The sequence below is a fragment of the Peromyscus maniculatus genome, chromosome 23 (assembly GCF_049852395.1).
Source record: "Peromyscus maniculatus bairdii isolate BWxNUB_F1_BW_parent chromosome 23, HU_Pman_BW_mat_3.1, whole genome shotgun sequence".
Lineage (NCBI taxonomy): Eukaryota > Metazoa > Chordata > Mammalia > Rodentia > Cricetidae > Peromyscus > Peromyscus maniculatus.
This window is the reverse complement of record NC_134874.1, coordinates 30,119,163-30,186,608: the sequence shown is the minus strand read 5'-3', so window position 1 is coordinate 30,186,608 and position 67,446 is coordinate 30,119,163. Positions and strand designations below refer to the sequence as shown.

At 47.8% G+C, this 67,446-nt stretch overlaps 7 protein-coding genes across 18 annotated transcripts in view; 4 read left to right on the top strand and 3 right to left on the bottom strand.

The window, feature by feature from the left end:
* Znf3 (zinc finger protein 3) overlaps positions 1–5,279 on the bottom strand; it is a 14,659-nt gene extending 9,380 nt beyond the window's left edge. For 2 of the 3 annotated variants that reach the window (XM_006971201.4, XM_076561048.1), the window contains exons 1-2: positions 5,126–5,279; positions 1,103–1,228 (exon numbers count right to left, since the gene is read on the bottom strand). In XM_006971201.4, coding sequence (XP_006971263.1) covers positions 1,103–1,157 — 55 coding nt within the window. In that variant the 5' untranslated portion in view covers positions 1,158–1,228; positions 5,126–5,279. Of the gene's footprint in view, positions 1,021–1,102; positions 1,229–5,125 lie in introns of those variants that run through there. The other variant, XM_042267897.2, reaches the window with a different exon arrangement.
* Positions 5,280–13,500: 8,221 nt separating this feature from the next.
* Positions 13,501–16,541, top strand: Cops6 (COP9 signalosome subunit 6). Its single transcript, XM_006971202.4, has 10 exons — positions 13,501–13,626; positions 13,834–13,956; positions 14,147–14,278; positions 14,661–14,749; positions 14,842–14,904; positions 15,279–15,326; positions 15,680–15,794; positions 15,872–15,964; positions 16,059–16,159; positions 16,292–16,541. Exons 1-10 carry the CDS (start codon positions 13,557–13,559, stop codon positions 16,430–16,432), a joined length of 975 nt encoding a protein of 324 aa, XP_006971264.3. The 5' UTR covers positions 13,501–13,556; the 3' UTR covers positions 16,433–16,541.
* Positions 16,542–17,232: 691 nt separating this feature from the next.
* Mcm7 (minichromosome maintenance complex component 7) lies at positions 17,233–25,042 on the bottom strand. 4 transcript variants are annotated; one of them, XM_006971203.4, is made up of 15 exons: positions 24,732–25,042; positions 23,327–23,406; positions 22,621–22,785; positions 22,255–22,379; positions 22,002–22,182; positions 21,569–21,706; positions 21,149–21,298; positions 20,868–20,982; positions 20,494–20,625; positions 20,183–20,266; positions 19,681–20,074; positions 19,337–19,420; positions 18,602–18,770; positions 17,748–17,857; positions 17,233–17,589 (listed from the first exon to the last, which is right to left on the bottom strand). In XM_006971203.4, the coding sequence occupies exons 1-15, from the start codon at positions 24,760–24,762 to the stop codon at positions 17,388–17,390; spliced, it is 2,160 nt and encodes a 719-aa protein (XP_006971265.1). In that variant the 5' UTR covers positions 24,763–25,042; the 3' UTR covers positions 17,233–17,387. The 4 variants fall into 4 exon arrangements, with proteins under 4 accessions (XP_006971265.1, XP_006971267.1, XP_015856702.1 ...); XM_006971205.4 differs by lacking the exon at positions 24,732–25,042 and adding an exon at positions 23,867–24,306; XM_016001216.3 differs by lacking the exon at positions 24,732–25,042 and adding an exon at positions 23,791–24,286.
* Positions 25,043–25,112: 70 nt separating this feature from the next.
* Ap4m1 (adaptor related protein complex 4 subunit mu 1) lies at positions 25,113–32,287 on the top strand. 2 transcript variants are annotated; one of them, XM_006971208.4, is made up of 15 exons: positions 25,113–25,254; positions 25,347–25,435; positions 25,800–25,906; positions 25,988–26,084; positions 27,016–27,126; positions 27,211–27,291; positions 27,886–27,948; positions 28,039–28,105; positions 28,196–28,249; positions 28,359–28,465; positions 28,563–28,657; positions 28,910–28,954; positions 29,674–29,724; positions 29,820–29,931; positions 30,024–32,287. In XM_006971208.4, the coding sequence occupies exons 1-15, from the start codon at positions 25,197–25,199 to the stop codon at positions 30,246–30,248; spliced, it is 1,362 nt and encodes a 453-aa protein (XP_006971270.1). In that variant the 5' UTR covers positions 25,113–25,196; the 3' UTR covers positions 30,249–32,287. The 2 variants fall into 2 exon arrangements, with proteins under 2 accessions (XP_006971270.1, XP_042124145.1); XM_042268211.2 differs by lacking the exons at positions 25,800–25,906; positions 25,988–26,084.
* On the bottom strand, positions 30,411–39,677 carry Taf6 (TATA-box binding protein associated factor 6). 6 transcript variants are annotated; one of them, XM_006971207.4, is made up of 15 exons: positions 39,376–39,677; positions 36,290–36,505; positions 35,786–35,872; positions 35,518–35,671; positions 35,250–35,306; positions 35,019–35,138; positions 34,311–34,456; positions 34,129–34,206; positions 33,917–34,018; positions 33,626–33,808; positions 32,946–33,020; positions 32,720–32,845; positions 31,583–31,756; positions 31,211–31,408; positions 30,411–30,934 (listed from the first exon to the last, which is right to left on the bottom strand). In XM_006971207.4, exons 2-15 carry the CDS (start codon positions 36,443–36,445, stop codon positions 30,554–30,556), a joined length of 2,037 nt encoding a protein of 678 aa, XP_006971269.1. In that variant the 5' UTR covers positions 36,446–36,505; positions 39,376–39,677; the 3' UTR covers positions 30,411–30,553. The 6 variants fall into 6 exon arrangements, with proteins under 6 accessions (XP_006971269.1, XP_042124140.1, XP_006971268.1 ...); XM_042268206.2 differs by having other exon boundaries at positions 39,575–39,677; XM_006971206.4 differs by having other exon boundaries at positions 38,969–39,432.
* Positions 39,678–39,721: 44 nt separating this feature from the next.
* Positions 39,722–44,817, top strand: Cnpy4 (canopy FGF signaling regulator 4). The gene is made up of 6 exons (XM_006971209.4): positions 39,722–39,945; positions 41,892–42,018; positions 42,107–42,203; positions 43,019–43,141; positions 43,732–43,849; positions 43,935–44,817. The coding sequence occupies exons 1-6, from the start codon at positions 39,810–39,812 to the stop codon at positions 44,078–44,080; spliced, it is 747 nt and encodes a 248-aa protein (XP_006971271.1). The 5' UTR covers positions 39,722–39,809; the 3' UTR covers positions 44,081–44,817.
* Positions 44,818–45,471: 654 nt separating this feature from the next.
* On the top strand, positions 45,472–46,498 carry Mblac1 (metallo-beta-lactamase domain containing 1). The gene has a single exon (XM_006971210.4). It carries the CDS (start codon positions 45,578–45,580, stop codon positions 46,358–46,360), a length of 783 nt encoding a protein of 260 aa, XP_006971272.1. The 5' UTR covers positions 45,472–45,577; the 3' UTR covers positions 46,361–46,498.
* Positions 46,499–67,446: the final 20,948 nt, after the last annotated feature.

Below are 67,446 nucleotides of genomic sequence, written 5' to 3'. Positions count from 1 at the left end.
TCCCTCCTCGGTTGAGACTGGGTATCTTGGTTGTTTTTCTGCTATGTATGCCATGCTAGCTGGCCTATGAGCTTCTGGGGATTCTCCCATCTCTAGCTCCCATCTCCCATTGGAATGCTGGGACTACAGACATTCTTACTATGCATATGGTTTAATGCAGGTTCTGGGGATTCAAACTCATGTCCTCATGCTTCCAAGACAAGAGCTTTTACCCACTGAGCCACCTCTCCAACCCCACAGCTCTTTAATATTTTTAAAAAAGTATGAAAATGTAATGAAACCCAATATCATATATAATTACTATATGGCAATACAAAACGTTTCAAAAAGAGAGTTCAGGGCAGGTTCTATGGCTCAATGGGTGAAGGCACATTGACAAAGCCTCTCTGCTTGAGCTGATGCCTACCCCCCCCAACTCACATGGTGGAAGGAAGGAACCAACTCCAGAGCTTGCCCTCTGACCTCTGCATAGAAACTTTGGTGTATTGTGCCATATATGTCTATATACATAACAAACAAAATAAATACATTTAATTTAAAAAATTCAATGAAAGTTATTTTGGCTTGGGTGTGATGCCACATGCCTTTAGTCCCAGCACCTGGAGGGCAGAAGCAGGTAGATCTCTAGGAGTTCCAGGGCAGCCTGGTCTACATAGGAAGTCCTTAGCCATCTAGGGCTGCACAGTGAGACCCTGTCTCAACACACACACACACACACACACACACACACACACACACACACACACACACACACAGGAAAGAATGAGGCAGGGCTTGGTGAAAGATATCTGTTTAAACCCAACACTACAGACACGAGTCAAGAATATGGAAAATTAAAAGCCAGCCTCGGCTACACAATGAGACCCTGTCTCAAGAGACAAACAAGCCTACCAAGTGTGCTGGCCCACACCTTTATCCCAGCACTAAAGATGCACAGGCAGGGGGATCTCTCCGAGGTTCAGACCAACCTAGTTACACAGTGAGTTTCTGGTCAGCCATGGCAACAAAGTGAGGCCCTGCCTCAAAGGGAAACAAAAACACAAGCAAGTTAAACAACAGAAAAAGAGGAGAACAACCTCCTCTCCCAACCCCATTATCTTACCACTCTCTAGCAGGGGCCGAGGTTCCTGGGATGCAAGGTCAGCCTGAGTTTCCATGGGTGAGTGAAATGTTTTGGTCACTGATCTCCTACCTGTAGACTCAGCAGGAAGCAGGTTTTGAAGAAGCACTGCAGAGGCAAAGAGATCAAAGTTATTTTTTAAAATGCCTCCTGATTTCATAAAGGGAATTGCATCTCAGTACACAGGAAGAGTGAGAAGAAACACACAGGACTACCCTTTGATCCCTGTGAACATGGGTACTTCTGTAATGAGCCCACACAGATTTCCAACATTTTTAGTGACAAGTGTAGTAATGAGGTGGGTATCATTCACTAGACTGAGATGACTGACCCTGAGCCAGGTATGGTGGCATACACCTGTAATGCCTGCACTAGGGAGATGTGGAAGGGGGATTAGTTCAGGGCCAAACTATGTTGTAAGAAACCTTAGCTTGGGGCTGGAGAGATGGCTCAGCAGTTAACACCACTGGCTGTTCTTCCAGAGGACCTAAGATCAAGTCCAGCACCCACATGACAGTTCACAACCATCTGAACTTTAGTTCCAACGGATCCAACACCCTCACACAGATGTGCAGACAAAACACCAATGCACATAAAATAGAAATAAATAGTTTTTAAAATTTAAAAAAAAAAAAAAAGAAAGAAACCTTATCTTGCTGGGCAGTGGTTGTGCACACCTTTATCCCAGAACTCAGCACTCAGGAGGCAGAGGCAAGTGGATCTCTGTGAGTTCGAGATCAGCCTTGTCTACAGAGTGGGATCCAAGACAGCCAAAGGCCAAGGTTACACAGAGAAACCCTATCTCAAAAAAGAAAGAAAAAGAAAGAAGGAAGGAAACAAAGAAAGAGAGAGAGAGAGAGAGAGAGAGAGAGAGAGAGAGAGAGAGAGAGAGAGAAGGAAAGAAAGAAAAGAAAAGAAAAGAAAAGAAAAGAAAAGAAAAGAAAAGAAAAGAAAAGAAGAAGAAGAAACCTATCTTGGGACTATTGAGGTGGCTCAGTGGTTTAGAGCACTTGTTGCCCTTCCTGAAGACCTAAGTTCGATTACCATCTCCCACACTGCAACTCAGAACATCTGGAACTCCAGTTCCAAGGAATCCAATGCCACCTTCTGGACCTGAAAGGCCCCAGGCACATACACAGTGCAGAGACACAGTGCAAAACACCCACACACATAATATAAAAGTAAATAAATATAAAAAAGAAACCCTATCTCAAAAAACAATTAAAAGGACTAACCCCAATTGTGCTTCCTCTCACTAAGAAGGTGGCAACATTCTTTACACTACTCCACACCTTTTTTTCTAAAAATAGGATCTCATAGCTCTTTGTGCCATCCGGTCTCAAAACAAACAAGGGACTGGAATGATGGTCAGTGGTTAAGAGCACTGGCTGTCCTTCCAGAGGGCCCAGGGCCTGATTCCCAGCATTCACATGGTGGCTCACAACCATCTGTAACTCCAGTCCTAGGGGATTTGATGCCCTCTTCTGGCTTCTGGGGACACTGCATGCACACAGTACACAGACATACACATAGGCAAAACACCTATACACATAAAAAAAAAAAAAAATAGACCAAGCTAGCAACAGTATGAGACCCTATCGCAAATATGGGTCAAAAACAATGGACAAAAACAACAAAATTATCTTCTCTTTAAAAATCAGCCAGGTGGCGGTGGCGGCGCAGCACACCTTTAATCTTGACACAAGGGAGGTAGTGACAGGCAGATTTCTAAATTCAAGGACAGCCTGGTCTCCAGAGCAAGTTCCAGGACAGCCAGGGCTACAGAGAAATCCTGTTGGAGAGGGATGGGGGTGGGGGTAATCAACTACTTGGCATGGGTGGCACAGTTGTTTATCGGGAGTGGGTGTAGGTTCATGCAGGTCCATGGAAAGAAGTACAGAGGCACCTCAAGGCTGAATTTCAGCCTTTTCCAGATGCAGGGTGGATTTCTCACGGTGAACTGAATTGCCCTTGCTGAGCAAAGAGCCCTTTTGTTAGACAAATCACACCTTTAGCAAGTCAATTCGTATACCAGAGTCTTTGATCTAAGCCCCCCAAAGGGACAATGCCAAGCCAAATGCAAATTCTCAGCAATAACACCACTGGGTGGTTGTTACTAAGTTTACATAGGCTTCCATCCCCTCGGAAACTCAGATAAGACTTCAGACAAAAGGTAAGGAGGCAGGGGGTAGCAATCACAAAAGGCAGATCAAAGCTAGGTGCTAGCACTCTAGTATCAAACCGGCTGTAGCGTAGTAGGAATTCGTCCATCATCGCACAGACCTGAAAGCCTAGCACCTGACACCTGAGAGGCTGAGGCAAGCTGAGCATGGTGACCCATGCCTTTGATACCAGTACTTGGAAGGCAGACTTCAAGGCCAGCCTGGTCTGCATAATGAGTTCAAGGACAGTCAGGGTTTGTAGAGAGATGCTGTCTCAAAAAACAAACAACAGAGTGAAAGGCAATAGTCCCCGTTCAAGGCTGTGTTAACTGAAGCTGGAACTCAAAGGCATATTGTTGAGGACAAGTCCCCAGTGTCTTGAGTCAGTCAACAATGTTTCTCATAGAAACTCTGCATGGTACTTCTGCCATCTGGGTATGGGCAGAGCCTTTCCCCGGCCCTGTTGCCAACTCCACTCCCTCAAACTGCCCAAGGGACCAAGAAGGACCACATGACAGTGAGGACAGGTCAGGAGGCCTCCCTTCCTGGATCCTTTCTTCCTTCTACAGAGTTAACCCCTGTTAAGATTAAAGTAGTGATGTAAGAAATTTGACATCTTATGTTCAGTTTCTGGGATTTTATTTATTTATTTTTTTTTGTCTTTCTTTATTGGGTAAGACCTCACAGTATACCCCAGACTAGGCTGGAATTAATTCACTGTATAGTACAGGTTGGCCTTGAAATTATATTCATACTCCTGCTTCATTTGCATCTGTGCTGGGATTACAGATGTGAGCCAGCAAGCTTGACTAATTCCTGGAAATTCATTTTAAGTGTTTCTCAACTAGGGGTGGGGGTGGGGTCGAAGGCCCCTTTCACAGGGGTCGCCTAAGACCACCAGAAAACAGATATATACATTACAGTTCGTAACAGTAGAAAAATTACAGTTATGAAGTAGCAACAAAAATAACTATGGTTGGGGGTCACTCTAACATAGGAACTGTATTAAAGGGTCGCAGCATTAGGAAGGGTGAGAACCACTGCTTTAGGTGATACCAGTGCTGTATGATTAAGGGAGCAAAATGGAAAAACTCACGTGAAACTTATTTCTAATATAGATGCTTAAGAAGTACGGAGGGAAAGGGATATACTCTAATAACTACCGACGAAGGCCATTGTCTTTTCATTGCACCCTAGAGAGCTGATATGAACTGAAGGTTCTCTGTGTCAATCTAGGTTCTTAGTGTCTTAGTCAGCTGGACACTCAGCCACTTTCTGCAGGGAGTCTGCGCCAGCGTTGTACAGCTTCGCCAGGAAAGGGTATCCGGCAGCAAGATAAAACATATCTATAGGACACTAGGTGAGGTCCCCGCAGGATCTTTCTGAGGACCTGAGTTCGCATCTCCTCCCCAGCCTTAGTTCTCACTAAGACACAGAACTACTCTCACTCTCCGATCCAATTAAGGAAAAACAAACTTCTTCTCCTGCCCCCAGCACAGAAAACGGTGCACTGAGAGTACCAAGTTAGGCTGGCTGTCTGTCTGTCATCAGCTGTTTTAAAGAAAGGGACCTCTGCAGCGACGCTGGAAATTTCAAACACTGGGGCTGGCGGTGGAGGACACAAGAGCAGGTCCGGAGTCCCAATCCGCGACACGCGGGAACCCGCTGGGCTCGAGGAGCCGGGGTTGCGGAGCTGAGCAGCGGCCGCAGGGACAAGGAGGGCCCAGGACCCCACGGAGCCGGGCCCGGGGACCCCGCGGGCCGCAGAGGCGTGAACACCAACCCCCTTCCCCGGCGACCACACTTCCGCCTCACCGCGAGTCCCGAAGACGGCCCCACTCACCCTGGGGACAGGGACGTAATTAGGGGGCCGGACACGAACCAGGCCCTCTTGGACCCTGTCACAGACCCACACAACCGAGAACAGAACAAAGAACGGAAGTTCCCCCTCCCCATGTCGTTTCCGGGTCGTCCTTCGCCACCCACTACAATCCCCGTGAGCCAAACGCCCGTTTGCTTTCTCTAGGAAAACGGGAGGTCTTCATCTCTCGATGGTTCGCTGACTCAAAGAAGACTGGTGTGCAGGAAAAACAAGTGCTGCAGACCGCGCCGCCTGCTGGCCAGGTCGGGAAGGGACGATGAGCAGGTGGAAGAAGCTGGAGGCTCTGGGAATTCAGGCCATAAAATCCGGTGGACCAGTCAACACCATCGCCTAAACTTCCACAGCAAATATAAGAAACTTGAAGATCCGTTAATATAAATATGAACCATGCTGGGCGGTGGTGGTGCAGACCTCTAATCCCAGCACTTGGGAGGCATAGGCAGGCGGATCTCTGTGAGTTCGAGGCCAGCCTGGGCTACAGAGTGAGTTCCAGGAAAGGCGCTAAAGCTACACAGAGAAACCCTGTCTCGAAAAAACCAAACCAAACAAACAAACAAACAAAAAAAAAAAAAAGGTGGGGGCTGGAGAGATGGCTCAGTGGTTAAGAGCACTGGCTACTCTTCCAGACGACCCGGGTTCAATTCTCAGCACCCACATGGCAGTTAGTAACGCTCTGTAACTCCAAGATCTGACACTCTCAAACAGACATACATATAGGCAAAATAACAATGCACATAAAATAAAAATAAATAAGTTTTTAAAAATGTGAACCATGGGCTGAAGGTTTAGCTCAGATTTTTTTTTTTTTTTTGGTTTTTCGAGACCGGGTTTCTCTGTGTAGCTTTGTGCCTTTCCTGGAACTCACTTGGTAGACCAGGCTGGCCTCGAACTCACAGAGATCCGCCTGCCTCTGCCTCCCGAGTGCTGGGATTAAAGGCGTGCGCCACCACCGCCCGGCCAGATTTTTTTTTTTTTTAAAGGTGTGAGTGCTCTAGCCGGGCGGTGGTGGCGCACACCTTTAATCTCAGCACTCAGGAGGCAGAGGCAGGCGGATCTCTGTGAGTTCGAGGCCAGCCTGGGATGCCAAGTGAGTTCCAGGAAAGGCGCAAAGCTACACAGAGAAACCCTGTCTCGAAAAACCAAAAAAAAAAAAAAAAAAAAAAAAAAAAAAAAAAAAAAAGTATGAGTGCTCTGCCTGCATGCATGCCAGAGAGAGATCTTTTTCTCCTCTTCTTCCTCCTCCTCCTCTTCCTCCTCCTTCTCCTCCTCCTTTCGAGACAGGTTTTTTCTGTGTAGTTTTGGTTCCTGTCCTGGATCTCGCTCTGTAAACCAGGCTCTCCTCGAACTCACAGAGATCCACCTGCCTCTGAGTTCCAAGTGCTGGGATTAAAGGCATGGGCCACCCCCCAACCCCCCCAACCCCCAACCCCCACCCCCCGCAGTGCAGCCAGTGCTCTTAACCGCTGAGCATTCTCTCCAGCCCCTACTTCAGTTTTTTAAAATATTTTTTTGCAAGTTTTCCCTGCTTGTATGTATGCATACCTCCACCTGATGCAGGTGTAGGTCAGATGAGGTCAACACATCTTCTAGAACTGCAGTTACAGACGGTTGTGATCAACGATATGGTTACTGGGAATGGAACCCGATCCTCTGGTATAGCAGTCAGTGCTTTTAACTGCTAATCCATCTCGCCAACCTTTACCTTTGTTTTTAGAATGCTTGCCTAACCTGGCTGAAGCCCTGGGTTCCATCCTCAGCACTGCACAAATCAGACAAGATGACACAGGACTCATTCCTAGCATTTGGGAGGCGGCTACACGAAGATCAGGAATTCAAGATCATTCTTCAGTACAGACGGAGTTCAAAGCCAGCCTGGGCTACGTGAGAGGTCTCACATAAATAATAATGATTTTGCACTTATGAACCTGGCCTGGGGGTACACATCTCTAATCCTAGTGCTTTAGAGGCTGAAATCTGAGAACAGCCAAGAGTTTGAGGCTAGCCTAGATTGCAGAACAAAACTTTGTCTCAAAAAAAAAAAAGATTGCTTTACTAACATATACATATTTATAATGAGCTTCCTATAAAGTCTCACATTTGGGGTTCAAGAGGAACACTGAGGCAGATTGTGGTTTGGGGTAAACGGTTTAGCATTGTCAATGCCACAGTAATTGTGATGGGAGTTCACATATTCCAGGCCACGGAGACTAACAGGAGTGAGGGGTGGTGTTCCATCTTACCAGTTTCGGGGGGAGGGGGGCAGGTAATCCTATTCCACGTAATTAATGAATAGTCAGTAGTATGTGCTTGAGGCTGGAGGGATGGTGTGGTGGTAAAGAGCACGTGCTGCTGCGATTCCAGAGGACAGGGGGTCATTTTCCAGTACCCTTGTCTGTAGGCTCACGACCACCTATAACTCAGTTGCAAGGGAAGGAGGAAAAGATGTGGCTCTTAAGCTAATGTGTGTCCATCATATGAGGTGTGCCACCTGCAACCACTGATTTCTAGACACTTGGTACACTTCCTTAGGGGAAGTGAGGATCACAGGACGGTGCATGTCATTTCTTTTCTTTTTTTTTGTTTTTCGAGACAGGGTTTCTCTGTGTAACTTTGTACCTTTCCTGGAACTCACTTGTTAGCCCAGGCTGGCCTCGAACTCACAGAGATCCGCCTAGCTCTGCCTCCCGAGTGCTGGGATTAAAGGTATGTGCCACCACTGTCTGGCACACATGTCCACTAGTTGTTTATTCTTTATTTATTTATTTATTTATTTTTGGTGGGGGGTTGTTTTAAGACAGGGTTTCTCTGTGTAGTTTTGGTGCCTGTCCTGGATCTCACTCTATAGACCAGGCTGGCCTCGAACTCACAGAGATCTGCCTGGCTCTGCCTCCCGAGTGCTGGGATTAAAGGCGTGCGCCACCACTGCCTGGCAGTTGAATGTCATTTCTTTTACAGCAGCTGTGAGGTTGGAGAAAGGTTCTGCTAGTTAGCATGGCCTGATTTGTCCCAAGCCTAACATTTTTAAATAAAATCTTTTAGTTAATTAATTAACCAATTAATTAATTAATTGAGACAGAGTATCACAATGCAACTCTGGCTGGCCTGAAACTTGCTATGTGGACCAGGCTGGCCTGGAACTCACAGAGATCCTTTTGCTTCTGTATTCCAAGTGCTGGGATTAAAGGTGTACACTACCATGCCTGATTTTCAAATAAAATCTTTGTTTGACATAAAATGCTCCCCCTTGGGCTAGTGAGATGGCTTAGGGAATGGAAGCCTTTGGATGATGCATAACCATACTTAATGAGAATAAGAAGTTATAGTTGGAATTTTCTTTGGGCCTCTAACCAAATAAAGACATGGAGATTTATTATTAATTCGGAATGCTTGGGTTTAGCTTAGGCTTGTCCCACTAGTTCTTTTAACTTAATTTAACAAGTTTCTATTCATCTACACTTTGCCTCAGTGGCTTTTTAACCTTTCTTTCATTCTGTATGTTCTATTTTCCTGCTTTCTCTGGCTGGCTGAATCCTGGTGTCCCCTTGTTATCTCTTTTTCTTTCTTCCTTGAGCCTAAATTCATCCTCCTTCTTACTCTCCCTGCCTGGAAGTTCCACCTATATGTCCTCGCTCGCTATTGGCCATTCAGCTTTTTATTAGACCAATCAGATGCCTTAGGCAGGCAAGGTAAAATAGCAACATATCTTTACATAATTATACATATGCAACACTTCTTTACATAGTTAAACAAATATGCAGCAAAATTTCCCCCTTTTTGTCTAAATAAAAAAGAAAGGTTTTATCTATAACATAATAAGACTATATACAATAAGAGCAATTATCAAGTAAGAATTACATTTACAATATTCAGTCCATTTGCATTTGGCAAATTCAGAAAAAATACTCCATTCTCTATTCTATCTTGGTGAATCCAAAGTCATGTACCTAATTTACTTTTTTATTATAACTTCTGTTACCAACCCAAAATTATCTTTTTAGACCTCAAAACATTTTCTTAGATAAACACTTCAAACTTTTTTGTTTCTCATCCTTATAAACTTTACATCTCTTATGTTTATTTTCTGAATTTGTTAACAAGGAAAACTGTAACTATCTAGTCTTCAACTCCATCAGGGACTCACAAAGGATATAATATTACCTAAGTAAACAGGAAGTACAGAGCAAGCAACTTCCAAAACTGTAGAAATGACAGAAGCAGCTGTTGTCTGGACAGTCACCCAGGGTTCCTCTGCACCATTGGGGCATTCACCTTCAGCCTACAGGGCTAGAATATCTGACAGATCTTTCTGTGAAACAGGAATTTTGAAGGACAGTCCCATCTTGTCCTGGCAAAGTTCAGCAGTTCTTTTCCTTTGTGTCCTGCGTGTCCAATTTGTACAGCATACTGTCAGCAGTCAAGGCAAGGGCAGTTTCTTGCCCAAATAGCTAGTTTTGCCACAATGAAAGCAAATGCCATATGGAGGTTCTTCAACACCCATCATCCTTTTATGAAGTAGATCAGTGCTGCCAGGAACAGATTTGTCTCATGAAAAGCCTTAGGTTGGAGCTGGAGAGATGGCTTAGTGGTTAAGAGCACTGGCTGTTCTTCCAGAGGTCCTGAGTTCAATTCCCAGCAACTACATGGTGGCTCACAACTGTCTGCAATGAGGTCTGGCACCATCTTCTGGCATGTAGGCAGAACACTGTATACATAATAAATAAATCTTAAAAAAAAGAAAAAAAGAAAAGCCTTAGGTTAGTAAACATCTTAAATGCCATACTCTGTAGGTCTCTGAAGCATTTGAAGATCACCTATGTATCTAAAATAGCTGTTTAACCTTGAAAACATACCTAACGTAACTACAAGTTTGATTTTTACAGGTGACTATCTACTAACCTGTATTTCTTTATTATCCTAAATAGTTTGTAATAATAACTTTCAAGGATTAGAAATTTACATTATGTTGTTAAATGAGCTGCATAGGTATAATACCTTAAACAAGAGTAGAAATGTATATACAGTATGTTCTAGCAAAAATAACATTAAATTTGTATCAATATAAAAAATCCATACCAATGTAAAATATTTGAGATGAATAGTTGTCTTTTTATCCTATATTTCTATATCTCCATTAAATAATGACAAACATCCATAACCCACCAAATGACCAAAATGAGTGTTGTGTTCTCTAGACTGCTTCCTGTTGTCTGGGGTGATGGCATCCCCAGAGGGCCCTGAGAAAACTGAGATGATAGTCAAGTCCTAAGGAAACTAGCTATAACATTTGTTGTCCAGTCTGTGTAATGGGAAAGTACAAAGCTTCTCTGAAGTCCTGTGAAGCTGGACCATCTCAACTAGCAGCCTTGATGTTGTTCTGAATGCAGAACTCTGAGGAAACTGCAACAGAAGCACTCTGAAAGGCTGGATCACCTGGGCCACCCATTTTCATTGGTGTCTGGTCCCCTTATTCTGAAAATACATAAACTTTCAAAGGTAACATACATGTCTGCATTAACACAAGTATGGACTACACATTGTATGCAAGCCAGCCAAAGATGTTTGAGCAGGTAAAAGATATCTGTCAACTTTATAAGTTTGTTTGGACTGTATAACCTGTGGGAGTCTGCTGGAAGTCCAGCTCTGACCTGTTCCCACCTTTCGAAGGGCTCTTAGGTGAAGGACACAGGAATAAGAAAATATCAGATAGAAAGAGAGTGCTGGGATTAAAGGCGTGGGCTGCCACCGCCAAAGAACTATCGCCTCCGGCCAGGTGGTGGTGGCCCACACCTTTAATCCCAGCACTTGGGAGGCAGAAGCAGGCAGATCTCTGTGAGTTTGAGGCCAGCCTGGTCTACAGAGTGAGTTCCAGGACAGGCTCCAAATCTACACAGAGAAACCCTGTCTCAAAAACAAAGCAAAACAAAAAAACTATGGCCTCACAGTTAGCCAGACTGCCCTTACATCAGCATCAGTTGTCTACAACACTCAACAGAGGCCTTGAGGCAGTTGTGTAAAGATTGCAGATGATTTCCCAAGCTTCTGAAGACTTAGCCCCACCTGTGTGTTTGACACAGTTGCTACCAGACATTTTGCTGTCATAGGCCCCAAAGAACTGTCTATGAAACTAGTCATTTCCACCTTGACAGGAAGGGAGCCCTTCCCCTAGCGGAAGGACTGCTGTGAACTGGTGCAAGGCCATGATTGGTCAAAACACACACTTCAGTGACTGATTGGTAAACAAACGACTATGATCAGCCCAAGATGAATGACTGGGCCAAATACTCTTTCTTGGCTATATAAGCAGGATGCTTAGCCTCACTTGCTGATCCAGCTTGTCTTAGTCCCTGTTCTATTGCTGTGAAGAGACACCATGACCAAGGCAACTCTTACAAAAAGAAAACATTCAGTTGAGGTCTTGCTTACAGTTTTAGGGTTCAGTCCATTATCATCATGGCTGGGAGAGTGGCATCAGGCAGGCACTGGAAGAGTAGCTGAGAGCTACATCCTGGTCCATGGGCTGAGAGATTGGGCTTGGCATGGGCTTTTGAAACCTCAAAGCCCACCCCCAGTGACACAATTCTGCCATTAAAGCCACACCTCCTAATCCTCCTAATCGTGTCCAGTGGTGCCACTCCCTGGTGACTAATATGAGTCATTGGGGGGGGGGGTTAAGATTTACTTCTAAGGCCGGGCGGTGGTGGTGCATGCCTTTAATCTCAGCACTCGGGAGGCAGAGGCAGGCAGATCTCTGTGAGTTCGAGGCCAGCCTGGGATGCCAAGTGAGTTCCAGGAAAGGTGCAAAGCTACACAGAGAAACCCTGTCTCGAAAAACCAAAAAAAAAAAAAAAAAAAAAATTTACTTCTATGTGCATTGGTGTTTTGCCTGCCTGTGTGCCTGTGTGAGGGTGTCAGGTTCCCTGCAACTGGAGTTATGAACAGTTGTGGGCCACAATGTGGGTACTGGGAATTGAACTTCAGTCCTCTGGAAGAACAGTCAATGCTCTTAACCACTGAGCCCTCTTTCCAGCCCACTGGGAGCCATTCTTATTCAAACCACCATAACACTCCACCTTCCCTGTTGGTACAATCAGGCATGATAAAGGCTTCTCTTGTGTGGTTTGCTGGTGGCAGCTTGCATCCACCTCCATGCGGCTGCTGCCCCTGCTCCCATTCACCGATGGCTAAAGAATCCTCTGCATAATAATGACAGCATGAAATTTGCAGGCAAATGGATGGAACTAGAAAAAAATCATCCTGAGTGAGGTAACCCAAACCCAGAAGGACAAACATGGTATGTACTCACTCATAAGTGGATTCTAGATATAAAATAAAGAACAATCAGACTACAACCCACAGAACCATGGAGACTATATGTATAGCATGGGGGACCCTAGGACGACTGTGGCTTATAATAAGTTTTGGTTTTACTCCAAAAAAAAAAAAAAAAAAAAAAGAAAAAAAAGAAACAAAGAAAATGTGTTACTTTTGGGGTACGGTGGCGCACACCTTTAATCCCAGTACTCAGGAGGCAGAGGAAGGTAGATCTCTGAGTTCCAACACAAGTTGGTCTATAGAGCTAGTTCCAGGACAGCCAGGGCTACACAGAAAACTCCGTATCAAAAAACAAAAAGTGAAAGAAAATGTGGTATATTTACAAAATAAAGTATTATTCAATTGTTAAAAACAGAATGAAAAAAAAAAAGAGTCCTCTGCATGCCTTCTTGACTGCTGGAAAGTGGTGGAGACTTCTGTGGGGTTGCTGGATCACTGAGGAAGTTCTGCCAGTGAGCAGCAGATGCCCACACCGAAGTGACCCCAGATTCACCTGGCACCCATCCCACTGTGTGCGCCAAGTCTCCCCAGTAGCAGTCACTAGCTTGCATATGGAGTCAGGTTGCCATGCAACTGAAGACGCAGCTCAACGGTTGAAGAGCGGTCCTGGCTGGGGAGATGGGTCAGTGAGTAAAGTGTTAGGGCCTGAGTTTAAGTCCCCAGGACACACATAAAAGCTAGGGATGCCGGGCATGGTGGCGCACACACAATCAGCACTCAGGAGGCAGAGGCAGGTGGATTTCTGTGAGTCTGAAGTCAGCCCGCTCTAATAGCAAGTTCCCAGGCAGCTGGGCTACAACAGTGGGATCCCACCTCAACAAGCAAGTGATGGCAGGAGGATCAAAGTTCGAAGTCATCCTCAGATACACAATACAGAGCTCAAGGCCAGGCTGGGTTACATGAGAGCCGGCAGCACACACGCTCTCGGGCATCTCAGGGTTAACAAGTACTGGCAGATGCCCCGCCCTTCAGCAGCACCAAGCACATACTGAGCATGCGCTGCTCGCCGACGGAAGCCGGGAAGGAAGGGGGCGGGCCGTGTCTGGCGGGCGCGGGGAAAATGGCGGCGGCGGCGGCAGCGGCGGCGAACGGGAGCGGAGGCAGCAGCGGCATGGAGGTGGATGCAGCAGGTAACGGGCTGTGCGGAGCGCCTTTTGGAGTCTCCCTTGCGGAGTATCTTGAGTACTTCTTAAGCCTGGGAGAAGCAACATCTCTCCCAGGATAACTTGCGGGCAGGGATGGACGGCCCGGCTCTGCCGGTCCCTTACTCCCCTGTCTAGGAGAGAATGTGTGGGCCCGAGCTTTCACCCGCTATGTGTTCCTTTCACCTTTAACAGTGCCCAGCGTGATGGCCTCCGGAGTGACTGGGAGTGTTTCTGTCGCTCTCCATCCCCTTGTCATCCTCAACATCTCAGACCACTGGATCCGCATGCGCTCCCAGGAGGGGCGGCCTATGCAGGGTGAGTGTTGTGTGTAAATCTCAAACCCTCCTCTTGGAGACCTCCTCCAATCACTTTTCCCCTGCCTCCCCTTTCTTCCAAATTAGTTTCCCCCATCATTGATCCACACTGACCTCAGAGCCTGGGGTTATTAGGAAAGGTTTTGGCTGCCTGTACCTCACCTGTTTTCCGTGTGCTTCTCTCCTCTCAGTGATTGGGGCTTTGATCGGAAAGCAGGAGGGGCGAAATATCGAAGTGATGAACTCCTTTGAGCTGCTGTCCCACACCGTGGAAGAGAAGATTATCATTGACAAGGAATATTATTACACCAAGGAAGAGCAGTGTGAGAGGGGAATAGAAGTGGGTGGGAAAGAGAAGTGGGAAGATTGTTTTGTTTGGTTTGGTTTTAAGATAAAAGGGTTGGGGGTGTAGGACAGTGGGTAGAGTGCTTGCCCTAACATGTAGGAAGCCCAGAGTTCAGTCCTCAAGAACCATATAAACCAGGGGGTGGAGGCAGGAGGATCAGAAGTAAAAGGTTATTTTCAGCAAGTAAAGGAGGAGAGATGGCAGAATAGAAAGATCTTTATTCTAAACGGAGTTAAAATTTGAGGAGGGAGGGAAGAGCTGGCGAGGAAGGAAAAAAAAAAAAAAAGAAATACACCAGGTCCATCAAACTAAGGAAGAGAGGTTTAAAGAAATATTGTTTGCTCTGGCCCCTTCTCCAGTTAAACAGGTGTTCAAGGAGCTGGAGTTTCTGGGTTGGTATACCACAGGGGGGCCGCCTGACCCCTCCGACATCCACGTCCATAAGCAGGTACAGGCTCAAATGTGCACATGTTGGGGAAGAGAGCAGAAGATGAGGGGAAGAGAAACTGACTTTTTTTTGGGACCTGTCTTTTCTTCCAGGTATGCGAGATCATTGAGAGTCCCCTCTTTCTGAAGTTGAACCCCATGACCAAGCACACAGATGTGAGTATTGCTGGGTCCCTTTTGTCTTGATCATCTACCACTATGTCTGTGTTTTATCCTCATGCTCTGCTATAATTTACTCTGTGACATCATCTGTATTAAAGGATGCTTGAGTTGAACCTCCATGCTGCAATTTCCCCATCAGGTGTATGACATCATCTCTGAAGTGGCATTTTCATATGTAACGTGGGTAAAACCTATCCAGTAGGTTTTTGGGGAAATTAGAAAATGTGAGCCAAGTGTGGTGACACACTTAATCTTAGCACTCAAGAGGTTGAGGCAGGAGGATTGTGAGTTCAAGGCCAGCCTGGCATGTGTGTGTGTAAGTTGAAGTACATTTGCCCTTAGTAAGTTGCTCTCTATTTGTTTTACAGCTTCCTGTCAGCGTTTTTGAGTCTGTCATCGATATAATCAATGGAGAGGTAATACCTACCCTGCAGCCTTCAAATCCTGCTTTTAGTCTGTTTCCTGCATGCCACGCACATGTGTGCAGTCACAGGACAACCCTGGGTGTCCGTCCCAGCTTTCTGCTGTGTTTGAGACAGGATCTCTTGTTTGCCAGGCTGGTTGGCCTGTGAACTTCTGGGAGTTCTGTCTCTCCTTCCCATCTCGCTGTAGGAGTGGGATGTCTACCACATCTCGCTTAGTGTGGGTTCTGAGGATCTAAACACCGAGCCTCAGATTTGTGCCACAAGTGCTCTCTACCCGCTCCGCCATGTGCCCAGCCCTGTTTGCCGACTCTGACTCTCCCTGTGTGGGGACCTTTACCCTGCAGGCAACAATGCTGTTTGCTGAGCTCACTTACACCCTGGCCACCGAGGAAGCTGAACGGATCGGTGTAGACCACGTGGCCCGGATGACGGCAACAGGCAGTGGGGAGAACTCCACTGGTAAGGGAGGCGAATTCTTTGGAAGTGTGGGTGGCTGTGGTCACGTACCTTCCTTCATTCGCCCTGTTCCCCTGCAGTGGCTGAACACCTGATAGCTCAGCATAGCGCCATCAAGATGCTGCACAGCCGTGTGAAGCTCATTTTAGAGTATGTCAAGGCCTCGGAAGCAGGTAGGACAGGCGCCTCTCTGTCACTTTTAACTGTTTTCCTCCCTCCTGGAGAAGTGACGGCATCCACATCAGTGCAGCCTCGTTTTACCCTTAGGAGAGGTTCCCTTCAACCATGAGATCCTGCGGGAGGCCTACGCCCTGTGTCACTGCCTTCCGGTTCTCAGCACAGACAAGTTCAAGACAGACTTTTATGATGTGAGTGTTAATACCCTCGGTGGGGAGGTGGGGCTCACACCATTCCTCTTGCAGGCAGGAGGTGAAATTCAGTTGTCCTTGGCCCTAATGTGAGGGATCCCTGGGGAACTGGTTCTTTCTGTTCCCTCCCAGCAATGCAATGACGTGGGGCTCATGGCCTACCTCGGCACCATCACCAAAACGTGCAACACAATGAACCAGTTTGTGAACAAGTTCAACGTCCTCTACGACCGACAGGGCATCGGCAGGCGAATGAGGGGACTGTTTTTCTGATGAAGGTTCTGGAAGGGATGATGTACAGGGCCCAGACAACTGTTCCTTGGGACTGGGCACTGCATTCCCTTAGAGAAACTGTCATTAATAAAAGAGCAGCCCCTTAGCAGCCCTTCCAGTGGCTTTGTCCTACCAGGCACCACATTGGTTTCTCAACCTGGAGTCCAGGCAGCCTTGTCAGAGGCAGAATCCATTCGTCAGCACTTCTCAACCGCCTTTTACTGACTTGAGTGACCCCTTGTCTGGATAGACAGGTGGTAGGATTGCCTGCTTGCTTCCAGCTGTGTTACCAACTTACATAGGCCAGTCCACAGAAATGAGAGGACTGCTTTCTGAGCTACCAAGGGGAGGGATACCAAGCCTGTCTTTATAATTATGGATAACTCAAATCCTTGGTCCTATGGACACTGAAAAGTACCAAGGGAAATGAATTCTTCACATCTCAGCCTTAACACTTCAACCCACCTGTGAGACTCCCACCTAAGTCATTTCTTGTGCCAGGTGCTACTTTTTATGTCACCCTTCATCTCCCATTTCACCACCCTCCAAGGGAGATGGGAATTAAAAAGATGGCCACAGTGGGAACATTTCAAGAAGTGAGTGGGCCTGAGGCACTGTACCTCCCAGCTTGAATAGCACACAGTAAGGCTCAGGACTTTAGAGAGGAGCAAGAACCCTAGAGGCTCCATTCAGTCCTTGCCACACCCTAGTTAATGTGGGCAAGGTAGAGTAAACTTGCATATTAATCACGGTGTTAGCCCTTCCCCCAATGCTATCTTAGCAGAAGCCAGGCCCAAACAGGAAGTATTCAAAACACTTTATTAACAACAGAATAAAAAAGTGCAGCGTGGGAAAATGGGATCTTCATCTCTGGGGCATCCAGGGCATTCTCTGGGGTGGGCAGCAGGGCCTTAAAAGCTGGCTATCAGACAAAGGTGAGCCTCAAAGCTGGCCATCAGACAAAAGTGATCCGTGTCCGAGAAGTATTGACCTGCCAGACATTTAGCTCCTCGTATTCATCCAGAGCTGCCTGGAATTGGGCTGGTGTGAAACCACGTGATATGCAGCGCTGCTCAGCCTCAGAAAAACGGACACTTCGTCCCCCTGAGACCAATTCACGGACTGTGGCAAATATCACATCTGCTGGCCTCTGGGTCCTGAAACACATGGATGGAAAATGTCAGGAGGCAGGGCTAAGCAAACAGGAGCAATCAACATTAAAATTCTCAGGTCAAACTTGTATGTTTATGAGTGCAGAAACTAGTGACCAGCTCAAAAAAGTCAAGTGGCCCAATTTCATTCTTAAGATACTCACCTAGCTGTTTGTCCCTTTTCACCTAGAAGGGAGTCTTTTGACATCTCCATCAGCCTTATGGCTTCATTTACGTCTTCCTTTTCCACAATGTCTACCATCCGGAGTCGAGCCTAGGGGGGGAAGGCAGGGACAAGATGGGGATAGGAGGGGAGGAGGGGGATGAAGTAAAAAAATCTTTGCTCCAGCTTTAAGGCGGGCAAGCCATGTTTGCCTACTCATAGAACAAAAGTGGGGACTCTTCCCTGCCCCCCACATCTGCAGTGTTGGGCCGGCACTGTCAGACCGAGACAAGTGCAATGCCCAGGGCAGCTTCCAGCAATTGCCCAAGTCTCCGCCTCTCAACACTGGCCAGTCCCGGTGGGTGTTCATCTGTCCTGTGAGGGAGACCAGACCCTTCTGAACTCCACTAGGTTCCCCATCGTGATAAATGGAGCCTGGGGAGCTCAGCTAGGGCCACTGTCAGAGAGGTTGTGTCCTGGGGGCTCGGGAAGTGCTAGCTCAGCAGTAGGTCAGGTAATTACACTACCTGCACGAACAGCACTTTGGAGCCCCCAGGACTAAGGTCCAAGAGGGAAGGACAGATGGAGATTTCTAAGACCATGTACCTAGGACATTTCTGCCCCTCTTGGATTTGAGTAGCAAGCAGCCTTCCCCTCCGTGGCTGTTGTACGTGCCCTGCTGGAGCAGCAAGTACCCACAGTGCGGTAGCACAGAGAGGACCACTATCTGCACTGTCAGCACTTTAGCCCCAGCAGGGCTGCTGGGAGGGAGGGAGGAGGCAGCCTGAGGGTCACCATTAAGGTGAGGTGGCAGGCAAGGGCCAGCCTTCCAGCTGACAGGGACCCAGCACTCACCAGAGCAGTAGAAAGTCGGAGAATGGCCAGCAGGGTCCGGGCAGAAGTATAGGTGGCATCCTTACTGGCCCGGGCCTCTCGCCTCATCTCCACATATGCTGCTGTGATGTAGTCAGCCAGAGATTCAGGCACTGTGGGCTGCCTCTCCTGGCACATGGCTATGTACCGTCTGTGGGAAACAAGGCTTGTGGGAAAGCAGAACGCAGCCTGCTTTTTGCATTCCCTACTTAATACTCCACGCAGGAGGCAGACAGCTATTTGCTTGGGCATCACCGAGGGACTTCTCCAAACAGGGCTGCCAGTGCTCAAGTAACTTCCAGGTTTTCAGGAAAATGACATTTGCAAAAGTAACACGAATCCATCTGCACTGGGATGACCTAGCCCCCCTGAATGTGTAACAAAGGAGAAAGACTTCAGAGACCTGGTGAAAAGAATTTAGAAACCTGAAGATCACGGAGATGCTCTGAGCCATAGTAATGCCACAGGAGCAGATATGGCCAAGAAGCTGTACCTGCCTCACCCCGAGGACAAGATGATGATGGTGAAGAATGTATGAGGCAGGGGGTAATTTTTGGAGACATTGCTGAAAGATCTCTAAAGATCCTCCTGTCTCCACGGTAGCTAGGATTATAGCCTGCTGCTTCATCACCCCAAGCCAGAAAAACAACTTCTGATGATGCCTTGCCTTGTATGGCTAGGCTACAAAAGTGAGTCCTGGGTTCACTCCCTACCCACCTCATAAGCTTCATGTCCAAAGGTTCAAACTGGGCAGGGGGCTGCCGGCTGTGCTGGTGGACATAGGTGATGTGCTGGGCCAACCTGGAGAGAGCACAGGCAACATTAAGAGCAATATACCTTGAGGTTCTGACTTAGGACCCCTTCTTAGCCCCACCTCTTCTACATAACATGGCAGAGACAGACCTCCCAGGAAACCCTCAACCTTCCATTTCCCTAGGAACTATAGACAAGAATAGTGTTTGATGTGTCCACACAGACAAGCTGAGCGGCTTTCTGATTTTACCTTCCTCCCCGCAAACCACTAAAATGGGCTGTCTCTATGGGTATTGTACTTTATTCACCGGAGGTCATTGTCTCGGTCAGGCCGGTCCTGAATCAGCCAGAGAAGGTCGAATCGGGAAAGTAGAGCAGCAGGAAGCTGTATGTTCTGCTCCAAGCTTCGGCGGGGGTTGTATCGCCCATAGGCAGGGTTGGCAGCAGCCAGGATAGAGCATCGGGCATTCAGTGTGGTGAGAATTCCTGCCTTGGCAATGGAGATGGTCTGCTGCTCCATGACCTCATGGATGGCTGTGCGGTCAGCTTCGGCCATTTTGTCAAACTCATCAATGCAGCACACACCCTGGTCAGCCAGCACGAGGGCACCACCCTCTAAAGTGAGTTCCCCACTCACAGAGTCTCTCAGCACAGCTGCTGTCAGCCCCACTCCAGAGGAGCCCCGACCTGTTGTGTACTGACCTGCAAAGAGAAACAGCAGACTGTTGAAGGAAGGAGCCACTTGCCCAGGCCTTCCAGAGGTTTTAGTGTTTCAAACAAACACAAAGCCCTACCCTTGCCCATACTCACTTCGTGGGGCCAGACGGTCAATATAAGATAGGAGCTGAGATTTGGCCACACCAGGATCTCCCATAAGGCAGATGTGAATGTTTCCTAGAAAATGGGAAGGAAGCCTAAATGACACGCTCACCCCAAGTTGTCGACCAACAGGGAGAGCACTTGAGACCTGATTCCCCTTCCAAACCCCTACTATTTCTTCTAAGACATCAACAACCATGAAGCCAAGTCATCAACTCCTCAGTTGTCATTCACAGAACACTTACTTATCCGATCCCTTCTCACCCTCCCAAACAACTCCCAGCCTCTCCTTTGTCCCTTACCCCTAATCTTCATGCCTTGAGGAGACTGGTCTACACCACCCACCAGCAGCAGCAACAGTGCCTTCTTCACATCTTCGTGCCCATAGATCTCCGGAGCAATAGAAGCAGCCAGCTTTTCATAGAAATCCTCCTCTGCAGAAAGTTAAGCCACTGCATTTCCCGAGACAAAACTCCACTTTCTTTTTTTGGTTTTTTTGAGACAGGGTTTCTCTGTGTAGCTTTGCGCCTTTCCTGGAACTCACTTGGTAGCCCAGGCTGGCCTTGAACTCACAGAGATCTGCCTGGCTCTGCCTCCCAAGTGTTGGGATTAAAGGCGTGCGCCACCACCGCCCGGCCCAAAACTCCACTTTCAACTCAACCTTGTGGCCCCTCACCTGCAATCTGCTTCAGCTCTTCCCGGCTCAGCTCTCCCGCCCCAGCTACGTCATCCTCACTTTTAGTCATCTTCACAATCCGGTGGGCTTCCAGGAACGTTTCTGAGAGTAAACCCTGGGCAGAAGAATGGCTTCCCTTTAACCGGCCATCACCAGAACCCCTAAGAGTTTCTTAACAACCACAAGTTCCATCTGACTGGTTTTACTTTTCTAAGGGTGTGAAGACAGTAAGTGGGTGGATGAGCGGAACGGAACTATTCCCTCATTTCAAACTCCCTCACCTGTGCCATCTGTTGGAATCCTGTCCTCAGGACCGGCAAGAAGATTCCAGTGACACTGACATGGTCACCAGGCTGGGCAGTCCTCGTGTTCTCTCCTTGTAAAACCACTGTGATGCTACGAGGGATATTCCCCACAGGAACTTGATCACTCTGGGGAGTCGGGGTCAGAGCACAGGACATGAGACAAGGAGAAAAGTGAGGCAGACAGGGGCCTGACCCATAGACCATTGCCTCAGAAGCCAATTCTATGGTAAGACTCAGCAGCCCAGCCTAGAAGGCTGACTTTCTGGCTAAAAGCAAGTATGCAAACTTCTAGTTTAACCTTGTTCCCACTATAGATGACTTCTCTCCCAGCCCTGCACTCCTCTTTCTCTCTTCCACTTCACAACCACAGCAGGATTCACCTCCCCTCACACTCACATGTTCTTGAATCTTCATTTCCTGGAACTTAACAAATTTGGAACCACGAGTCTGCAGGTATAACCGCCCTCCTGAGCGGTTGGTTTGGCACTCCTGGCTGGGGCACATGATCAGAGGCATGAAGGTGGGAGACTGAATCTAGAAAGGAATGGAAAGAGAAATCAAAAGCTCCTTACAATCACCACAGGAATCATCCCTGCTGTGACAAGGCATTCTGAAAGAACCCATTGAAATATTCTGAGTCAAGCAGAGACATTGACAAAACAAAATGACTATAGAGATCAGATCACTACCAAAGAATTAAAAATGAATCCTGCAGCAATTGTTGCAATAGTTAGAGAGAAAATGACAGATTATAATCAGTGAAACAATTATTTATTTCAAGAACAATAAACCCAGACAAGTATTTTCTTGTTCCCTACTGTATACATACCGGCTGGTAAGTCTCTGCCCCACACTGATCACAAGTATATGTGGCCACCACCATCCGGGGCTTGACTTCAGAGACACGAGTGACAATCCCACGCACAGTTACCAATTTCCCCACAGAATCAGCCCGCACTTCCCGGATCACCCGAGGCTTGCTGCTACTTGGGCCTTGGAAATACAACTCGCTAAGAGAAGGAAACGTTTGTCAGCAAGGTCCTGGAGAACAAGTCCCCAACCTTGCCCACCAAGACACTCACAATCTCCGCATGAGCTCGGAAGGATACTGGTTTTGAGGGTTCCGGGCTGCCCCTGGGTCTCTGCTCCGCTGTTCCATCATCAGTCGGTGCTCAATGTAAACATCTAGGACATCTTTATTCACCACCTAAAAACAGGAAAAGTGAGGGGCAGGATAGAAAAAGAAGAGTAGGCCAGGCGGCGGCGGCGGATGCCTTTAATCCCAGCACCCGGGAGGCAGAGCCAGGAGGATCTCTGTGAGTTCGAGGTCAGCCTGGTCTACAGAGCGAGTTCCAGGACAGGCACCAAAACTACAGAGAAACCCGGTCTCAAAAAACCAAAAAGAATAGCGGGCACCAGGCAGGAGAGCTCAGAAGCCAGCAACCTACCTCCTTCTCTTTGTACTCAGGCAGAAGCTCTTGTACAACATCAGCAAACAGCTTTGAGTAGCGCTTGGCATTCTCGCAAATTGAGTCGACCAACTCAGGGTCATCTTCAGCTACATCATCTAGGTCCACGTACAATGCCACTTGCTCCCGATGAGCCAGATGAACCTGAGGCAAGGAAAAGGCAGTAATACTACTCTAGGGTCACGTTTATCTCACCTACAAAAGCTCATCTAAGTCACTGGCCATCCCCCAGAGGAAAGAACACAGTAGAGAGCTACTTTTCAGCTCTGAAGAAAACTTCTGAACTCCAGAAACCCTTTGTTTTTATGAATGTGGTGTTAACCCACCATACCAGGTAATCCCAGTGCTTAGGATGCCCAAGACAGGAGGTCAGGAGCTCACAGCCAACCCCAGCTATGTAACTACATAAGGTGTTCCCAAAGCCCGTTCAGGCCACACAAGCACTATTTCTAAAAACCAAGAGCTAGGTAGGAATGGGAGAGAAGGCTCAATGGGTTAGGCACTTGCCATCCAGCCTGAAGAATGGAGTTTAAACCCCAGAACCCACATGGTGGGAGAATGGACCTCCACACATACACAAATAAACATAACTTAAACAGTTGAAGACTTTCTACAAACAAGGTAGGCCACCTTGTACAAGTTCTTACATACCACCCCAACTCTCCAAACCAATCCTGGGACTTACCAACTGGGTTCCATACTTGAACTGCTTCTTTCCAAGTTCATCATCATAATAAAACTCTTGCAGGAACTTCTTAACTTTTTCTACAAACAAATGTAAAATCAAAAACAAATCTTTAAGTACAGTAAGGTGTAAAGGCCATTGCTGCCAAGCCTGATGGTCAGAGTTCAATCCCTGGTGCCCACCCACAGGTTGAAAGAGAACCGACTCCCGAGGCTGTCTAACACCCACGTGTAAGCCGTGATATACTCGTGCAGCACACGCGCGCGGTCCCACACACAATAGTGTACCAAATACTCCAACACAAGCTTCCTTTCGGATTCTTTACTTCAAGTTCTTAACGGAAACCTAGGAAACCCATTTCCAATTAAGACGGGACCTGTGAGCTAATTAAATGAACACTCAAAACAAGCCTACCTAGTTCTCCCCAAAGTAGGCAGTACTCCTTTGCACAAATCTGCTTTTACCTGGGGAAGAACATAGGTCCCCGGGCAGTTACAAGTTGGAGTCTTACTCCAACCTTCCCACGAGAATTGCACTCACTGCCTTAGTTAGGAATCTCAGGCTCTTCAATTCTCTCAGCTCGCACACAATCGACTCTCGGCTCTCCTTCCACCAGTACAACTCTTTTTTTTTTCTCCTGCTCCCGCCGGGACGTCCGCCACTAGGCCTCCTCTGCACCCCACACCCCGCTCCCGCCACTGCTTCCGCTCTTAGTAAACAAAGAAGCACATGGGCCCGGATTCCAGCCGCCTCACAGCCCAGGATTCCTCCGCCCGAGGCGGGCGGCCGTGCGGCGATTGGCCAGCACGCCGAAGGGCCACTCGGGTCCACTTCACTGCCTCCTCTCGCCGCCGGGCGCTCAGTCTCCCGACTCCAGGCACGCCCCTACCCACGGCAGCTATCTCCGAGGCCACCGCGCGGAAGGACACTGTTTACACACGACACTCCCTCCGATGGAGTAGCGCCACTTCCGCCCGCCTCTACTTCCGCTTGGAGGGCGGCCTAAAACAACCAATCCCGGCGCGTAGCGGCCGGGCAAGCCCCGCCCCCGAAGTCCGGCGCGTCTCGAGTGGACGCGGGAATTCTCCAGCGCCCCAGAGCGCAGAGGCAGGCCCGGGTCCCCGGGGCCTCCGGCCATGGACTGAAGGCTCCACGTCACCCAGCTGTCTCTCTGGAGGGCCGCTCCTCTTCGCGGCCTCCGCTGGGTCCTCCCCCTCACAACCACAGCACCTTTTCCGATCAGGATCGCTCCCATCCCGATGCCCGCTACACTCGTCTCGGGCGCAGTCCGCCTGTCCCCAGAGCCACCGACCTCAGCTCCCCCCAAGACTCCAGCGTCCCTCAACAGGTGTCGGTGGAGAAGCTTCCCTCGAAGGACGCCAATCCCAGCCCTAGAGCCTGTCACCTTTCTCGATCGCGTAGTCCTTAAGCGCCATCGCTGCCGGGGACCGTGCGACAGGAGCGGGCGAGCTGAGAAGTCTCACTCTGGGGAAGCGCAGAACGAGCGCGCGGCGCGATGCAGCCGACCAACCGAAATTGGCGCGAAACGTCCACACCCACGTGACCCGTGCCGCTGAGGACGGGCCAATCAGACAGGGGGCTAGTAACCGCTGCCGGCAACCAACTTTAACCAATCACTGGACGACTCTGGGTTGAATGACAGGGGGCGAGGGGGCGGGCCGGAGGGAGATTGCCAAGCCCAGGCGGGTTGGGCACCCGGTTTCCCGCGGTTCAAAATTACTGCTCGCCCGTGTGGGTGTGGGAGGAGTGTCTCTTAAAGCGCCAGCCTCCCTGCGTCCTTTTGTTCCGCGACCGCAGGGCGGGGTGGGTTCAACTTTCACCGTCTTCTCGTCTGTCCTCCTGAACGGCCATGATTTCCCAGTTCTTCATTCTGTCCTCCAAGGGGGACCCGCTCATCTACAAAGACTGTATCCTTGACCGGCGAGACGGAGTGGAGTCGCTGGTAGAAATCGAGCCCAGAGTCATTCTGTGTCGCCCGTGTCCTTAACTATCCGTCCAGTTCGCGGAGACAGTGGTGGTCGTGATGTGGCCGAGCTCTTTTACCGGAAGCTGACGGGGCTGCCTGGAGGCGAGTCTCCGGTTGTCATGGTAACCACTTGTGGCGGGCAAGCAGGGGCTTAGGACTGTGGAGCTTGATGGGTGCCTCGTCTAGATCTCCCTTTCGAGGGCTGCTTGATAGGAAGCTTCCCGGGAGGGGAGGGGGTACATTTCTCCGAGTAAGAAAAGTGTATTGAGTGAACAAGACGCCAGAGACAGAGCCTTGCACCCCCATCTCTTGACTGTCAACCACACAGAGGTAGGTTACACATTAGGAGGCCAGGTCTTTGAAGGTCTCAGGGATCACCCAAAGCCACATTTTCTACTCTCACTAGTAGCGACTGTAGGGTGCCATCTCAGGCTACGTTACTGCAATCCTGGTCTTTTAATGCCTCTCTCCCCGACTCCGCCTCAGTATCATGATGACCGTCATTTCATTCACATCAGACACAGTGGTCTCTATTTGGTGGCCACAACCTCAGAAAACGTCTCTCCTTTCAGCCTCCTGGAGCTGCTTTCCCGGTGAGTAGGGCTGGGACAGCCACCTAAGAATAAGAAGGAGGACCTGAGAGGTTTATTCACTACTCAACTATGTCTCCTTAGGTTAGCCACTCTCTTGGGTGACTACTGTGGCTCACTCAGTGAGGGAACCATCTCACGGAATGTGGCTCTTGTTTACGAACTCCTGGATGAAGTGCTGGTAAAGCCCAAAGACTTTCCTCTTTAAAAAATTGATTTATTCATTGTGTGTGTGTATGTATGTGGTTGCCTACACCCGTGCACATGAGTAGAGTTCAGAGGATAACTTGCAGGAGACAGTTTTCTCCTACTGTCTGCGTCCCTGGGATTGAACTCAGGTTGACTGGCTTGGTAGCAAGCACCTTTACCAGCTGAGTCATCGCACAGGATCTCTCTTTCTTTTCTGTTGGACAATCTCGGGTATTGGTCCTTACCTTCTACCTTGTTCCAGACAAGTCTTTTGCTGGTCATGGTGGTGCATGCCTTTAATATACCAGCACCCAGAAACAGATGGACCACTTTTGATTTTGAGGCAAGCCTGGTCTACAGAATGAGTTTGAGGCCAGCCAGGATTGCATAGTGAGACCTTGTCCCAAAAAACTGGAAAAAGAAGCCAGGTGTGGTGGTGCACTGGAAAGGCAGAGGCAGGTGAATCTCTGAGTTCAAGGCCAGTCTGTTCTACAGGGTGAATTCTAGAACATCTGGGCCCGCACAGAAAAATCCTGTCTTGAAGAACTTGGGGTGGGGATGGGAGTGGGGGTGGGAAGAAAAGACAGACAAAAGGCAAGGTCTCTGTTTTCCAGTGCACATACACTAAACTAACTAGCCCACAAGCTTCCCGGATTCTCCTGTCTCCATCTCCCATCTCCAAATGAGATCACTGGAATTACAGATGCTCATTATCATGTCCAGCTTTTTTTCACTTGAGTTTTGGGGATTGAGTTCAGGTCCTCACACTTGCTGAGCATGCCCTTTACCCACTGCACCATCTCCGCAGCCCCAAGGACTTCCTTCCCTTGTTCCCTGCTACCCTGAAAGTGTCCTCTCTCCTAGCGTAGAGTTTTGTGGTTAGGAGGCCAAATCCACTCCGTTCCACTCTTTCTGTCCATTAGGATTACGGCTATGTGCAGACTACGTCCACGGAAATGCTCCGGAACTTCATCCAGACAGAAGCTGTGGTCAGCAAGCCCTTCAGCCTCTTTGACCTCAGCAGCGTTGGATTGGTCAGTAGCAGGGAAAGAGGAGGGGCCAGGAGGGTTGGCTGTGAGCATCAAAGCTGAGGATTGGTTGCCTTGGGTGCTTTACAGTTCGGAGCAGAGACACAGCAGAACAGAGTGGCCCCAAGCAGTGCAGCCAGTCGACCGGTCTTGTCCAGTCGCTCTGACCAGGTAAGAGATCAGTGAGGCCAGACTTGATGATTTTTTTTTTTTATTCCTAACACCCAAGAGTCCAAGAACTTGGCTTATCTCTTCACTCCTTTTGACATGATATTCCTATCCCAGGGCTCTACTTCGACTACCCTGTCCCTTCTACTGCCTCTGTTATGTTTTGTCTGTATGTGTATACGTGTGGTGCATGCATTTGTGTGGAGGCCAAAGGACTAGGCTTTGGATGTCGTCCTCAGGAATTCCATTTTCCTCTGAGACAGGCCCTTTCATTAGCCTGGAACTCACTGACTAGGCTGGGCTGGCTGGCCTACCAGTGAGCCTCGGCGATGTGTGTATCTTCACCTCCCTAGTGTAGGTATTACATGCTCGCATCCCCACACTTGACTTTCACATGGATTTGGGGGATCAGACTCAGATCGTCACATTCACGAGGCAAGCACATTACTGACTAAGCCATCCCTGTAGTTCCCAGGCTCTCACACTGTAACCCAGGCTGGCTTTGAACTCATGTCGGTCCTTCTACCTCAGCTTCCATGTGTCATCATGCCTGGCATTGCTTGTCAGCCTCCACAACTCACATCCTCTCTTTCTTAGAGCCAAAAGAATGAAGTGTTTTTAGATGTGGTCGAGAGGCTGTCTGTACTGATTGCATCTAATGTAAGTCTGGGTTCGTGTCCCCCACCCCCTGGAGTTGAAGGGAAATGGTACTTGGGGACAGCGGAGTCTTAACTTCCTTCCTGTCCCCAGGGTTCACTGTTGAAGGTGGATGTCCAGGGAGAGATACGGCTCAAGAGCTTCCTTCCTAGCGGTTCTGGTGAGGACCCATGGTAAAGTGTGGTACGGCTTCCTGGTGATGTGTGCGGTGGTATTTGATGCCCCTTTCTCATGTCCTTTCCTCCCACAGAGATGTACATAGGCTTGACAGAAGAATTTTGTGTGGGAAAGTCAGAACTGAGAGGTAAGGGGAGCATGAGTTTTTTTCCTCTCCAAAATATCATGGAGAGACGTTGGAAATGTCTCTTCCCTTCCAATCACAGGTCGGGAGAGCCATCTTCTTCTCTTTGCAGGATATGGGCCAGGCATCCGAGTTGATGAGGTGTCGTTCCATAGCTCTGTCAATCTGGATGAGTTTGAGTCTCATCGGATCCTCCGCCTGCAGCCACCTCAGGGCGAGGTCAGGTTCAGGGTGGCCTGGTATATTCCATCCACCAGAGGGGAGGGAGGCAGTAACCAGAGCAAGACCACGCTGACCTGTTCCTCTCTGGCCTCAGCTGACCGTGATGCGATACCAACTGTCGGATGACCTCCCCTCACCGCTCCCCTTCCGGCTCTTCCCCTCTGTACAGTGGGACCGAGGTTCAGGCCGGTGAGACTAGTTCTGTGTTTAACAACTCCTCTGAGCCACAGCTTAACATGGAAGGGTTAGGGTTAATATGGAAGGGAGGCAGAGATGATAGCAGGCAGGTTGGAAAAAGTACTGGCTAGTGTTGTTGGGATGGCTCTCAGCCCTTTTCCTTCTTAGGGTACAACTTATACAGCCTCCCATGGAGGCCTCGGATAAACAGCCATGGAGTGTCAACAGGATACGTTGTAAATAATTGTATGCCACCTTTTCCAGGCTCCAGATTTACCTGAAGTTACGGTGTGACCTGCCACCAAAGAGGTACGAGTTGGGGCTAACTAAATTGGGCTTGGTGGTACACACTTACAATCCCAGCCCTTGGGAGACAGAGACAGAAAGATCAGGAGTTTAAGGCCAATCTCAACTACATAGGGAGTTTGAAGCCAAGTTGGGTCCCATAAAGCTCTGTCTCAAAAAACAAAACACAAAAAAGAGTGGGGGTGGGCTGCTCAAGCCCACTTCGACTGTCTAGGACAGGAAACAGGGCCAAGGGCCTGCTAATTCTTCCTGTAAATGTATAAAGCCCTGTAGTGTGTGTGTGTGCCTGTAATCCCAGCAGTTGGGAGGCTGAGGCAGGAGAATCACCAGTTTGAAGCCAGTCTGGGCTTCAGAGTGAGACCCTGTCTCAAAACAAACTGGTATTTGCATCCACCACCTTTAAATTCCACTTGGGTCAGAGGTTATGGCTTTTGGGAAAGAGTTAGAGGAGGGAATGTGTTTGTGCTGAACTCCTGTTGGGACATGAAGGAGGAACAGAGCAGGGGCTGGGGATGCATGTAGAATGCTTGCTTAGCATGCACAAAGCCCTGGGTTTGATCCTCAGCACCACATCAAGTGTAGTGGTGCAGTCCTGTAATCCTAGCACTGGAGGAAAGAGAATCAGAAGTTCAAAGTCATCCTAAACTGCGTAAGACTGTCTCAAGAACAATGCAAACAGGTAAGACACTGCCATCCTGGAGCTGACTCTCTTCTCTTTGCAGCCAAGCTCTCAACATTCATCTGCACCTTCCCCTGCCTCGAGGGGTAGTCAGGTCAGCATTCTTGCTGGGAAGACTCCCTGGGGAGAGCCTCCATTCTACCAAGGAAGTAGCCACTTAACTCAACATCTTCCCTGTCCACCTTCCAGCCTGTCTCAGGAATTGAGCAGCCCTGATCAGAAGGCAGAGCTGGTAGAAGGAGCCCTCCACTGGGACCTGCCCCGAGTACAAGGAGGCTCTCAACTCTCAGGCCTTTTCCAGGTATGCATTTTCCATCCTCACGCACCTTTGGCACCAGCCCAGTCCTGGTGCCAGGTAGCTGTCTAGCCTCACATCTTCTGTTTTACTTACAGATGGATGTCCCTGGCTCACAGGGGCCTCCCAGCCATGGGCCCTCCCCATCAGCGCCTCCCTTGGGGCTGGGACCTGCCAGCCTCTCCTTTGAACTCCCTCGGCATACATGCTCTGGCCTCCAGGTTCGCTTCCTTAGGCTGTCCTTTAGCGCCTGTGGTAGTGCCAACCCTCACAAGTGGGTGCGACATCTGAGCCACAGCAACGCCTACGTAATTCGGATTTGAAACTTCCCAAACAAGGATATAGACAGCAAAGTCAGCAGGCAGTTGAACGGGAAGAGGACATTTTCTTTCTTGTGTCTTTGGATCTGGACAGGAAGAGTCCCAAGACCAGGAAGGTTCCACGGACTCATCCTTTCTGCTGTATGTGACGCAGGGAAGCTCACAAACTTACAAATCCAACTTTTATTCTGAGGAACTTACTGTACAGTATCTAAAAAGAAAGTCACTGGGGGAAACAACCTCCTCCCTCCCGCGTTCTTGGTGCGTGGAGGAATCTGCACAAGAGGAGGTCAGCAGATGTGATGCTGTCACAGAGCAGGCTGAGGGGAGCCAGGTCCAGTCGGCTGGGAGCCATTAGCCTTTGGAGTCCCTGGAGCTGGAGGGGGGCTTTCCCCAGCTTCCTGCTTCCCCCCACAGAGGGCACTGCCCCCCAGTGGGGATGGTGAAGACGATGGAGGAGGGACTGGAGAAGGATGAGAAGGAGGGCCTCCTTTGCCTTCCCCTGTCGGGGGAAGGGAAACCACGATGTATTTCTGAACACTGCCAGGGCCAGCAGGGGCTGTGCTTGGGGGTGCGGTGGTGGCCGTGGAGACCAGCTTGACGATGGGCTGCACGCTGGGAACCGTGGTGGTGACGGGAGAGGTAGTGGTAGAGCCTGAGCCAGGAGCTGAGGTGCTGAGGGACAGGACCTGGGGGAGGAAGGAGGGCAGCGTGAGTGTGGGGACTCCGTGCTGCCTGCCTCACACCTGGAGGGCCTGCGCCATTGTCCTTGCTTCCCTCTGCTCCTGTGCTCCCTTGCAGTCCCCAATGAGGGGTCAAGATCCAGGAGGCTGCTGCTAGCTTGAGGCCTCCAAGATCCTGACAAGGGGCCCTCCTACCTTCTGAGTTTGAGGCTGGAGGGGTTAGGCCTCCACTGGAGACTTTCCCCAGGCACCCCTCACACCCCTCACCCTGGCCCCACATACCTGCTGGGTCGATGAGGCACTGGAAGATGAGGACATTACAATAAACTTGGTTGGGGGAGGAGAAGGCTGAGGAGGGGCAGCAGCTCTAGCAGACACCAGGGTCTGGACAGGCAAGGCAATGGAACCAGGAACCTTCAATAAGCCGGGGGTCCGAGGGCCTGGCTGAGGGGCCTGCGAGAGGGTCAGTGTGGGCCGAGGCTGTGAGGAGAGACAGGGAGAAAGTGTCAACATTGAAGGCAGACCTCGGTTGCACTTGCTCTTAGCTCTTCATTGGGGGTGGCAGTAGGGTGAGGCTCCCCGAGACTGCTGGCGGTGGCCAGTCCTGTCCCAAACCTGCCCATTTCCTGTCGGCCTCCTCCCGCAGCGGCTGACCTGTGTGATGGTGAGTGTGGTCCTGTTGACCTGCTGAGCTTGTAGAGCAGCCTGGGCCCTGGCCTTCACCACATGGGAGCAGAGAAGGGGCCCAAGGGACCCAAATTCTCCCCGGTAGGCATCCTGATTGTCAGGTGGAGGGCGCAGCTTCGCCAGGACCGGGGCACAGTGTTTCTGCAGAGAAGGCAAAGTGAGGGCTGGTACCCCGCAGCAAATGTGAGAGGAGCCCCCCATTGCTGTCGTTGGAGGCCGTGATGAAAAGCTGCTGTTCTTCCAGTGGGAAGGCGTCTGAGCTGGGGGTGGTGTTCACCCTGGTAGTCCCAGCACTCATGCTGGAGGACCAGAGTTCCAGGCTAGCCAGAGCTACAAAGAGAACTTCAAGGCTAGCCTGGACAGATGGACTGTCTCAAAATGAAAAAAAAAAGAGGGCCAAGGAGACCATAGCTCAGTGGTAGTGCTTTGAAAACATGCACGTGGCCCTAGGTTCAATTCCCAGCGGCACACAGGCAAAAAGGGAAATGGGGACTGGAGAGGTGGCTCAGAGGTTTAGAGCACTTGCTCTTCCAGAGGTTGCTTGCTCACAACTACCTGGAACTCCAGTTCTAGATTTGCTGCCTTCCTCTGGCTTTTGTGGGCATCTGTACACACAGTGTCCATTCATGCAAACATACAAAAAAACTTGTAAAAATAAAAAGGATGATCTCAGTGGGTGTGGTGGTGCATTGCTGTAATCTTAGCACTCAGGAAAGCAGAGGCAGCAGGGTTGCCACAGGGCCAGCATGGTCTACCTCACAAGTTCCAGACTAGCCAGGGCAAGACCCCATCTGTAAGAGTCAACAAATAAAGTTTCCTTCCCTACGGATCGGCTGGTATGAACAGGATTTGCTGTATCTAGTGATGACACAGACGGGGTGTTCATGTGCCTTGTGTAGGGTGAGAGCAGTGTAGTCCAGAAGTTAGTGACTGTTAAGGCCTCTGTTCCTGTTTGTGCCAAGATTTCCATGTACACCACAGTGCCGGCCTCTGAAGAGTAAGGGTTAAGATGTGCCTCGTGCTTGCTAAACACTGTAGCTGTGTTTGTGGGAGCTAGGAGTGGAGCTCCTGGGAAGAAGCGGGGGTATGGTGGGGGTTCATCACCAGGAGAAGGCTCTGCACATGGTCTGCTCCGATACGGTCAATGTTGCTCAGCACAGGCCCATCCAGGACACTGCGGATCCGTTCCCCTTCCTGCTGCAGCCTTGGCAGAATCAGCGTCTTAATCACCTAGTGGGAAGGAAGGGAAGAAGCCAGACGAGGTCACCAGAGGTCTCTCCCACCCCACATGTGAATGCCCCTCTCCCAGCTCTTCCCTCTGGACACTGACATCATGTCCCAGCTCTGCCAGGCCTGCAATGGAGCCATATCGAGTTGTCCATGGAGTCTTCTCATCTACCCAGCTCTGCAGAGAAAGAAAGAAGAAAAACCCAGATGAAAAGGTTTGGAAAGGCTAACTGCTAAACTAGGCCTGGTGGTACATGCCTGTAATCCTGGTACACAGGAGGTAGAGACAGGAAGATTACAAGTTCAAAGCTGCCAGGCAGTGGTGGCACACGCCATTAATCCTAGCACTTGGAAGGCAGGTGGATTTCTATGAGTTCGAGGCCAGCCTGGTCTACAGAGCTAGTTCCAGGACAGCCAGGGCTACAACAGAGAAACCCTGTCTTAAACTCCCCTCCCCTGCAAAAAAGGTTCAAAGCCATCCTCAGTTACACAGAGTTTAATTTAGGATAGAGTTAGAGGGTCAGGGTTAGGGCTTGCCTGGGATACATGACACCCTGTTTCAAAAAAGGAAAGACTAATTGCTAAAGACTGACATCACCTATAAACACTTATAAAGCATTAAGACACAGGTTCAATCAAGACCCTAGGACCCAGTCTCCCTGGCTCCAGTCTTTGCCCCATGTTCTGGGTATCTTTCTACTGCCAGGTGGGTGAAGTTCTTTCTTTCTTGGGGATAACCCTGGAGAGGTGATTTGCATCATCTGATACATTTTTGGCACTCACCTTGGTAAAGGTCTTGGTGATCCGGGACTGGATGTTGTTGGTGGTTGTGCTGAAATGCTTACAGATCTGGGCCACTAGACGAGCAGCAAAATCCCGGAGTGCCCAGTGATTGTCCACATCTGGCCGCAGGCACAGCTGTCTGCTCACAATGCAGGTCATGACTGCTGGAATCAGCTCGTGCACCTGAGGGAGACCAGGCACCATAAGCCAGTTCTGATACCTGATCTGTGGTGCAGTCAGCAGAAGGGGACCTGACCTTGGAAAAGACAGGAGGTAGGCGAGACCACTCACATATTTCTCTAGATACAGCGTGGGGTTGTCCATCAGGGCCTTCACCATGCGCATCAGGTAGATGAGCAAGGCCAGGTTATTCTGGACTACATTTACACGGACCTAGGAAAGGGAAAATTGGGGGAGGGGCAGAGACCCCTCAGATGGACTCCCCTTGCCAACCCCCTTCCTTGGAGCCTCATCCTGGGTCTGGCCTTTCCCAGTTCTCTCACCCCCTCAGAGATGAAGGTACTGAATCGTGGTAGCATCTGATAGAGCCCTGGGTCGGTGGCAATGCTCTGCAGAGCTTCCTGTTGGAGGGGGCAATGAGTCAGGCAGACCATTTACCGTAGGAAAACTACCGCTGTTCCAGGATTCTGCCCCGGTGCGAAGGCAGGCCAGAGGGCAGGCTTACCGCTCTCTTGGCCTCACAGGATCCTACACAGGCCTCTGTGATCTCTTTGTAATACAGCTGCTGCTCCACAGACAGTTCATGGATGCTGCGGGGCTTCAGGCGGAAAGGGGCTCCCTCCAGCAAAGGAGGTGCTTTCTTCTCTTTTCCTGTGTGAATGGGGGAGACAGGCTTGAGAAAGAAAGCTCAGGGTGGGGAGATGGCTCAGTCAGTAGAGTGCTTGTCATATAAGAGCTGGGCATGGTGGTGCCCACTTGTAATCTCAGTGCTGGGGAAAACGGAGACAGGAGGATCCCTGGCTGGGGCTTGCTGGCTGGTCAGCCTAGCCTAACTGAAGATTTCCAGGCCACTGAGACCCTGTCTCAAAAAAAAAAAAAAAAAAAAAAAAAAAAAGTAGATCACACATGAGGACTGGAAGCTAAGATGATCCTCTGGACACACACACACACACACACACACACACACACACACACACACACACACACACACCTGTGCCTGACACACAAACGCACCTACACGTGTGTACACATGTACTAAAAAAGCAAGCTCCAGAAGAGGCTTCTGTACAGGGCAAACCCTCACCGCAACATGTAGTCCTTCTCTAGCCTTCTAGGCCTTTCTGGGGTTCCTTTGTCTCTGACTTTATCTACTTCACTGAGGACCATCTGGCTTTGGGATAAGAGCAGGGAGAGGCCTGGCCTGGATCCTGACCTTTGCCATCAGCTGCAGCTGCCCCTTGACCTTTGCCTTTCAGCGGTCCATCTTCTTCTTGGCCTGGCTTTGCTGACTTCAGGGGTTCTGTGGCCTCAGCCTTCTGCTGCTCTTTGGGTGCTGGTGGGAAAGTGGTCACAGGAGGATTGGTGAGAAGGTGGAGGAGCCCCACAGGACCAGGGATGAGGGAGGAGAATAAGGAGGCTTGGCTCTGGCCATGGAAAATGTTACCTGGGGGTGGATTCTCTGGTATAGCTGGCTGGCAGCCTTCAATGCTCAGCCAATGTGCTGTAAGGAAGATGTCAAGCTGAGTTACTGGGCAGGGACACTGGGGTGTCACCCCATACGAAGGAAGGTGTGTGTTCCTTCCCGGTCCCCTTCTTGCCATTCACCAGGGGTCTCACATTAGATGTTTGTTTCTTCACGTGTGAGGTTCCCCCCAGTCACATGCCTCCTCCTTTCCCTCCTCCCCGCACACCCAGCTCTACCCTCCCTCCACCTTTGAGGCAGACATCCAGAGGCACCCGAGGCAGAGGGGTGTTGATGATATCGCTCAGGTCCACTTCCTTCTCCTCATAGAAGTAAAGCTCCCGGCCCCCACCAGAGGCAAAACGGAAAGGGATGAATTCCTGAGCATGGAAGCCATACAGTGGCTGTATCAGGAGAGACAGAGAAAAACATGAGAGGCGGGCAAGGGAGGCATGGCTACATGTGCTTTGTCTCCCCACTCCGAAGCCTCCTGTCCCCTCCGAGTCCCTCCAAATCACCTCCACATTCTTTAACTTCAATGCATAGTCAATGTCACTGGTAGTGAGCTTCTGCCGCTTCCCCATGTGCATGAACTTCAAAGCATCCTAGGAATTGGGAGGAGAAGAGGTGTTAATCTAAGACCCTGAGGAATATAGCTCAGGGGGAAAAGCACTTGCCCAGCATGCACAGGGACCCGAGTACAATGCCCAGCATCACAAAAACAGCATGGTAGGACATGCTGAAATCCTAGCAGAGGGAGGTGGAGGCAGGAGGATCAGAAGTTCAGGGTTATCCTCAGTTACATAGTAAGATGAATCTTTTTTTTTTGGTTTTTCGAGACAGGGTTTCTCTGTGTAGCTTTGTGCCTTTCCTGGAACTTACTCTGTAGCCTAGGCTGGCCTCGAACTCACAGAGATCCGCCTGCCTCTGCCTCCCAAGTGCTGGGATTAAAGGCGTAAGCCACCATCGCCTGGGAGTAAGCTGAATCTTTAACACAAAGCAAGGCTGGGCAGAAGGGTTACCTGGGCAATCTCCTTGATGCGGTAGCTGACCTCATCTGTCAGCAGTTGGCAAGTCTCCTCCTGAATCTGAGCAATGCCCATGGACTCTGCCACCACCTTCATGGACTCAGAGGGCAACACAGTATTGCTGAGTTTCAGCTTCTTCTCCTCGGCCATACTGGAATTCCACCTCCTGTCCCGGGAAGGATGCCACCCCAGGGTGGAGAGATGGAGCCACTGGTAGTGGGATGGGGCAAGAAGAAAAACAATTCCAAACCTAAACCTGGGCTCCCTCTCTACCTGCCTCAACTTCAGCTCATCTGGAAAGCAACGCTATCACCCAGCAACTTGGTTTGTCCTTTTATTTATTTTGGACACAGGGGCTCACTATGTAGCCCAGACACTTCCAATTCCAGCTTCCTGCTTCTGCCTTTCTTTTCTCCTTCTTCTCTCTTTTTTTAAAATTTTATTTTATTTTTGGTTTTTCAAGACAGGGTTTTTGTGTGTAGTCCTGGCTGTCCTGGAACTTGCTTTGTAGACCAGGCTGGCCTCGAACTCACAGAGATCCGCCTGCCTCTGCCTCCCAAGTGCCAGGATTAAAGGCATTCAACACACCCGCCCTCCGCTTCTGCTTCTCAAGCACTGGGATTATGTGCATGTGTTGCCGTGACTAGTGACAATTTGTTTTTTGTTTTACTTTTGGGGACAGGATTTCTGTAGCCTAGCTTAGTCTCAAACTCTGTAACAAAAGATAGGCTTGACTCTGGATCCTTCTGTCTTTACCCTCCTAATGCTGGGATTATAGACATATACCTCCATACCCAGTTTTTGTGGTGCTGGGGATGGAACTTAGGGCTTTGTGTCTGCTGGAAAAATACTCCTAAAAACTGAGCTACATCTCCACACCAATTTTTGTTTTCATTTTTCCCCCCTTTATGCTTTTTCCTCCCAGGCAGGATTTCTCTGTGTAGCTCTGGCTCACCTGGAATTTGCTCTGTAAACCAACCAGGCTGGCCTCAAATTCAGAGATCTGCCTGCCTTTGATCCTGGGTGCTAGAATTAAAGGTATGGGCCATCACCACCTGACTTTTTTTTTTTTTTTAAGTAGGGCCTCTTATAGCCCAGGTTGGCCTCCTATGCCATAAATAGCCGACGATGATGAACTTGAACTCCTGATACTGCTATCTATACCTCCTAGGTGCTGAGACTATAGGCATGTGTCACCACAGCCATCACAACTCATTCCTGTCTGGACCCTTGAATCACATCCACCAGGTAAGGGCTGGAGGATGCGGCTCAGTGGCAGAGTACTGGTCATGCACAATGGCCTGGGTTTGATCCCAGCACTGTTTCAAAATGAACTAGGCAGCCCAACCAGACCCTTTTTGACCCGGGTGACCATTACCTGTCACCTGCTAAACTCTAAAAGCCCCTGACAAAGTGTTCCTGTTTCTATCTCAGCCTCCCTGCATTTACTCCTTAAAATATTGTGCTGCTGTCAAAATATTAACTAGGTTACCACTTCTTTGCTGTAATGGTTCCCCTTTGACAGCAAACCCTTCCAAAGCCTTCCCTGTCCAGGTGTCGGGGTTAACACTTCTCAATGGACCGCCCTGAGTATCATACCAGGGCGTGCTTCACAATGAGACCCTGCACAGTGTACACTTGTCATCCCAGCACTCTGTAGGGACAGTAAGTCTGAGGCCAGCCTGGACTAGGCAGTAAGTTCCTGTCTAAAGTGGCTTTTTCCTTTTCAGTTCCCTTTCTCTCATCCTATCTCTGATCACCTATCCTTCCTTCTGCCGCTTTATTCTCACACCATTCTCCTTGTCCTTTCAGTCTGACAGACATGCACTTGGTTTTATAGCTTTTGCTGTTGTCTTCCTGAAATGAGCTTGGCTACATGACCTCACCCTGGCTCCTTAGGGACAGGGTCTCATGTAGCCCAGACTGGCCTCGAATTCACTATGTAGACCACACTGATCTTAAATTAACTCCTAGTCCTTTAGCCTTCACCTCCCAAGTGCTGGGATCCCAGGCAAGTACCACCATGCCTGGCTTTACTTCTTTGCCATAGTTTCTTCACATATATATACATATATATGTGTATATATACACACATATATATATACACATATACATAATCTCACTCTAGATTAAATCTAGGGCCTTCTACATGTTAAACAACCCCTCTACAACTGAGTCTCAGTAAGCGGCTGAGGCTCGTCTGGAACTCACTCTAGCCTTGAAACTGAGCTCCTCCTGCCTTTTACAGCTGTGCAGTACCAGGTCTGGCTATCATTTCTTCTTGTTGATCATCCTGACCTCACCAGTGGACAGGAATATGTCTATTATGTTCACTGATCTATTTGGTACCTAGATCGGTACCTGGGACATTGTTAAAATAAAAGAATTTTAAGTCTTAAAGGTGTAAGTGTTCTATAAATACTCGGTATAACAATTACCAAAATGAAAAAGACACAGACTCAAGCTTAGAGTTTACTCTGTGGTCAAAGGGAAAGGACCTTGCCTGACACTGGACATAGGAAGATCAACCCCAAAAGTGTTCAGAACTGGGTGCTAGGGAGCCGGGGAAAAGAGGCCAAAGGGCACTGGTTCTTTTCAAGCCATGCCAGGTCTTCTCAGACTTTTGTTAAACCTTGTCTACAGGGATACAATTACTCAGCACATACTCTGTACCTGGTGGCAGGTATACAAGAAGTAGTCGGGTCCCGGTCCCCTGCGGTCCCCTCTGCCACTAAGGGTTCATAAAACACTCTAACAGCCTCAGGAGCGTCTCAGATCAGTGGAAGCGACAGGAAGACTTCTCAGAGGACGGATAACTTGAGCTAGATCTGTGCACCATTTTCCTCAGAAGAGAACTGATTCGAAGATTTCCCCGGGCAGCGCTACAGGAGGTTCACAATCCACTACATCTCCCCAACATCCTTCCAGTGCAAACACGCACAGAGTCCCCACGAGCACGGACACACAACCAACCGTCCTCTTCCCAGTTCTCACATGGGCCCTTTCAAAGGGTCTCCTCCCGGATACACTTCAGACCTTCCCCCGCCAGCCAAGCACTGGGAGCAGTAAAAGCCTCTCACCGCTGCCAAAGCGCCGCTCACCCGGCGCTCGGCGCCATCTTGGCCCCGCCCCCTGGCAGGAGTAGGTCCTGGCAGAAGTCAAGAGCTTATCACTGCTCTTCCCTACATCAAAATAGATCGTTTCGTCTCACAGTCTTAAATTATATAAAATTATATTCTACGTAGATGTGTAAGGATAATATTACTATATTCTAATTACTTCAATCTGTTTCTTCACTACCCAGCTGCCAGGACCTTCAGGAGGCGCCACAAAACTGAGGCGGGGAAGCTCAGAGCCATGACGCTCCACCCACTTTCGGGCTAGCTCTGAGCATGCGCTGACCGTCCTACGAGGGAATTTTTTTTTTTTTTCAAGCTTGTGGCCCGCTGCGTCTAAATTTAAAGGGCCCGCTGCCTTCTAGAAGTTAGTCTGAAGGGGAACGGTGGTTGTGTGTATGTGTGGACTGCGTTTTGTCATGGGACCGGTGCGGTTGGAAATACTGCTTTTCATCCTGGCAGCGTACAGTGCTTGGGCATGGACGACGAAAGAAGAGGAAGATGACACAGAACGTTTGCCCAGCAGATGCGAAGGTATAGAAAAGGAGCTGTTCTTACTTGCATCTGTCCATCCCACCTCCTGCCTCTCTAGCTCTAGCTCTAGGCTCGCATCCTGCCTCTCTAGCTCTAGAGCTCTAGGCTCGCTCAAATGGACTAACATAGATGGGTCACTCGACCATCTTGAAAGTTCTTTGGAGCTTTTTTTTTTTTGGTTTTTCGAGACAGGGTTTCTCTGTGTAGCTTTGCGCCTTTCCTGGAACTCACTCTGTAGCCCATGCTGGCCTCGAACTCACAGAGATCCACCTGGCTCTGCCTCCCTAGTGCTGGGATTAAAGGCGTGCGCCACCACCGCCCGGTGCTTGGTAACTCTTGAATGGGAACAAGGGAGAGAAATCGGAGTTAGGGTGACACTACATTTCCCAGGCAGCATCCAGAAGGAGCCAGGTTTTTCTTGTAGGCTCGGGCCCCAATGGATTGTGGGAATTGTAGTTTTAAGGACTTGTAACGCGGGGTCTACGGAGCATCTTCCTCACTGCGTTTCCCGCCCTGTTAGCCACCAGACCTAAATCTGACAGCCTTGCATGGGTGGGGTGTAAGGTTCATACCTTCTAGACATCCTGCGCCCCGCCCTGGCATAGACGCTCGAAAATTACAACCCTTATGACACCCTCCAGGGGTTTAAAGGTGAGTAAGTCAGCAGCTGAAGCTGATGAACAAAACATGGGAGACATCACACCACTTAGAAGTTAGTTGCTCATCAGAGTGAGGCTTTGCAGTTGGGGTGTACTGTAGGGATTTTACAGCAAGCAGCGTGGTCTCTGGCTGCATGACTGAATGCCCCCCCCACCCCAACCGGGAGGGAGCCAGGTTACTGAATATCCTGTGGTTCCCTGGTTTGTTGCCTCCCTGACATTTACTTTTCCTTTGGATTCTTTCTCTCTTCACCTTACACCCAACTGTATTTTATTATCATTGTTACTCATTACTTGAGTCTAATCTTTCACTTCTTTTTGCATCTGGTCCCTTGTTTTTTTGTTGTTGTTTGTTTTGTTTTGTTTTGTTTTTTGTTCGTTTTGTTTTTCACAACCGGGCTTCCCTGTGTAGCCCTGGCTACCTTGGAACTCTCTGTAGATCAGGCTGGCCTTGAACTCACATAGATCCGCCTGCCTCTGCCTCCCAAGTGCTGGGATTAAAGTCGTGTGCCCGGGCTGTAGTTTGTTACTTCTATAGGAGACTTTTCTTTTGAGAGCCCAGCCCACCGTGTGCCAGGTCAGGTGCTGGGAAAGACAATGGTGGAAAAGACATGTTCATCCTTATTGAAATTACAATACAGCCGGTGACTTTTGGATGAATTTTACATTTCCTGGTGAGATTATATCTCTGTTTTAAAAAAAATTATTTTGTGTATGTGTGCGAGGTCAGAGGATAACATGGAGGAGTCTGTTCTCTCCTTCCACCATGTGGGTCCTCCAGGTTTGGCAGTGGGTTCCTTTACCTGCCGAACCATCTTATCAGCCCTGGAAACGGGTTTCTTGATTGTAACCCTGGATCACTGTCACTGTATCATCGTGTATGTATCAGTCCCAAACTATTCCGGCAGTGTTTCATGGACGCATCATGATGGGTTTTTATGCTGTCTGTACTCTCGTACACATAGGAAAGTAGCTCAGTGAGTAATGTCAGAGTGAGAGCAAGTACTTACACAGTGCTCACTACATGCCAGACGCGGCTCGGGGGTTTCCCATGTATTGATGGACTTAAACCATCGCTCCTCTACAAGGGACACAGTCGATCCACGTTTTGAGGTGAAGAAGTTGAGATACACAAGTGTCACAAAGCTACTGATTGAGTCGGTCTCCTCCTCCGGCCATTCTGGCTCCAGAGCGTATGCTTATATGCTCTGCTGCCTTGGATCATGGGCAGAACGACTTGGGAGTCATCACTTGTCTTCATCCCCTTGGGCATCTCCTTATTACCAGTGTGTAAGCTGCTGAGCATGGAGCTACAGGAAGAGCTGAGTCGCACAGGCCGATCCCGAGAAGTGCTGGAGCTGGGGCAGGTGCTGGACACGGGCCAGAGGAAGAGACACGTGCCTTACAGCCTTTCGTGAGTCTGTGCTTATCCACCTTCTAACCAACCCCAGAGGAGCTGCCGGGTTCCTGAAACATCAGTCTTATCTCCCTTGTTCCCACAGTGAGACAAGATTGGAAGAGGCTTTGGAGAATTTATGTGAGCGGATCCTGGATTACAGTGTTCACGCTGAGCGCAAGGGCTCATTGAGATATGCCAAGGTCAGGCATTTCTTAGGAAGGGCCTTGCTGATTTGTCTTTCTTTTTTCCCCTAAAGCTTTGCATGTTCCCCTGTATGTTCATGTATGTGCGTGTGTGCATGTAGAGAGGCCAGAGAACAACTCTGGGTGTTTTTCCTCAGGAGCCATCCACCTTATTTCATTTTTCCATAATTATTTCATGTGTGAGCTTGTGTCACAACATACTACTGAGGTCAGAGGACAACTTGTATGAGTTGGTTCTCTCTGGATTGAACTCAGGTCATGAGGCTTGGTGGGAAGCACCTTTACCCACTGAGAAATCTTGCCATATCTACTTTGTTTTGTTTTTGTTTTGTTTTGTTTTGTTTCTTGTTTCTTGAGACAGGGTTTCTCTGTGAAACAGTCCTGGCTGTCCTGGAACTCACTCTGTAGCCCAGGTTGGCCTCGAACTCAGAAATCTACCTGTCTCTGCCTCCCAAGTCCTGGGATTAAAAGCATGTGCCACCACACACACCCAGCTCCTGCCTTGGTTTTTGAGACAGGGTCTCACTGGCTTACTGACTTTCCAAGCAAACTAAGCTGGCTAGCCAGAGAACGCCAAGAATCTACCTGTCTGTTGTTGCTCAGTGCTGTGATTGTAAGCTTATACCACCATGTCTTTCTCTATATTTTAAATATGGATTCTGGGGAATTGCCAGTCTGTCCCCCTATTACAGCCAGACTCTCTCACAGAACACACCACGAGTCTCCAGCAGTTGATAAAGCTGGTGTGGTGAAAAGGGAAAAGAAGAGGTAAGGTGGTGGACTGGACTAATACCGAATTTTCCATCCCTCAGGGTCAGAGTCAGACCATGGCGACGCTGAAAGGCTTAGTACAGAAGGGAGTGAAAGTGGACCTGGGGATCCCTTTGGAGCTATGGGATGAGCCCAGCGTGGAGGTCACATTCCTCAAGAAGCAGGTAGGATGGGATACCACTCTGTCCCGGGAGGTGAGAAGAGCTAAATCCTAGAATTCGATGTCAGGAATGTCTACCTCTGAACAGGGAGAAGACGGAGAGTGAGGACTGTGCCATTTATTAAGGCAGGCTCAACAGCATAGCAATATTACTACCACTGGGCACCTACTATGTCCTGGGTTCTGGGCCACATCCTACTGCCTTGTTATACTCTCATCACAGGTGTGATTACCAGTTCCCCACTTTTCAGGCTAGAATCTGAGACATACTGAGTTTTTGAGACAGGATTACACATAGTCCAGGCTGGTCTGTAACTCACTATGTAGTTGAGAACGAGCTTGAATATATGACCCTTCTGCCTCTACCTCCCAACTGGGATTACAGGCATTTGCCACCTAGCAGAGTAGATATACTGGGTATCAGATAGTAATAGATAATGTTGAAGGAAGAGAATCACACATCTAGTACTCCACGTGTAACCATCTGACTGCTGCCTGCCTCTCAAAAGGCAGTGAATGGAGAAGATAGGGAGTGAAAAGCAAGGTCTTCCAAGGCCCATCTGAGCGGATCCTCTTCCTGCTCTTCTTCACCAGTGTGAGACAATGCTGGAGAAATTTGAAGATGTCGTGGGCGACTGGTACTTCCACCACCAGGAGCAGCCCCTGCAGCATTTTCTCTGTGAAGGTCATGTGCTTCCAGCCTCTGAAACTGGTAAGTGTAGAGGTTGGGCCTCTCCTCTCTAGGCTCCCCCATCCCCAGCATTAATACTGCAATTGTTTTCTCCCATTCCACCTAGCTTGTCTACAGGAAACCTGGACTGGAGAGGAGAAGATCAGTGATGGGCATGAGAAGGCAGAGGAGGAGGAGGAAGAGGGGGAGGAGGAGGAAGAGAAGATAACCAAGACTTCAGGCAATCCCAAGCATGACCCAGAGGATCTTTGAACCCCCAGGGTGGGTCATGGGGAGTTTTCTAAACTCTCTCCCTTCCCCATCCCAAGGCTTGTAACTGTCCTTTTCGTATAATCTCAGGCATGGTCCTGGGGATCCAGAATGGCAACATGAGAGGAGAAAAAGGTGGAGAGAAGCTGGGGCAAGTTTTGCCTTCAGTGATGAGTCACATGCAGCCACTTAATTGACCAAGTGTGTGTGGTAACAGTGTTGAAGCTTTTCTCTATCCTTTACTGCACCGATTGGTCAGTCATGGTATGAGCTGTGGGAACGTCTCTTTGCTTTTTAAAGGGTCTATTTTAGACCCTTTCAAGGGGCCAGAGGAGGGCTACAGATGTAGCTCAGTTGGTAGAAAGTCTGCCTAGTATGGACAATGATGTGAGTTGGACCACATAAAACCTGATGCAGTGGCAAACTCCTATAATCTCAGCACTTGAGAAATGGCGGCAAGAATATCAGACGTTCAAAGCCATCACCCAGCTACGTGGCAGTTCAAGACCAACCAGAGCGACACGAGACCCTGTCTCAGACTATGCCAAAAAGGGACACTCACCAACCTACATACACAGCCTGCAAACATGAGGCTGTATGCTGTCAATCTGTAAAGAAGAACACGACACTGGCAAAGACTGAAGCAATGCTGATAGGTTAGGTGGTGTAGACATGTGGCCTATTTCATACTTCACCGGTGCCATATGTTCTATATCGCTATTAAACCTTTTCTATATGAATCGGCTGAGCCCCATTTCAAACATGCTCACATTATCACTGAGGGAGCACCCAAACAGTGGCCTGCCTTCTATTAACAGCTAGTGGTGTTTATAATTTTGCGCCCAAGGATACTGGCAGGGGTTGGGGAAACAACTGTACCAGAGCGGCGCTATGCGTCATCATCCTAGCACTTGGGAGGTAAAGGCAAAAGGATCAAGAGTTTAGGTCTTCCTCGGCTATGTAATAAGTTCGGGACCATCCTGGGCTACATGAGATCCTGTATCAGAAAACAGAAAAAAAAAAACCTACCTCGTTTGTGCAACACGTGGTGTAAACTGTACAGAGCTTAGAATTAAACGACGTGGCTAGCACTTCACCCACCATAGTTTTTGTACAGGAGCCTGGGAAGAGCAAAATTCCTCCCGTTTTCCCGAACCCCCCCCCCCCCCCCCCAGTAAAAAAAGACTTAAGGACCGCGATAGTTTAGTTTCAAACTCGTCAACGGCTAGAGCTAGAACGGAGGGGGAAAAGATATCCTTAAAATGTTGATGGGTGAAGACCTACCGTCTACAAGCCTAAAGGGACCCGGGCGAGGACACGTGGAAAGGCCGGAAGGGCGACACCATCTTAGGCGGGGGTGGGGAGCGGGAGGGCGATACCACTTTAAGAGCTGGGGGGTGGCAACGAGTTGAGACGGAAAGAGTGGCCGGGCTTGCGGTAGGTGGGAATTCGGAGGTGCTGGGCAGCCGTCCGTGGCTGGGTATAGTCCCTTCCCCTGCCATGAGCGGTCCAGTGCGGACCGAGCCGCTGCACGGTGAGACCCCTCTGCTGGCGTCCAGCGACTCCTACTCGGTGGTGGTTCTGCTGCGCGGCTACGCGGAGCCGCAGGGGACCGGCGACGCGGTGCGTGCTGATGGCACTGTGACCCTCGTCCTGCCCCGGGCCTGGGCCTCGGATTCCAGCCGCCGAAGGTCCCCGTCCGCAGACGGCGGCGCGAAGACTGCCCTGGAGGAGGCGGTGCGTGGCCCCATCCTCGTGGACACCGGGGGCCCCTGGGCTCGGGAGGCGCTGCTGGAAGCCCTGGCCAGGCAGGGCGTGGCCCCCGGAGACGTGACTCTGGTGGTGGGGACCCACGGGCACTCGGATCACATTGGGAACCTAGGGCTGTTTTCCCGGGCGGCTCTGTTAGTGTCCCATGACTTCTGCCTTCCCGGGGGCCTCTATCTGCCTCATGGGCTGTGTGAATTGCAGCCCTTGAAACTGGGCTCCGGACTGCAGGTGTGGGCCACGCCGGGCCACGGAGGACAGCGGGACGTGAGTGTCGTAGTGGAGGGCACCAGCCTGGGCACCGTGGTGGTGGCTGGTGATGTGTTCGAGCGCCTTGGGGACGAGGACTCCTGGCAGGCCCTGAGCGAAGACCCAGTAGCTCAGCAGCGGAGCCGGGAGAGGATCCTGGGTGTGGCTGATGTGGTGGTACCTGGTCACGGAGCCCCCTTTCGGGTGGTCAGGGGAGCAGTGAAGAGTTCGGAGGATTTGGTATGTGAAGACAAGGAGGCCGCTTAACTGGACTCCTATCAGGAAAGCCCCTCCAGCGAGGAACTGGAGCCAGGGAGACCCAGAGGACACCGTCAGAGCAAGCAAGACTTGTCACTTGTCATGTTCAGCTTTGCTAGGAGGCAGCTTCCAAGCAGGATGGAGTGACTGGCATCAGTCACCTTTATCACTGTCTGCAACCTAAGTAGGACGAAGGACTGGCTCAACTCTGCATCTTCTGTGAGCCTCAGTAAAATGCAGGAAAAAAAAAAAAACTTTTTTAATTAAAATATTTATGGGATGTGTGTGTGTGTCCGTGAAGGACTGAAGGCAACTTGGAGGAGTCGGTCTCTCCACCCTGTGGGTCCCCAGGATTAAGTTCAGTTCGTCAGGTTTGGTGGCAGGCACCTTTACCTTCTTGACGAATATTCTTGTTAAGATCTTCCAAAATAAAAAAGGAGACTGGAAGACATACTGTCCTGATGTAAATGCAAAATACTGATAGCAATAATCCTTGGGATGGTAACCAGAAGCTGCAAGAGAGGAACATTGTGGCCAATGACTTGTTTCTCCCAGGATGCACTCTGGAGAGAAGGTGCCTGACACGGAGATGAGATGACCCCATAGTCAGCTGACTTTTTTTTTTTTTTTTTTTTTGGTTTTTGGTTTTTTTGAGACAGGGTTTCTCTGTGTAGCTTTGCGCCTTTCCTGGAACTCACTTTGTAGCCCAGGCTGGCCTTGAACTCACAGAGATCCACCTGGCTCTGCCTCCCAAGTGCTGGGATTAAAGGCGTGTGCCACCACCGCCCGGCCTTTTTTTTTTTTTTTTTTTTTTTTTTTAAAGATTTATTTATTTATTATGTACACAGTATACTGCCTGCATATATGGCTGCAGGCCACAAGAGGGCACCAGATCTCATTACGGATGGTTGTAAGCCACCATGTGGTTGCTGGGTATTGAACTCAGGAAAGCTGAGGCTGGCCTTGAAATCCTGATTCTCCCAGGATTACAGAATCCTGGCTCTCACCTGACTTTAGTTCATTCACTTACTCAGTGAATTTACTCGGTGGATAATTAATACTTGTAATGTCTCAAGCACTGATGCAGGTCACGTGATACTATAACACTGAGCAAATGACAGATTCCCTGCCTCACACAGAAGTCACATTCTATTCAGGAGACAGATGAGTAACCATAATAGTAGTAGCAACCAAACAATTATAGGTTGTGGCTTGCAGTATATACATGCAGGATGAGGACAAGAGAGAGCAAGGTTGGGAGAGGCCGCTTGATATTGAGAGGTTAGGAAACGCCTCTGAATGATGTTGCTTCTTTGTCTGTTTTTTACATTCATTTATTTTGCAGGGTGTATATGCATGAATTTGAGCTATGGCTTAAACATGGATGTCAGTTGTATTTCTCCAAGCATGTAGGTTCTGAGGGTCAAACTTGGGCCATCAGGCTTGGCAGCAAGCACCTTTATGAACTGAGTCGTCTCTTTGCCACCCCCCCCTTTTAAATTTTAACTTTCTCTTTTAATAAGACAGTTGGGGTGGGGGATCAAGCTTGAAACACAGTAACACTTATTTTGGCATGGCCCCTGGTTTTTGTTTTAGATTAGGGTCTTTTGTAACCCAGGCTGCCCTTGAACTTGCCATTTAGCTGAGGATGACCTGAACCTCTTGTCTTTACCTCCGAAGTGCAGATGAGTACTTGCAGGAGGTGCAGATGAGTACTAACAGGCATAGCGTGTTCCTTTTGTTCTTGAGACCACCTTGCTCTGCAGCCCAGGCTCACCTAGAATTCGCCGTGTAAACCCAGCTGGCCTCAAAATTCTCAGTCCTCTTGTCTCTCCCTCCTGGTTGCTCTGATTACAGGGTAAAGCCACCACATCCAGCTTGTGAGAAGGTGTTTGACGGAAGAACTGAATGAGGGAAAGCTGCCTCCGTGAGAATCTGAGAGAAGGGTGTCCGTGGCAGCAGAACAGTAGATGTAATTCTCCGAGCCACAACAGCTCGACCCGTTTGAGCAGAAAAAAAGACCCCTGGGGCCTGGGAAGTAACTCAATACAATGCTAGCCTAGCATGCACAAAGTACCTGGTTCAGTTCCCAGCATGGTATAAAACTGACATACCTATAACCCCAGTGTTTGGGAAATGAGAAGTTTAAGGTCATCCTCAGCTATAGAGCAAGTTCAAAGCCAGCCTGGGCTACATGAGGCCTAGTCTCGTAAGTAAGGAAGACTCATGGGGCTGGACTGCAGTAGGACAGGAAAGTGGCAAGGAATGAGAGTTCACGTGGAGCAAGCCTGGGAATCATTGCAACATAGAAGCCATCGGCTTAGAAGCAGGCTGTAACATACTTGTTTTCAAGTAATCTGTCAGGGCACTGTGGCTCACTTCCCTAATCCCAACACTTAGGAAGCAGAGGCAGGAGGACCAAGAGTTCAAGGTCATCCTCAAGCTGCATGGTGAGTTTGAGGCCTGCTGGGCTAGGTCTCAAACAAATAAGTAAAAGACAAGTGATCACTTGATCTGAGTGGAGAAGGCCTTAGTGTGGAGCAAGAGCAGGATCAGGTAGATTGGTAGGAAGTGTTAGAGAGCGTTTCTCAACCTCTGGATCTCAACCTCTTTGGGGGAGTATCAAATGTCCCTTTCACAGGGGTTGCCCAAGACCATCAGTAAACACATAATAACATTATGATTCATAACGCTAGCAAAATCACAGTTATGAAGTAGCAATGAAAATGACTTTATGGTTGGGGTCAGCACAATACGAGGAACTGTACTAAAGGGTTGCAGCGTTAGGAAGGTCGAGAACCACTGTCCTAGAGTGAGAGGAATTAGTGGCACCTGCCCTGATTCTAGAAGTTTTATTGTGGCTGTGATTCTCTTCATTGTCGTGTCCCCAACCACCCCCCAGACCCTTTGTCAACTTTTTTAGGAACACTCAGGTGGGATAGATGGAGAGGAGGAAGCCCATCTTGTTTTGAACAATGAGCTTCCCTGGGTGGAGGTCATTTCCTAAGTGTCCACAAAGGCCACAGGGAGATCAACAGAGACAGCTGGAGTGTGAGCCATATTTATGACTGGTAGTGGCCAGTTTGATGTCCACAGAAGTATTGAGATCCCAGGACAGCAGGGCCATCACAGCTGTGTGGATCCCTTTCAGCCACCACACAAAGATGGACAGAGGGAAAGTGATAAATTGGTCCCCTAGCCAGGCTCCCCAGCTACCTGGTTACAGAGTGAAGGGAAGTCATTGGTAGTCAGAAAGTACTGGAGCCAAGTGGCCTTCCAGTGCGGCACTATATCCCACACCTTACAGCCAGCAGGAACCCAGCCTGGTAAGTGATGTGCTGGCTTCAGTGCTGTTGGGAGGAGGAGAGTATGGATGAGGGGTTAAGTTAGTGTTATGCTTCCTCCTTTGACAGGTCACAGGAGGGTCTGGAGAGACGACTTAGCAGTTAAAAGCATGTAGTGCTATTGCGGAGGACTGGAATTCCATCCTCAGTAGTCATGTCAGAGGCTCACAGCTGCCTGGAATGGCAGCGGGGATCTGACACCTCCCCGGCAACTCTACACTCACACACACACACACACACACACACACACTTAAAATGTGTGTGTGTGTATCTTTGTGTGTGTGTATGTAGCCATGGCTGTCCTGGAAATCACTCTGTAGACCAGGCTGGCCTTGAACTCACAGAGATCCTCCTGCCTCTGCCTCCCAAGTGCTGGGATTAAGAGCACATGCCTCCAACACTCTGCTGCCTTCTATCTTGAGTGTTGGGATTCCATGTGTACACCACCTTGTCTGGCTTGTAATGTGCTGGGGGTGAAACCCAGGGATTTATACATGCTAAACAAGCCCAAGACAACAACAAAACCCTAAAAACCTGCCAGTTTTCTTTGCTTGGGAAACGAGGTTTTTTGTTTTTTTTTTTTGTTTTTTTTTTTTAATTTTTGAATGCCAAATGCCATTTATTGAAGGAGGGAGGAGGTCTTAAATACAGGCTTATAGCACAATGGGAGAACCCCGGAGGGCAGAAGTTCGCTACTGATGTTTTGCAATCTTGCATCTAAGCTGTTAATGCCCAATATGCAGGATACACAGACAAGGAACTTTCCTTAAGCATTCGGGAGGGTGGAACCCAGCAGGGAATTAGCATAGGGAGGATATCAAGGTCAAGGTCAGCAAGCAAGGCAACAGTTACCCAAAACGGGGCAGGGCCCTGCAGGTTCCCCCTTTTACTAAAAAATGAGCTTCTGACTTAGGTTGCATGGGACGTCAGCAGGTCACCTTACCCATCATGGAGACACCTGCCCAGACCACACAGGTGCTCTCTCTTAGGTTGGTGAGCGCCCCCCAGTCATTACCCTTCTCTGAATACTCATTATCATACAGGCTCAATCATGTGTGAGCTGCAGAGTTAACTGCTGCCAAAGATCTCAAAGTGACACTGGGCTTGCAATCTGTGTGTTCAACACAGAAAAGACCAACAGAAGTCCTAACCCACCCATAGCCAGTAGGCTAAAGGCAACTGAGCCATTCCCTTCCTTAACAAGCTTTACTGCAAATTGGAGTCCTTGTAAGATGGTATCCCAAAAGCAAATGGAATTTGAGTTTATAAATTTATAACTTTCAAAGCCAATCAAAACATATATAATTATTGAATTAAATTTATCATGCCCAATAGAATGAAAGATTAATTAACTGCTGCCAGGGTCTCCACTGTGCTAGCTGTAGTAAGCAATTATGAAATGGCAATCCCAGAAACAGTAGCAGCTGTGGCCACCACTGCTATAACAGCAACAATGGCAGCAGCAATGTCAAATTCTCTTCTGGAGTGTGTGGGCATCCACTGGTATGGACATAACTCCAGGAACATGAACTGCCAAGGCCCATTTTTCTTGATCCCAGCACGACTTAAGAGACAATTTCTCTGAGTAGCTATGGCTGTTCTTTAACCCGCTCTATAGACCAGAATGCCCTTGAACTCAGAGATTGGCCTGCCTCTGCCTCCTGAGTGCTGGAATTAAAGGCATGCACCACCACCACCCAGCAAAACAAGTCTAAGACTCTGAGAGGGTCTGTGTGCCTTTAATCTCAGCACTAAGGAGGCAGAGTCAGGGATATCACAGGACCTACCTGGAATACAAAGTGAGTTCAAGGCCAGCATAAGTCACTTAGCAAGACACATCTCAAAATAGAAAGTAGAAAGAGCACTGGGATGGAGCTCAGTGGTAGAATGCTTGCTTAGTATGTGCTCCTTCCTAGGTTCAATCCTCAGTGCTGCAAAAACACGAAGAACAAATAAACCCGCCCAGCCTCAAACTTTAAATGCGTTGTGTGGCATTTGCCCATCACCTGCACGAACCAAGGTAGCCACCAGAGGGCAGTCTTTGTTAACTCTACTCTCTGCCAGTCCTGTTTTTGTGTGTGTATGTGTGTGTGTGTGTGTGTGTGTGTGTGTGTGTGTATTTATTGGAATGACTTACAGGCTGCAGTCTAATGTCTAGCTGTGATGGGAAGTCCAAGAATCTAGTAGTTGCTCAGTCCCACAAGGCTGGATCTCTTAGCTGGTCTTCTGTATATGTTGGAACCCTGAAGAAGTAGGCTCCAATGCCAGTGAAGAAACAGATGTGCTGGCAAGATGAGAGCAGATAGGTGGAGAACAAGCTCTTCCTTCTTCCATTGTCTTTCCAGCAGAAAGTGTGGCCCAGATTAAAGGTGTGTCTTCTTGCCTCAAGATCCGGATCACAAGTGTGCCCTCCATTTCTGGATTATAACAGTTCATTCCAGATATAATCAGGTTGACAACCAAGTATAGCCATCATAACAGGGAGAGGTGTTTTTTTTAAGATTTGTTTTTATTATTTATTGTTTTTTTTTAAATTTTTTTTTGGTTTGGTTTTTTGAGAAAGGGTTTCTCTGTGTAGTCCTGGCTGTCCCAGAACTCACTTTGTAGACTAGGCTGGCCTGGAACTCACCAAGATCCACCTGCCTCTGCCTCCCAAATGCTAGGATTAAAGGCGTGCACCACTACTGCCCAGCTAAATAAAGATTTATTATTTATGTGTGTGTGTGTGTACCTGTGGGTTTATACATCTATGTGTGGGTATGAGTATGGCATGTCCAGCCCCAGGACAGGTTTTTTTACACACAGAAGGTTGAAGACTGACAGCCCTTAGATGTAGTTAGACTTTTTCATTGGAACTGTTGGCTCCCTAATAAAGACATGGAGACTTATGAAACTTCAGCCTATAGCTTAGGCTAGTTCCTAACTAGCTCTTAAAACTTAATTTAACCTATTTCTATTAATCTATGTGCTGCCATGTGGCTTGTAGCTGTTACCTGTCCTCCTGCATTTCTTGCTTGTTCTGTGTCTCTGGGCATTTCTGCCCTTCTTCCCAGCATCCTCTGTGCTCTAGAAATCCTGCCTAGCTATTGGTCATTCAGCTTTTCATTAAACCAATTCGAGTGACACATCTTCACAGTGTACAAAACGATTATTCCACACCATTTAGGGAACATTTGTATAAACGCCCAGATGAAAGGGAGATTCAGTCATTAGTGATATAGATCGGGGATGGCATAAGCAAGGCTCTGGGTTCAATCTCTAGCAGCAGAAGGACAGAAGGGGGGATTTAAGGCATGGAGTGGACAGTACCAGCTTGGACTATATGGTGAGTTCCAGGCTATTCTGGGATATATAGAAGATCCTATATATCCTGTGTCTCAAGTTGGCCTTGCATTACAGGAAATACCCATAGCTCAAAATGGTGAGATGATTCAGTGGTTAAGGGCACTGGCTGCTCTTACCTAGGAATGTGGTGATATATTGTGTACTCTAATAAACTTGCCTGAGGATCAGAGGACAGAGCCAGGCACTAGATTAAATATAGAGGTGACACCACTGCCTGATCTCTATGTCTAATCTAGTGGCTGGCTCTGTCCTCTGATCCTCAGGCAAGTTTATTAGGGTACACAATATATCACCACATACAACAGAGTTTGATTCCCAGCACTCAAGTTAGATGGCTCACAGCTGTCTGTAACTCCAGCTCCAAGGGATCCAGCACCCTCTTCTGGCCTCAATGGGCATAGCACTCATATGCACACACACACACACACACACACACACACACACACACACACACACAGGGAATGGGGAATGAAAATAAAAGAATACAGTTTAAGAATCTCTAACGTGTATCTCTCATGTCTAACTCTATGTCACCTGGGTGAAAAGATCTTTTACTCCCTTGTTAATCCTTTCCTCAAAGCACAAATAATAGGTGACATGTGCACACTGCCAGCCAATTGATAACCTCAAATGAAACCAAGGCCAGAGCAAAGGAAATACCCAGATGTTTCTCCACTCACAAGATTCCCAAACAAAGTGAACATGAACAGGAAGAAAGATTTGGTAGACACATCAGCAAGTAAAACCTGGTGTGAAATAGGAGGTATTTTCTTCACTCTAGCCTTTGAGATCCACATTAGAGTAATTAAATCCCCAAAGGTTAGATCTACCTGTGTCATCTCATATGTGGTGTTAGCAGAGTATGATGTGTTTTTTTTTTAATGGTGTTGAGAATGGAACCTGGAAAACTGTATATGCTAGGCAAGTATTCAACCATTGAACCACACCCCAGCCCCTCACTGGGGGATTCTAGGCAGGGGCTCTACCACTGAGCCACACCCCAGCCCCTCACTGGGACATTCCAGGCATGTGCTCTACCACTGATTCACACCCTCAGTACCTCACTGGGGGATTCCAGGCAGTTGATCTACCACTGAGCCACACCCTCAGCCTTAAATAAAAGTTGTTTTGGGGTTTCTTTTTATGACTTAAATTTCAGCTTCTCTGTTTATATCATGTGATAAAAATATCTGAGTCTTTTGCTCTTAGAAAGGTGTGTGGGAATGATTTACCTCTTAGCTATGTCCAAGAACACTGTTAGGTCCAAGAACGTGCAAAAGATCACCGAAGTCTATGAAACCAGAAGCTAACTTTATTCTAGAAAAAAATCACTGCTGGCCCAAAAAGCTTATCAACTAGCTGAGACCACAGCCAGAGTTTGGAATTTTGAAACTTGTAGCAATGAAGGTGGGTTCTGGCCCCCTTTTTATAGCAAGAAGTAAGCCTTAGGCATGGACAAACAAATTTTTGCAATCTCAAAGTTAAACATTTCGAGACATATTGCATTTTAGGATTTATAATTTCACTAACAACATTTTAGAAGGTTCCAGCTAGTTGATGTTTGTAGAAGTCTGTAGTCTTCCCTGACACAGCTGATTGATATTTGCCCCAAACTCGCAACTTTACCTGACATAGCTGGGTTCCCATGGCAGAGAGGACATGGAACAATGCAGAACAGATTGTCATGTAGAACTCACAAAAGGTTAGCTTTGGTTTACGGCAGTTGTCAGTGGTAGGGTTGTAAGTGGTTGGGAGAATAGCTAACTGGCTATAGAGAGCCCTGTTAAAAAAACTAACATTTGGGTTGCTGATAGAGCTGCCCATCGTAAAACAAAGAACGACCTAGTTAAAGATTAATCCTTATTTGCTGGCAGAGCTGATGACTGTCAGCTTCCATCTCTTAAGCCTATATAATTTTTTATTCCTATATTCTTATCTTATTCCTATATTCTTATTTCTATATTTCTATCTTGTTCCTGTATTCCTATCTTCCTATTCCTAGACCCTTCAGGACACAATTTTATTTTCAGACAATTACTCTCCTTTTGTTCTGAAGTACATAGCATTTTTGCTGTCTCAAAGTTACAGGGTCAGCCCATCTGTAGACAAGGCAGACTCTCTGAGGTAAGCATGACTGGGTCTATGGGGTGGGGACAAATCTGCTTCCAGAGCCAGCTGCTTGGTGAGGTCAAACAGTATATGACAATTTGTTGTGGTTTGCATGAGAAATGTCCTCCATAGATTTTGGTATGTAGTTGGAAGTTTTTCTGTGTCCCACCTGGTTCTGCAGCTGCTCAGACCCAAGTAAACACACAGAGGCTTATATTATTTTATAACTGCTTGGCCATTTGCTCAGGCTTATTACTGACTAGCTCTTACACTTAATTGACCCATAATTCTTATCTGTGTTTAACCATGTGGCTTGGTACCTTTTCTCAGTTCTGCCTTGTCATCTTGCTTCCTCTGTGTCTGGTTAGCGACTCCTACTCAGCCTTCCTCTTCCCAGAATTCTCATCTGCTCACCCTGCCTATACTTCCTGCCTGGCTACTGGACAAACAGCATTTTATTTATCAACCAATCAGAGCAATACATATTCACAGCATACTGAACGACATCTCACAGCACTGGTATTTGAACACTTGATCCTTAATGAATGGCACTGTTTTGGGGGAATGTTATAGACCCTTTAGGATGTTGGTTTTCAACCTTCCTAACGATGCGACCCTTTAGTACATGTTGTGGTGACCCCCAACCATAAAATTATTTTTGTTGCTACTGCAAAACTGTAATTTTGCTACTGTTACTAATCATAATGTAAATATCTGATATTTCTGATGGTTTTAGGCAACCCCTGTGAAAGGGCCATTCAACCTGCCCCCAAAGGGCTCATGACCCACAGTTTGAGAACCATTGATTTAGGATGTGCTGCCTTGCTAAAAGAAGTACATTACTAGGGGAGGGCATGTAGGGTTTATAGCTGTAGGGAGCCGCTATTCAAAGATGGCGCTGGCTTCCTGGTAGCCTAGCTGTAAACAACTCCATATTTGGCTATGATGCACGAGTATGGTAATCGGCCTTATGTCCTCAGCCTATCCCGTGGCTCCCGTGTTCGCAGTCTGGCGGGACCCAATCATAGTACGGCACGTTTGCCTGATTCCCTATATAAGCAGCTGCAGTTTAGTTCTCGGGGCCCCTCACCTCCCGCTCTCCCTTGATCAAGAGGCGCTCCAATAAAGTGTGTTCTGAGACGGATCCTCGCATGGTGGTCGTTCTTCCTCGCTGGCCGAGGAGCGCGCCGCAACTGGTGCCGAAACCCGGGACGGGACGGAAACTTTGGACACCAGGTGAGGGGTCGAGGAGGATTCAGAACTCAGCACACGGAGCGGTGACGTCGGTGAGTTCTCCAGGAACGGTGACGTCGGTAAGTTCGCCAGGAACGGTGATGACGTCGGACAAGGAGGATCCAATTTGGGTACCGAGTCGATTGACGGGAATCATCAAGGTTGCCTCCGTGGTTGGGCCTGCTGATGCTTCTGCTGAGCCTGCAGCCAGGGATGATGGAACAGAGATGGGGGATACTGTCTGTGTTCCCGAAGCCGATGCCGATACAACATAATGCAAAAGTCTTTCCCAGATACTTTACTCCCAATAGTGCAATTAATCTTCCTTTTTGTTGAATTTGGATATGGTACAAGCGAACTTAGGAGAAAACCATATCTTTCCCGAGAGAGGATCTTTAGGTTTCCAGTTAGATCAGTCTGGGGATTGTATCCCCCTGACTAAGGCTGGGTATGGATGGTTTAAGGGAGATAGAATTTAATTTTGGCATGCTGCCTTGGAGGATGCGTGTTTTGTCTGTGGTTGGTCTGCCGTTTGCAAGCACGTTCAAAAAGGACAAGGGCATTATCACTCAAGCATTGGCCGCTTTGGAGTGTGGCGCCTCCCCCCAGATACCTAATATCCACACAGCCTTTGCACCCCCAGGACTGGTTAGTCCATTGCACTCCGGAAGGTGTGTGGACAATTAAGCACAGGATGCCAGGCTCGTGCACTGCACTTGAAGCGTAGGACATTTTCCTTCCTTCAAGGAGAGCAAGTCTGACAGCACATGGAGTCACATAGCCTTTGCACCCTTAGGACTGGTTAGTCCATTGCACTTGGGAAGGTATGTGGACAATTGTTACATGCATAGCCTTTGTACCCCAGGGACTGGTTGGTCCATTGCACTCGGGAAGGTATGCAGGCAATTATGCACAGTTAACTCATCCTCGATCGGTCAACACATCATGAGGTGGGGACCTGATTGGATGAAATACTTGTGTTGCAGAAATCAGACCTATACTCTCTCCTGCTGCTTAATTAATAAAGAGGGGGGAGATGTAGGGAGCCGCTATTCAAAGATGGCGCTGGCTTCCTGGTAGCCTAGCTGTAAACAACTCCATATTTGGCTATGATGCATGAGTATGGTAATTGGCCTTATGTCCTCAGCCTATCCCGTGGCTCCCGTGTTCGCAGTCTGGCGGGACCCAATCATAGTACGGCACGTTTGCCTGATTCCCTATATAAGCAGCTGCAGTTTAGTTCTCGGGGCCCCTCACCTCCCACTCTCCCTTGATCAAGAGGCGCTCCAATAAAGTGTGTTCTGAGACGGATCCTCGCATGGTGGTCGTTCTTCCTCGCTGGCCGAGGAGCGCGCCGCATATAGCCTCACCCCATTTCCAATTTTATCTCTACTCCCTGATGTAATTTCTCAGCTTCCTGCTCCTGCCTCCATGCATGCAGCTTGCCACCATGTCTCTTCTGCCATTGTAGATTGTCCCTCTCCTATTTTGGACTCTTTTCCATGAGATGCTTTTATCACAGCAAAAGGAAAGAAACTAATACATATAGTATTGCTGTGGGATGGTCTGTATGTCAAATTGCTCTGATTGGTCAATAAATAAAACACTGATTGGCCAGTGGACAGGCAGGAAGTAGGTGGGACAAGGAGAGAGGAGAATTCTGGGAAGCGGAAGGTTGAGGCAGAGAGACACTGCCAGCCGCCGCCATGACAAGCAGCATGTGAAGACTCCGGTAAGCCACAAGCCACGTGGCAAGGTATAGATTTATAGAAATGGATTAATTTAAGATATAAGAACAGTTACCAAGAAGCCTGCCACGGCCATACAGTTTGTAAGCAATATAAGTCTCTGTGTTTACTTGGTTGGGTCTGAGCGGCTGTGGGACTGGCGGGTGACAAAGATTTGTCCTGACTGTGGGCAAAGCAGGAAAACTCTAGCTACATAGCATGAATTGTTAGAAGGTCTTATTAATAAAAAACAAACCTGGAAGCCAGATATATTGGGGTGAATGCTAGAAGATCAGAGAGACAGAACAAGCCACAGCTAACCTCACCTTGCCAATTCCTCAGCTGATCTTGTTTCCTCAAACTGGAAGCCTCTGAGTCCTCATCCAAATGGATCTCAGCTGAATTGCTGCTAAAAGCCTAAAAGCTTAACAGAGGTCTGATTCCTGGTCCTCACGCCTTATATACCTTTCTGCTTCCTGCTATCACTTCCTGGGATTAAAGGTGTGTGTCACCATGCCTGGCTGTTTCCAGTGTGGCTTTGAACTCACAGAGATCTGGATGGATCTCTGCCTCCAGAATGCTAGAATTAAAGAGGTATGTGCCACCATTTTCTGGCCTCTATGTCTATCTAGTGGCTGTTCTGTTCTCTGACCCCAGATAAGTTTATTAGGGTGCACAATATATTGGGGGACACAATATCACCACAAATACACAAGGGTACGAGCTGGTTTTGTGTGTCAACTTGACACAAGCTAGAGTCATCAGAGAGGAAATGCCTCTATGAGGTCCAGCTGTGAGGCATTTTCTTATTTAGTGATTGATGGCGGGAGGGCCCAGCCCACTGTGGATGGTGCCATCCCTGGGCTGGTGGTCCTGAGTTCTATAAGAAAGCAGGCTGAGCAAGCCATGGGGAGCAAGCCAGTGAGCAGCACTCCTCCATGGCCTCTGCATCAACTCCTGTCTCCAGGTCCCTGCCCTGTTTGAGTTCCTGTCCTGACTTCCTTTGGTGATGAACAGCGATGCGGAAGTGTAAGCCAATAAACCCTTTCCTCCCCAACTTGCTTTTTGGCCATGGTGTTTCCTTCCAGCAATAGAGACCCTAACTAAGCCCACAAATATAATGTACATTATACCAGCCTGGCTTCATACCCATAAACCACAATGTTTCAGCCTCCTAAGTGCTGAGATTATTGGAATATGCTGTTCCCCAGCAGTGTGAAATATTAATTTTTTCCTTTTATTTTATTTTACAAATACCATTCAGTTCTACATATCAGCCACGGATTCCCTTGTTCTCCCCCCTCCCACCCCCTCCCCTTACCCCTAGGCCACCCCCCATTTCCACTTCCTCCAGGGCAAAGCCTCTCCTGAGGACTGCGATCGACCTGGTAGACTCAGTCCAGGCAGGTCCAGTCCCCTCCTCCCAGACTGAGCCAAGCGTCCCTGCATAAGCTCCAGGTTTCAAACAGCCAACTCATTCAATGAGCACAAGACTCGGTCCCACTGCCTAGTTGCCTCCCAAACAGATCAAGCCAATCAACTGTCTCACCTATTCAGAGGGCCTGATCCAGCTGGGGGCCCCTCAGCCTTTGGTTCATAGTTCATGTGTTTCCATTCGTTTGGCTATTTTTTTCAATAATTGAGTAAATCCGGAATTTATTAAAAGCCACAGTCGTCCTAGGGACCTCCATGCTATATATATAGCCTCCATGGTTCTATGGGTTGTGGTCTGATTGTTCTTTATTTTATATCTAGAATCCACTTATGAGTGAGTACATACCATGACTGTCTTTCTGGGTTTGGGTTACCTCACTCAGGATGATTTTTTCTAGTTCCATCCATTTGCCTGCAAATTTCATGCTTTCATTGTTTTTCTCTGCTGAGTAGTACTCCATTGTGTATATGTACCACATTTTTTTTTCATCCATTCTTCTGTTGATGGGCATCTAGGTTGTTTCCAGGTTCTGGCTATTACAAATAGTGATGCTATGAACATAACTGAGCATGTATCTTTATGATATGAATCAGCATTCCTTGGGTATATGCCCAAGAGTGGGATGGCTGGGTCTTAAGGTAGTTCGATTCCTAATTTCCTGAGAAACCGCCATACTGATTTCCACAGTGGTTGTACAAGTTTACATTCCCACCAACAGTGGAGGAGTGTTCCCTTTGCTCCACATCCTCTCCAACATTGACTGTCATTGGTGTTTTTGATCGTAGCCATTCTGACAGGTGTAAGGTGGTATCTCAGAGTTGTTTTGATTTGCATTTCTCTGCTGATGATTAAGGATGTTGAGCATTTCTTTAAATGTCTTTCAGCCATTTGTGATTCTTGTTTTGTGAATTCTCTGTTTAGCTCTTTAGCCCATTTTTTTTTAATTGGACTGTTCAGTATTTTGATGTCTAGTTTCTTGAGTTCTTTATATACCGTGGAGATCAATCCTCTGTCAGATGTGGGGTTGGTGAAGATCTTTTCCCATTCTGTTGGCTGTCTTTTTGTCTTATTGACTGTGTCTTTTGCCCTGCAAAAGCTTCTCAATTTCGAGAGGTCCCATTTATTAATTGTTGTGCTCAGGGTCTGTGCTGTTGGTGTTTTATTTAGGAAATGGTCTCCAGTGCCAATGCGTTCAAGAGTGCTTCCTACTTTCTTTTCTATTAAGTTTAGTGTAACTGGATTTATGTTTAGGTCTTTGATCCACTTGGACTTGAGTTTTGTGCATGGTGACAGATATGGATCTATTTGTAATCTTTTACATATTGACATCCAGTTATGCCAGCACCATTTGTTGAAGATACTTTCTTTGTTCCATTGTATAGTTTTGGCTCCTTTGTCAAAAACCAGGTGTTCATATGTGCATGGATTAATGTCAGGGTCTTCAATTCAATTACATTAGTCCCAATGTCGGTTTTTATACCAGTACCAAGCTGTTTTTATTACTATAGCTCTATAGTAGAGTTTGAGATCAGGGATGGTGATGCCTCCAAGGGTTGCTTTATCGTATAGGATTCTTTTAGCTATCCTGGGTCTTTTGTTTTTCCATATAAAGTTGAGTATTTTTCTTTCCAAGTCTGTGAAGAATTGTGTTGGGATTTTGATGGGGATTGCATTGAATCTGTAGATTGCTTTTGGTAGGATTGCCATTTTTACTATGTTAATCCTACCTATCCATGAGCATGGGAGATCCTTCCATTTTCTGATATCTTCTTCAATTTCTTTCTTTAGAGATTTAAAGTTCTTATCAAAAAGGGCCTTCACTTGTTTAGTTAGTGTTATCCCAAGGTATTTTATATTATTTGTGGCTATTGTAAAGGGTGATATTTCTCTGACTTCTTTCTCAGCCCTTTTATCATTTGTGTATATGAGGGCTACTGATTTTTTTGAGTTGATCTTGTATCCTGCCACTTTACTGAAGGAGTTTATCAGCTGTAGGAGTTCCCTGGAAGAGTTTTTGGGGTCACTTATGTATACTATCATATCATCTGCAAATAGTGAAAGTTTGACTTCTTCTTTGCCAATTTGTATCCCTTTGATCTCCTTTGGTTGTCTTATTACTCTAGCTAGAATTTCTAGTACTATATTGAATAAATATGGGGAGAGTGGACAGCCTTGTCTTGTTCCTGAATTTAGTGGTATTGCTTTGAGTTTCTCTCCGTTTAATTGGATGTTTGCTGTTGGCTTGCTATAAATTGCTCTTATTATGTTTAGAAATGTTCCTTGTATTCCTGATCTTTCTAAGACCTTTATCGTGAAGAGGTGTTGGATTTTGTCAAAGGCTTTTTCAGCATCTAAGGAGATGATCATGTGGTTTTTTTCTTTCAATTTGTTTATATGGTGTATTACATTGACTGATTTTTGTATGTTGAACCATCCTTGAATCCCTGGGATGAATCCTACTTGGTCGTGATGGATAATTGTTTTGATGTGTTCTTGGATTCGGTTTGCCAATATTTTGTTGAGTATTTTTGCATCAATGTTCATGAGGGAGATTGGTCTGTAGTTCTCTTTCTTTGTTGCATCTTTGTGTGGTTTGGGTATCAGGGTAATTGTAGCCTCATAAAAAGAGTTTGGTAGTGTTCCTTCTGTTTCTATTGTGTGGAACACTTTGAAGAGGATTGGTATTAGTTCTTCTTTGAAAGTCTGGTAGAATTCTGCACCGAAACCATCTGGTCCTGGGCTTTTTTTGGTTGGGGGACTTTTGATGACTGTTTCTATTTCTTTAGGGGTTATTGGTCTATTTAAATGGTTTATCTGGTCTTGATTCAATTTTGGTATGTGGTATTTATCCAGAAAATTGTCCATTTCTTCCTGGTTTTCCATTTTTGTGGAGTACAGGTTTTTGAAGTATGATCTGATGATTCTCTGGATTTCTTCGTTGTCTGTTGTTATGTCTCCCTTTTCATTTCTGATTTTGTTAATTTGGGTGCCCTCTCTTTGCCTTTTGGTTAATTTGGCTAGGGGTTTGTCTATCTTGTTGATTTTTTCAAAGAACCAACTCTTTGTTTCATTGATTTTTTTGTATTGTTCTCTTGTTTTCTATTTCATTGATTTCAGCCCTCAATTTGATTATTTCCTGGCGTCTATTTCTCCTGGGTGAGTTTGTTTCTTTTTGTTCTAGAGCTTTCAGTTGTGCTGTTAATTCATTGGTATGGGATTGCTCCATCTTCTTTATGTGTGCATTTAGAACTATGAATTTTCCTCTTAGCACTGCTTTCATAGTGTCCCATAAGTTTGGGTATGTTGTACTTTCATTTTCATTGAATTCTAGGAACTCTTTAATTTCTTTCTTTATTTCTTCCTTGACCCATTGATGTTTCAGGTGGGCATTATTCAGTTTCCATGAGTTTGTGGGTTTTCTATAATTTTTGCTGTTGTTGAGGTCTAACTTTTTTTTTTTTTTTTTGTTTTGTTTTTCGAGACAGGGTTTCTCTGCGTAGTTTTGCGCCTTTCCTGGAGCTCACTTGGTAGCCCAGGCTGGCCTCGAACTCACAGAGATCCGCCTGCCTCTGCCTCCCGAGTGCTGGGATTAAAGGCGTGCGCCACCACCGCCCGGCCGTTGAGGTCTAACTTTAAGGCATGGTGGTCTGATAAGATACAGGAGGTTATTTCAATTTTTTTTGTATCTGTTGAGATTTGTTTTGTGGCCAAGCATGTGGTCAATTTTTGAGAAGGTTCCATGGGGTGCTGAGAAGAAGGTATATTCTTTTGTGTTAGGATGGAATGTTCTGTAGATATCTATTAAGTCCATTTGAGTCATAGCATCTGTTAGGTCCTTTATTTCTTTGTTAAGTTTCAGTCTGGTAGATCTGTCTTTTGGTGAGAATGGTGTGTTAAAATCTCCCACTACTAATGTGTGGGGTTTCATGTGCATTTTAAACTTTAGTAGTGTTTCTTTTATGAATGTGGGTGCTTTTGTATTTGGAGCATAAATGTTTAGAATCGAGACTTCATCTTGGTGGATTTTTCCCGTGATAAATATATAATGTCCATCCTGATCTCTTTTGAATGATTTTAGTTTGAAGTCTATTTTATTAGATATTAGCATAGCTACACCAGCTTGTTTCTTAGGTCCATTTGCTTGGAAAGCCTTTTCCCAGCCCTTTATTCGGAGGTCGTGTCTGTCTTTGAAGTTAAGGTGTGTTTCTTGTATGCAGCAGATGGATGGGTCCTGTTTTCTTAACCATTCTGTTAGCCTGTGTCTTTTTATAGATGAGTTGAGACCATTGATATTGATGAATATTAATGACCAGTGATTGTTAATTCCTGTTATTTTTTGTGGTTGTGTTGTGTTGTCCTTCTGTGGTGTATGTTGGTGTGGGATTATCTGTTGCTTGATTTTTCATGGATGTGTTCAGCTTCTTTGGGTTGGATTTTCCCTTCTATTGCTTTCTGTAGGACTGGGTTTGTGAACAGGTATTGATTAAATCTGGTTTTATCCTGGAATATTTTGTTTACTCTGCCTATGGTGATTGAGAGTTTTGCTGGGTATAATAGTCTGGGTTGGCATCCGTGGTCTCTTATGTCTGCATACAATTTGTCCATGATCTTCTAGCTTTCATAGTCTCTATTGAGAAGTCTGGTGTTATTCTGATGGGTTTGCCTTTATATGCTACTTGGTCTTTTTCCTTTGCGGCTTTTAATATTTTTTTCTTTGTTCTGTGTGTTTAGTGTTTTGATTATTATGTGGAGAGGGGACTTTTTTTTTTTTTTTTTGATCCAGCCTATTCGGTGTTCTGTAAGCTTCTTATATCTTCATAGGTATTTCTTTCTTTAGGTTAGGAAAGTTTTCTTCTATGATTTTGTTGAATATATTTTATGTGCCTTTGAGTTGGATTCTTCTCCTTCTTCTATCCCTATTATTCTTAGGTTTGGTCTTTTCATGGTGTCCCAAATTTCTTGGACGTTTTGTGTTACGACTTTTTTGTCTTTAGTGTTTTCTTTGACTGACGAATCTATTTTCTCTATTGTGTCTTCAGTGTCAGAGATTCTCTGTTCCATCTCTTGCAATCGGTTGGTTATGCTTGCTTCTGTAGTTCCTGTTCATTTAGTCAGGATTTCTATTTCCAGCATTCCCTCAGCATGTGTTTTCTTTATTGTCTCAAATTCATTTTTCAGATCTTGGAATGTTTCTTTCATCTGTTTAATTGCTTTTTCTTGGCTTTCTTTGATTTCTTCCCATTTTTTGTTCATTTTTTCTTCCATTTCTTTAAGGGAGTTTTTTATTTTCTCTTTAATGGAGTTTTTCATTTCCTCTTTAAGGGAAGTTTTTATTTCCTCTTTAATGGAGTTTTTCATTTCCTCTTTAAGGGAATTTTTTATTTCCTCTTTAAGGGAATGTTTTATTTCTTCTTTAAGGGCCTCTATCATCTTCTTTAAGTCATTTTTAGGGTTGATTTCTTCTGTTTCTTCTGTCTTGGTATGTTCGTGTCTTGCAGGTGTAGAGTCACTATGTTCTGATGTTGCCATATAAGTATGTTGTTGCCTGTATTTTTGCACTGGCGTCTACTCATCTCTTCCTCTGCTCGGTGCAGGTGTTGTCTATGTCTGAGAGTGCCTCTCTTGTTCTAATTTTTAGTCTTGGTTCAGTAGGAGTTCTTGGTTAAATTGGTGCTATTGGGCTGTTTCTACAGGAGCAGCTGATCTCAGTCAGTGAAGTATATACTTATGATTCTGGTGATCTGGTTTGGTGGCTGGGCAGCGCCTTCTTCTGTGTTCTCAGGTCATGTTTTGTTCATTCGTCAACTCCTCAGCTGATCTTGTTTCTTCAGACTTCAAACTGTAGGCATTTGAATCCTCTCCCAGATGGGTTTCAGCTGAGCGGGGTAGTCTCACCAACACCTCCAAGTTGTTGGTTTTTGCAGGATCAGCAGCTGGACCCTGGGTTGTCCTCAGACGGAGTGTTCAGATTCGTTTTGGTTCCGTCCCATGGAGATAGCTTCTTTCCCAGGTGTTGGGGTTAGAGGCGTCCCTGTTCCAAGCTTTTGATTAAGAGTTTGTTTTCACTAGCTCTTCAGCGGGTAATAGCTCTGTTTCTGGTCTTTATTGAGACTGTGTTTCGGCCGCTTCCTGCTGTGCCTGCCTGCCTCCACTCTAGGCCTGCCTGCCTCTGCTGGCCGCCGCTGTGGGCCTACCTGCATCTGCTTGTCTCCCCCGCCGTGCCTGTCTACCTCTGCGGGCTGTTGCAGGGCCTGTTTGTTTCTGCCGGCCGCTGCCAGGCCTTTATGTCCCTGTTGGCTGCCGCCTCTGCGGGCTGCCGCTGCTGGACCTGTATGTTTCTGCCGGCTGCCGCTGGGCCTGTATGACTCTGCCGGCTGCCGCTGGGCCTGTATGTCTCTGCGGGCTGAAATATTAAATTTTTAAAGATTATTTTATTTTGTTATGTGTATGAGTGCTTTGCCTGAATGCATGTTATGTGCATCATGTGTATACATGGTGCCCATGAAGTTCAAAAGAGGGCATTGGATTCCCTAGCACTGATGTTACACATGGTTGGGTGCCACCATGTGGGTACTGGGAATCTGTTCCAGGTCCTTTGTAAGAGCACCACTGAGGCATCTCTCCAGTCCCCTTGTTTTGGTTTGGTTTTAGATACAGGGTCCCACTATATAGCCAAGATGTCCCAAACTTACTATGCAGCCCAGGCTGCCTCTGTCCTTTGGCGATCTACCTACCTCTGCCTTCCAAGTGTTGGGATTTCACATGTGAGCTACCAGGCCTAGATAAACTTTTTTCCATTTATTATTGTATGTGTGCATATGTATGAGCACAAATGTACCATGATGCACGTGTAGAGTCCAGACAACAACTTTCAGGAACCATTTCTCTCTTTCCACCATGTGGGGCCCAGTGACTGAACTCAGATCATCAGGCTTGGTGGCAAGTGCCTTATCTACTGAGCCATTTTATCCCACTTACCCACTTTAAAAATAAAGACTAGTGTATCCTCTGTAAGTTTGAGTTCATGATGTTCTGTGTCTCCCTCCTTCCCCCCTCTCTTTCTCTCTTTCCTTTTTAAGTCTGTGCTACAGTGGTAACCCAGGGCTTCATAAAAACTAGGCACGAGAAACAAAAACTTTTTGTTTGTTGAGAGAGAGTTTCTCTGTGTAGCTCTGGCTGTCCTAGAACTCACTCTGTAGACCAGGCTGGCCTCGAACTCACAGAGATCCACCTACCTCTGACTCCCAAGTGCTGGGATTAAAGGCATGCGCCACCACCACCTGACCTATTTTTTATTCTTGTGTAGGTATGTGTGTGTGCCATATGTGTGCAGGTGCCCATGGAGGCCAGTAGAGGGCACTGTTTCCATTGGAACTGGCGTTATGGGGTATCGTATGCCACCCACCAAACTGAGGCCCTCTGCAAGAGCAGCAATCACTTACAACCACTGAGCCATCTCTTCAGCCCCCATCCCGTATATTTTAAGGCTTATCAGGCACATGACTTTGTCATGTCTTCAGGCAAGCTTTGGACCCTGATAATTTAAAAATTTTTACATTTATTTTATTGACTCTGTGTGCATGAACATTTTGCCTGTAGTATGTGCACTACCCGTATGCAGGGCCTGTGGAGATAAGAAAAGGGTGTCAGGTCCCTTCAAACTGGAGGTGGTTGTGAGCCGTCATGATGATGCTGTAAATCAAACCCAGGTCCTCTGAAAGAACAGCCAGTGCTCTAAACCACAGAGTCATCTCTCCAGCTCCAATAATTTACTTTTTTTCGCCCTCTAATCTTTTAGTTTATTTTAGTTTATTGAGGGCTAGTTAGACCAGCAGATGCTAGTGGGGTCCTCGGGTTTCTGTTTCTCATTGTTTGGACCTAAGCTGGTTCATGGCTCCTTTG

Bases quoted from the DNA above. Each gene is read 5' to 3' on its own strand.
- Mblac1 (XM_006971210.4), top strand. From the start codon at position 45,578: ATGAGCGGTCCAGTGCGGACCGAGCCGCTGCACGGTGAGACCCCTCTG.
- Cnpy4 (XM_006971209.4), top strand. From the start codon at position 39,810: ATGTGTGGACTGCGTTTTGTCATGGGACCGGTGCGGTTGGAAATACTG. The intron at 42,019-42,106 runs GTGAGTCTGTGC...TTGTTCCCACAG, and splicing joins CACGTGCCTTACAGCCTTTC to TGAGACAAGATTGGAAGAGG. The intron at 42,204-43,018 runs GTCAGGCATTTC...TCCATCCCTCAG, and splicing joins GCTCATTGAGATATGCCAAG to GGTCAGAGTCAGACCATGGC.
- Ap4m1 (XM_006971208.4), top strand. From the start codon at position 25,197: ATGATTTCCCAGTTCTTCATTCTGTCCTCCAAGGGGGACCCGCTCATC. The intron at 26,085-27,015 runs GTAAAGCCCAAA...TCTGTCCATTAG, and splicing joins AACTCCTGGATGAAGTGCTG to GATTACGGCTATGTGCAGAC. The intron at 27,292-27,885 runs GTAAGAGATCAG...TCTCTTTCTTAG, and splicing joins TGTCCAGTCGCTCTGACCAG to AGCCAAAAGAATGAAGTGTT.
- Mcm7 (XM_006971203.4), bottom strand. From the start codon at position 24,762: ATGGCGCTTAAGGACTACGCGATCGAGAAAG. The intron at 23,407-24,731 runs GTGACAGGCTCT...ATTTGTTTGTAG, and splicing joins GGACTACGCGATCGAGAAAG to AAAAAGTTAAGAAGTTCCTG. The intron at 20,075-20,182 runs GTGAGTATGGGC...TTCTCTTTGCAG, and splicing joins TGACCGTCTGGCCCCACGAA to GTCAGTACACAACAGGTCGG.
- Taf6 (XM_006971207.4), bottom strand. From the start codon at position 36,445: ATGGCCGAGGAGAAGAAGCTGAAACTCAGCAATACTGTGTTGCCCTCT. The intron at 35,672-35,785 runs GTGATTTGGAGG...CTCCTGATACAG, and splicing joins TGAAGTTAAAGAATGTGGAG to CCACTGTATGGCTTCCATGC. The intron at 33,809-33,916 runs GTGAGTGGTCTC...GGTCTCCCTCAG, and splicing joins CGCTGTATCTAGAGAAATAT to GTGCACGAGCTGATTCCAGC.
- Cops6 (XM_006971202.4), top strand. From the start codon at position 13,557: ATGGCGGCGGCGGCGGCAGCGGCGGCGAACGGGAGCGGAGGCAGCAGC. The intron at 13,627-13,833 runs GTAACGGGCTGT...CACCTTTAACAG, and splicing joins CATGGAGGTGGATGCAGCAG to TGCCCAGCGTGATGGCCTCC. The intron at 14,905-15,278 runs GTGAGTATTGCT...TTTGTTTTACAG, and splicing joins CCATGACCAAGCACACAGAT to CTTCCTGTCAGCGTTTTTGA.